We start from the raw sequence: 71,527 nt of genomic DNA on the forward strand, positions 1-71,527 counted from the left end.
AGTCACTTAACCCTTTAAAATATAAGTCTTTAAGTTGGAAAATAAAATGGCATCATTTTTTGCCAGTTGCTGCCCCTTTAAAAGATGTCAAGTAGACTGGACACACAAAGTCAACAGCACCTAAAGTGCCTGAAGCCGGCGGGAGAACATTGTACTGTGGGATGCCTGGAGGTCCAACCTTCCATATCCACATGTTCCAAATTGAGAGGGTACAAAATAGTACCCACTCCTTTCAGGAATATTTTGTCACACTTCAGAGCATTTTATTTCACACTTACATTTGTATGATAGCCTTCTGAAATATTTCAAAGTCCTTTGTAATGCTTCAACTGTTATTTCTATCCACAGCCTAAGTCTTGCACGTTTAAAAGTTGTTTGAGATGCAGTGTATTTAAAAAAAACAGAACCCAACAAAACAAAACAGATTCTTTTCACCCACACAAAAGTTTCTCCCCCCCCCCAATATCATCTGCCATCTTGATTTTATATCCATCAAACACTTTAAGAATGGGTTTATTGAATTTTAAATGAGTTTCCCACAATAAAATAGACAACTCCATTTTGAGTTAACTGTTCTAACCCAGGCAGTCCTAAGATCACTGGCAACCTAGGGCAGCTTGTCTGCTTACATTCTCTGTGCTGCTCAAAGGTAACCTTGATTTGATGTTACTCCTATTTAAATAATAGCACTCAGCAAGGTGAGCCCCAGTTTGTGGCAAGTTCACATGCATAAAGCCACAGCAGACTGCAGATTCTGCAGCAGTCTCCTATACAAGTAACTACATCCCATGGTCCCACACTGTGGTCATGGACTTCCTGGCTCTCTATGGAGAGAAGTATATCTGAGTCCATCTAAATAGCAAGTCACCAGAAAGCCCAGGCCTATAAATAGTTATTAGACCAAATTAAGGCAAGGAAGCCCTCCCTGTACCAAATCCATTGCTGTAATATTAAGAACAGGGTTCCACCAGGATTATAGAAACGAAAGGAAAAATTACAAGGTCTCTGGGACAACTTTTATGGACTGCACCCACTATGAGAAAATGGACTGTTTTTAAGCAATCATCAAATTATGGCAAGGAGTAGAAACCACAGGGGACACACCCATGGATACAACCAGGATGCTGAATAGGACATACAGATACATGACCAGGATTTCCTTGACCTGCTATATCCCAAGGCAGAGACAGTTTGAGACACCCAGGAGTCTGTTGAAACATGCGCAGAGAATGCACCTGTCCATGGTAAGGTGGGGACCTCCTCCAGCCAGTATTATGTGATACATTACAATAGAACCATGTAAGGGAACATCAAGTTTTGGGTGTAACTATGTATTGGTATGTTTGTCTACCATCTCTCATCCTCATCTTGCATGCCTACAGGGCATATTCAAAATGGTGGAGCACCAAAGAATTTAAGTTTCATACTGCTTGTTTCTCACAAATATTAAATCTTCATAACATACTACCCTTCTTCCATGCTGCTTATTGTTCTCTCTCCCACCTAGTTAACCATACCCTTCCCCCAGTGTACACAGTTAAAAAACCAAATGCATTGCATGGATGGCAGGCTTTTTATAGTTGAAGATACAGGAAAAAAGCAGTAGAAAAGTACTTGGGTTAACATTTCATTAATGCCTTCAGCTTTTAGCGAACTTGATTTTTTAAAGTAAATTAGAGATTTTAAAGGCATTCATGACTATCCCCCTTGGGTCCAGAGCAATTACTGTACAATTCCATTTATTTTGCAGCATACTTTATGGTGATCTGCAGGCATTGTGAAAAAGAGAACTTCAGGCAACTCTTTCAGCACACACATTGCCAGGCAATGAAACATCTGTGACTGCTCTTATAGCTTCCACTCCTGGACTGGCTCAGACAGGCAACATCTTTAAGCGCAGAGGGGCATATTTCCCTATTAGCTTATTACCTTTTTCAGAACTTCAAGGGGAAATGTTTCTAACATTGCAGCAAGCAGTACACATGCAATAATTAACACTCCCCTTGGATTTCCCTCCCATCCCCTCACAAAAATTCCCCTTACAACAGGCCTATATAGTGAAGAAAAAAAAGATAAAATGCCTCCTTTCTAAGCTCATCACAAACTGGGAAAAAGCCACAGGAATGGATTTCCAAATTTGAGGAAATCGTTTTGAAATTTGAGGGGGCATTTGAGGGGGCATTTAGTCATCGTTGACATGGAAAACAGAATTGAGACATTGACTCCCCATGCTTTTTCCCCTGCATCTCCCAGGATTTGACAGCTTGTAGCTTCCACAGACTATGGCAGCTATCAGCAAATTTAAGAGCAGTGGACCAAACTAACCTAGCTTTGTCCTGAGACAGACCATTTCTTTCAACCTAGCCACTGGTCCCATGTCTTCCCACTGTCTGACTGTGGCACAGGCAAAGCCCTAGCTGCCAGGATACCACAGAAGCCCCCTTGTTCTGTGGGTCAGATTCAGCCTGTGGACCACAGGTTGCCAACTCCTAGAGTGTTATCCTTTGGACAATGCCTGGCAAGTTCCTGAGGGAAGACAGAGGACAAGGACTGAGATGTCTGGGGGTCACACAGCTGCTTTCCCACAGAAGTAAGAGCTGGGAAGCACTCTGTATCTCATAACATCTAGCTGATCTAATTACATTGGTTAGTAACTGACTCGTAACAATTTACAGATAGAAAAGGCAGCACACATTTCCCTGGCCAGGGGAGTTTTCAGGTCAGCTGCAAAGACAGTCATAGAATCATAGAATATTAGGGTTAGAAAGGACCTCCAGAGGTCATCTAGTCCAGTGTTTCCCAACCTTTTCCAGCCTAAGGCACACTTACATTAATAAAAATTTTCCACGGTGCACCTGTTAAGGTATTCCTCATCCTCATACCTATTGTAGCTCATTGCCATGGCACACCTGTTCATTTCTGACGGCACTTTTGTGCTGTTGGCACACTAGTTGGGAAATACTGGTCTAGTCCAACCCCCTGCTCAAAGCAGAACCATCCACAGCTACAGCATTCTAGTGAGGGCTTTATCAAGCCATGCCTTAAAAACCCACAAGGATGGAGACCCCACCACCTCTTTCCTAATATCCAGCCTAAACTTTCCTTGATGGAACTTGAGACCATTGCTCCTTGCTCTGTCATCTGCCACCACTGAGAACAGTCCATCTCCATCCTCTTTGGAACCAGCCTTCAGGTAGTTAAAGACTGCTATCAATTACCCACTCAGTCATCTCTTCTGCAGACTAAATAAGCCTAGTTCCCTCAGCTGTTCCTTTTAAGTCATGTGCTCCAGTTCCCTTGTTTCACCCTACTGGACTCTCTCCAACTTGTCCACATCCTTTTTGTAGTGGGGACCCAAAACCAGTACTCCAGATGTGGCTTCACCAATGCAGAATAGAGGGGAATAATTACTTCCCACAATCTGTTCCTACTAATGCAGTCCAAAGCTTTGTCAGCGTTCCTGGCAACAAAGGCACACTGTTGACTCATATCCAGGTAATTGTCCACTATAACCCCCAGGTCCTTTTCTGTAGAGCTGCTGTTTATTTAAGAGCAGTGGGCCAAACTAATGCAGCTCTGGTCTGAGGTAGGCCATCTCTTCCAACCCAGCCACAGGTCCCATGTTTTCCCACTGTCTGGTCCCTGTAGCAATGCATGGGATTCTTCCATCCTAAGTGCAGGACTTTGCGCTTGTCCTTGTTTAAGCACATGAAATTTCTTCTGGGCCAATCCTCCAATTCATCGAGGTCTCTCTGAGTCCTAGCCCTACCCTCCAACATATTTACTACTCTCCCCAGTTTGGTGTCATCCACAAACTTGCTGAGGGCGCACTTCATGCCATCTTCCAAGTTGCTAATGAAGATATTGAACAAAACCAGCCCCAGGACTGACCCCTGGGACACTCCACTGGATACTGGCTGCCAGCTAGACATCAAGCCAGATCACTACCCATTGAACCCAGCAATCCAGCCAGCTTTCTATCCACCTTACAGTCTATTCATCCAACCCACACTTCCTTATCTCGTTTGCAAGGATGCCATGGGAGACTGCATCAAAAGCCTTGCTAAAGTCAAGGTATACCACATCCACTGCTTTGCCCACATCCACAGAGCTAGTCACCTCATCATAGAAGGCAATCAAGTTGGTCAGGCATGACTTGCCTTTGGTGAATCCCTGCTGACTGTTTGTGATCACCTTCTCCTCCAAGTGCTTAGAAGTGGATTCCTTAGGGACCTGCTCCATGATTTTTCTGGGGGCTGACTGGTCTGTAGTTCCCTTGATCCTCCTTTTCCCCTTTCTTAAATATGGGCACTATAGTTGCCCTTTTTGAATCATCTGGGACCTCCCCCAATCACCACAAGTTTTCAAAGATAATCGCCAGTGGCTCTGCAACCACATCAGCCAACTCCCTCAGCACCCTTAGATGCATTGCATCCAGCTTTATGGACTTTACATGTCCAGCTTTTTTAAATAATCCGTAACCTGTTTTTTCACCACTGAGGGCTGCCCATCTTCTTCCCCAAACTGTGCTGCCCAATGAATAGTCTGGGAGTCAGTGGCAATGCGTAGGGGGGGCACAGGGGTACATGTGCACCCCCTGAGAGCGCTGGTGCACCCCCTGATATGCCACACTTCCCACTTAGGTGATGGGTGGGGGGGACAGGCAGGAGCGTCAGTGTGGCCCCTGTGAGTGGGAGCGCCAGATGAAGTACTGTGGCCACTTCCAGGTGCACTGTAGCCACTTCCCAGTCAGCACAATCAGCCATGGGGGGGACCCCACCCATGTTCACTGGCTGGTTGCTGGGGGGCACATGCCCCCCCTAAGGTAGCACCAGTCACCCATGCTGGGAGCTGACCTTTCCTGTGAAGATCAAGGTAAAAAAAAGGCATTGAGTACTTCAGACTTTTTCTCATTTGTCACTAGGTTGACTCTCTAGTGACAACTTTCTCTGACCTTCCTTTTTTTGCTAACACACTTGCAGAAACCCTTCTTGTTACCCTGCATGCCCCTTGCTAGCTGCAGTGTCAATTGCACTTGGTCTTCCTGATTTCATCAGTGTGTGTGCCCAAGCAATATTCTTATACTCTTCCCTAGTCATCTGTCCAAGCTTCCAGCTCTTGTAAGCTGTCTTTCTGTGTTTAACCTCATCAAAGAGTCCTCTACTAAGCCAAGCTGGCTGCCTGCCATATTTGCTATTCTTTCTGCACATCAAGATGGTTCAATTCCTGAGCCTTCAGTAAGGTTTCTTTAAAAGACAACCAGCTCTCCTAGACTCCTTTTCCCCTCAGACAGGTCTCCCAGGAGATCCTGTCCATCAGTTCCCTGAATGAGTCAGTCTGCTTTTCTGAAGTGCAGCATCCTTACTCTGGTGCTCTTCTTTCTTCCTTTTGTCAGGATCCTGAACTCAATCATCTCATCTGGTTGCTGCTGCCCAGATTGCCATCCATTCTACATATCCCACCAATTCTTCCTTGTTTGAGCAGCAGGTCACACAGCTTCTAGTTGGTCTTGGCAACACTTGTACCAGGAAGTTGTCCCCAGTGCTCTCCAAAACTTTCTTGATTGCCTGTGCAGTGTTGTATTGCCCTCCCAGCATATGTCAGGGTGATTGAAGTCCCCCATGAGAACTAGAGCCTGTGATAGGGAAAAGTCCTCTAGTTATCTGAAGAAAACTTCATCCTCCTGGTCTGGTGGTCTATAGCAGACACCCACCATAACATCACCCTTGCTGCTCTCCCCTCTGACCTTAACCCAGAGACTTTCAATAGACCTATCTCCAGTTTCATACTGGAGCTCTGAGCAGTCAGAATCCCACACTGGTTACAAGCAAAGCATCCTTTAAAACAGGGATGGGCAATTATTTTGGCTGGAAGGCTGCTTAACAAGTTTTGGCAAGCTGTCGAGGGCTGCAAGGCTAGCTCTGCCCCTTGACAGGTACCTCACCCCCTGGTCACAATCTTGGGACCAGAAGCCCCACCCCCTAACCCCTGACCTTTGCCACCAGAAGTCCCTCCCCTCACCCCAAAAGTACTCCATTTGGGAAGGGAATTTGCCATCTGGGAGCTGGAAAAAAACCCAAAAAAATACTAAAAATCAAACATCAACAATAATTATTTTGTTTTTAAATTGTCCTGATTTGTGTTTGTGTTGTGTATATAGAGGTGATTGTGTAATAGCTCAAAATTAAGCCTTACTCTTGTATATTGTGGGGGGCTGAGGGAGGGTGTGGTTTTGTGGAGGATGTGTTTGTGTAGATGTGTGTATGGGTGGGCATGGGGTTTGTGGGGTGTGTGGAGGGTAAGGGTGGCTGGGGGTGTGTGGTGGGGTGTGTGCATGCAGCAGTGAGCAGGGCTCCCCCCCAGAGGCACACAAGGGGCAGAGCAGGAGGGATGTGGTGTTTGTGGGGTGTGTGATTGTGTATGTGTGTGTGTGGAGGGGGGTTGTGGGGACCCATGCCACAGCCCCAACCTGGTCCAGACTCACCTGCTTATGCTAAACAGTGGCAGCAGCAGTGCTGGTGGGGCAGAAACTGCTGCTCAGTGCAGGTGGAAAGTGGCTCCTCCCCCTTGCTGCTGCCCCACACTTTCTGCTACAGCCACCCAGAGCCCGTGCGGGGCTCCCTTGTAGCTCCTCTGCACTGCCACCACCGCCTCCTGCTTTGTGGGGCAGTGGTGACAGTGCAGAGGAGCTACTCTCAAAACTACAGCACTATCCTGCCCCACCAGTAAGGGCTAGCTCACCAAATCCAGACACTTCTGTTAAATGAACAAAGCCTTACCAAGAAAAGATTGGGCAGGACTGACTGCTTCATTTAATCCTCCCTTCATCCTCCTCCCCTGTAATTTCACAACAGCCAATGTATCTGCATCTGCCTGTAAAAGTTGTATTAATGACTGTCAGGATTATATCCCTCAGCAGTTTCCTCCATGCTGCCTGAGCAGTGGTTTTTACAAGCACTGAATGATGGGATGAAGAGAGAGAAATCACACAATGCTTTTCCTTTGACCTCAAGTTCCAGATTTCTATTGGCTTCAGTATATATCCCACAATATGCAACACAAAAAATTCCCAAAAGTATAAAAGCAGAATACTGCAGCATGGGACATTTGCCCAGAATTCTGTGCACTTTGTTATTGAAAGAATAATTCAAAAAGGAATTAGCTTAACTCAGGATAGCAATGTAGATGTTCTACTCTTCACAATTGTTTCAGATTATTTAAAATGTAAAAAATGCATTCCCCCCAAAACATTCAAGTATAGATAAGCACTAAGATTTTTCCTTGACTCTTGCTTGTATTCTCTCTCTGTTTTCCATATCTTTCCTGGGTACAAGTCTGAGGTGATTATGATATACAACTTCCTTCTTTGAAACTTCCAAAACTTTGACAGTGGAATTTTTGTAGATATCACATTTTTTTTAAATGTTGGGACCATGTCAGTTATATTTTCAAAAGGAGCATCAAAATTTGTGAGCCCCAACTCAGGGCAAAAAGAAAAAACTATTGGGCTCTGTATTTAAGATCCTACCTGCTGCCTTGTGTAATCCTGTCTAGATTATCTAGACTGCTTTACTCTTCCAAACCTAAAAGAAAAAGTGTATAATTCTTTGACTAGGACTACAGCCATATTGCATTTTGCCAGCAGTAAAGAACTTCTTAAAGTTGGTGTGACAGACTAGAAGATTACTTGGTCCTTTTGAGCATCTTGCAAAGCACAGTCAATATTTCTCAACCTGCCCAAGTAATTACAAATGACTTCAGAATCTTTATCTAGATCTTGGAAAAACTCCAGCTGTATGTCATCTGACCTCAAGAAGGTGTTAGAAGGGCTATATTTGCATATAATAAAAAAATCCTGTACAAAACATTTTGCCATGAAGTTTGGTCCCTGCCTCTATGAAAAAAAAAGTATAAAGTTTGGTTTTAGGCTTTTAAAAGTGATATTGAATGAAAACAAATCAGAGTGATGGGGTGTGCTCTATTTTCATAGTCTAAACCTACTGGGGTTAGTCCTGATGTTTTACATTTTAAACCCTTTAATCGCTTTATGACCATTTGGCTTTTACATGTACCCACATGTAAAAGTCTTTAATATATCATCATTTGCAAAGAACACTATACAGCAAAAACAAACTCAATTAATATTTTGCCTAGTATGGCTATATCTTTGATTTACCAAAATATTCCTAGTATTTCCCATTGGGGTTCTAAACTAAGGGATTATGGTATTGTGTCTACGCATTGTGAGAAAACAGTTATTAAAATGTGTGGTACATCAAAAGTTTGTTCCTCATTGCTTCTAGTAGCATCAGGTCCTAATACCAGACATCTCACCACAATTCACCTGTTAAAAACATGTTAAATCATTTTGTAAAACAGGTTTGACCAATCTGTAGCACATGTGCTATAAGAAGCACAGGAAGTCTCCGCATGCTACTCAGCAGGGACGAAGCAGGAAGACCAGCTACAGATAGGGCAGGGAGCATAAGGCAGAGCAACAGGTTAGGCAGGGAGCAGAAAGAAGAATGACACATCAGGCAGGGAGAAAGGAGATTGGAGTGCCAGTTGGGGAGGGTGCAGGACACCAAAAAGGTTGGCCCTCACTGCTGTAGAAGAATCCATGTTTTTTAATAACTCCCTTTTCCATTTAAACTTATTGGGATTTTACTGTTAGTCTCTGAAACTGGTGTGTGGCTCTAAGAAAAAAGAATGTGAAAAAATCACAAGTTCTTGTTCAATAGGTGGGCTTTCCCTGTATATTTTTAAAACATCTACAGGATTTAATTTAGTGCCAAAACTTATTTTTAACAACTATATTCTAATGCATTCACTGCAGAAATAATGCACATAAGAAAAGGAGCTAGATTACCATTTATTATTTGCTATTTTATGCATCATCAGTAGAACTGTTTACTTAATTCCAATCAATTATATTGGCAGACTTGCTGAAGGAAAAAAGGTTGCACAGATGCCACCAAGGACTTTGTCTAGTCTGCAGAATCCTTATTAACTGCTGATGATGTAAAGGATAAAAAGGTTTTTGGACCCAAAGATGAGCAGCAACAGCAGTTGCTAGCTGGGGGTGAGAGAAGAAGTGGGTAAGGGAGGGAGGGGAAACTACCTTTTTTATTGGTAAATGAAGATAATTTTATACAGAAATCATTAACATACACATGGAACCTCATACAGGCATATGGTATTCCCACCTATTACCTGAGCTACGGAACTATGGAAAGTAGGTTAATTGAAGGAATATAGATGCTAATATTCTTCCCCTCCTCAGGCTGACAGCCAGAAGGATGGGCATTAACCTCTCAGGCATGTTTTGGGTTTGTTCTTGTTGTTATTGTTATTATTTCAGATCCTTCCTCCACCAGCTTGATTCTTCCGACCTACAAGAATTCCATTATCCCTCAAAGGAGACAAGTCTCTGATGAAGCCTCATTTTGTTAAAACCTATAACATGGGACTACAAGCACAGAAAGCAAATCAAATGAAAATAATTTGACTTTCTGTAGCTTGATTTGCAGAAGGTGGGTTCTGTAAAGTTGTATCCAATGGGAAAAGTTCCTACAAAGAAAGGACAAGAGACTTGAGGTTCTAAGGACTGAATTTGGCAGTAGGGTGAAGGAAGAAAAAGAGGGTACAGGGAAGACACCTTAAGTCACTCATCCCATAGGAAGAGCTTCTCACTGAAACCCTTGTCTAATCCCTCTGTTGGGTTTGACTTTCACAGCCCCAAAGACTTCCTCAGCCAATATCCTCTGAAATTCTCTCTGCTACTGATACTGGGAGAACTACTACTGCCCCCTCAGGTCTCTTTCTCTTGTGTTTAATGAAGCGGACCCAAGTGGTTCTCTCTCACAATTGCACTGCTGAGGAAAAGTTACTTTCCTCAAAAGGTGCATTTCTCTGCCTTTAAGATAGGCTGCGAACAGAAGTCTTGATCCACAGAGACCGTTCGATGTTTCTCTCTGAGAAGGAAGTGCTTAATGGTCCCATAAGAGAGCAATACTTAAAAAAATATAATTAAGCCTTTTTTTCCTACTGCATTGATTATGCCAGTGAAAATAGTGCCTTAACTTTTCTTTTAAGTAATCTACTTCTTTCTTTCAAGTCCTTTAGTGACCTAATCTGCATGGTGCTGTTTCCATTCTTAGAAAAGAAGAGACTCCAGAAAAAAATCAATACTCCAATGCAGAAGAGGAAGAAACCAAGTTTTTATATCCTTCATGGGATCTAAGCATATCCTCTCAGCCACAATTCTTGCCACATGTAATTTGAAGCCCTCTTTTTAATAGGCTGGCAGCTCAGCCAATCAGTGACTCCCATTTTTCACCTCTACTCCAAAGTTCCAGTGACAGATCAGAGCTCTTCCTGCATACCAGTTAAGCAGTGATCTTGTTTCTGTAGATTCAAACAGAATCATAGACAATTAGGGTTGGGAGGTACCTCATTGCTTTTGAACTTGCGAGACTGTTAGATCATAAGATTCCAGAGAATAATGGGCCTTCATTTTTCAGTTCCTTTCACTGAAGTGCTACACCCCATGAGTTTGGGTCATATACACCAATTAGCTACTGTCTGATTAGAAATTATTAGGGTGCTTACTGTAGGATTAAAATATGTAGGACTGTTGGGAAACAAACAAAAAGGTGAAATAAGGTCTTTAAATAAGAAGTCCTCCCACAGCAAACACATAGGGGTTAATACAGGACAAGGAGAAGAGCCGTTTGCCCCAAGGAAACTGCTTAACATTAAAACTCAGAGAACAAAGAACCATGACTGGATACAGAGTGACTCTCCCAAAGGGACAGTAACAGATGGGAAACTATTCAAGGCAGGAACCACTGGAGCAACTAAGTCTGCACGAATCATTATCATAGGATGGTGGGACTTTGGGCAAGACAGACATGCATACAGACCATGTTAAAATATTTATTGAAAATGTTTTATTTCTGCTAAGATAAATGATATTTCAATTTAAGAAGGCTCTCTGATGATCACACTCATCACTGGTCACAAATTCTTGAGGGGGTGCACATAGGGAGCACAAAGAGTACAGAGATGAATGCAGTTAACTCTGCAACCTTGCCCCTATCTCCCACTTCAATCTTCTTCTGAAGCACTTTTTCTGTGGTGTGGTGTGGCATTTGGTTCTCTTGTAAATGGGTATAATCTAAATCCACATCATATACAGGAGCAATCTGCGCCATGCTACCAAACTACCTTTAATTTGAAATGGAATTTAGAGGTTAACTATATCCATCCACTGTTTCTAGTCTGTCCCTTAAGCTAGCAAGGTCAGGACTGCAAATTGTTGTTCAAATTTTACATCACATTTGGAGAGATGCAAATGTGGCAAAGAAAAAAAAATCATACCCACGCTTGTAAACTGAGTATATCTTATGTAGAAATTCTATAAAAAAACATCATTGGCCACAAACTTTTCAGGAGGACCAAGACAAAACAAAAACATACTAGACTGCAAGGAAATTGGCATTGTAAAATGGAGGTGGAATTGGGAAGTCTGTGATGGAGATGTAAATAGGGAACATAATGCCTTCTTTTAATTCAGGTTTTGCTTCCCCCCACCCCCACAATATGGACTAAGTTAATATTTTTAATATACCAAGTAATTTAATTCTATTGTCCCTTGTGAAAAGTGCACAATAATCCTGTATTTTGGTGTACGCTCTACATTTCCTATAGAGGTATTTTATCCTAATAAAACATTCCACATTCTTAAGAAGCATGTTACATATAGTGTTTCAAAAACTCTGTAAAGCAGGATAACTCACAATTGTTTTTTGCTTCCTTATGATCTCTGCCAGTATTTTCACTAGTGCTGGCTAATTTAAGGGAGTTTACACAGTAGGGGGGAAGTTACTTACCAGGAATAGTAACTCTGAGATGTGTTACCCCTGTGTATATTCCATCAGGATTACACAATACATGAGCTCTACATAACCAAGGGAAGAGATTTAGCTTGCTCTGCCAAGTCAGGACACATCCACCCTCACACATCATTCACTGTACCAAAGGTTTTGTCTGGTGCAGGACTAATCACCATTCCAGTAGTGTCTGAGAAGTGCAGTGTCCACAGCTAACTTAGCTTGCTTTCTCTTCATGTTCTGTAAATGACTAGTACTTTTATTCTTCAAAAACTTTCTATATAAGCTTATATAGCTTATAGCAGGCAGGAGGAGAAACAGGGATACCTTTTTCTTTTAGTCGATTCCTCCACAACCTCTCTCTATTGCCTAAAATGTGAGATTACTACACCTAAATGCCCAGAATTTTAAAAACTCTATGGTCTATCAGCATCCTTTTCCTTTAGACAAGACCACAATGTTTAGTCTTAAGTGTAATCAAACAACTTGGGTGTAGCATTTATAATTATTCCAGTTAAAGAAAAGAAAAGAATGAAATTTGGGGCAGGATGTTTTTAATGAATCAGTTGGAAGCCTTTGCTTGGATCCTGACTTCATCGGCCTCCTTGCAGCAGACTTGAGAACGAGGCTTCTCTTGACTTTCACTTGGTTCACAAGACCTTTACTCAAACAATCACCAAATAAATCTAATTCTCATAGTAAAATACTATATTTTCCTCACTTACAATCTGCAGCTTCTCCTCAAAAACCAACTAGGTAAAATTGGGGTGTGCATTATATATGTGAGGAAAAAGGATCTCCACAGGTCTGGATATTTGGCATGGAGGGGTAGCATTCCTAATTGTCTTGTGATCACAGCAGCTAAGAAAGGACTAGACAACAATAAAATCAACCTTATCTCACAAAAAGGAAAATAATTCAATGCCTTTAGAAGGATAAAATATTTTGGGTAGCTTGCAACTTCAAATGATTCTTTCCTTGTGAAATACCACGATTTACAAACAATGAATTGTAGAGATTCTACCAAAGAATTGTTTCAAGTGTGCAAGGAACAATTTCTGCCCACAGTAGACAAAGACAAGCTACTACTGAAAACCTTATAGAAGAATGTTTTGTCAGAAGCACTTATTTTCCCACTTACATATTCAAAACTATACAAAGATCTTTGCAACAAAAAACTTACCACTGTAATGTCACACAACAATAATATTTTAAATGTTCAAAAAAATAACTTACCAGTTAAGCTCTTGCTGTCCTTTAGATCAGTGGTACTCAATCTTTTTTGTATGGGAACCCATTTGCAAAAATTGATGGCTTGTTCCAACTCACAACCCCTGGCCCTGCTGGTACCTGACTTACAGTGCTCTGTCCTCCCTGCCCTGCCACAGCCTTGGCACCTGGCTACCTGGTCACCTTCCCCTAGTGCCGGCAGGCACCTGCCCCCCCCCAACACACACCCATCCCCTCCCCACACACACACGCACGCACTGCCCCCCGCCCCAAGCCTTGGCCCTCCAATCCCTGCTCCACTTACACTTACCTTTAACTGGCTGCTGGGGCTGCTCCCACAACCCTGCCTGGCTGTGTGCTGGCCATGCCCCAAGCAGCTCCTAGCAGGTTGGAACGCTGCAAGCCTGCAAAGGTAAACCTGTGCTTTTACAAATTTTTCTGGCATTTGCTCATGAAATATTCCTGTGACCCAATTTTGGGTCACGACCCATGGGTTGAGAAACACTACTTAGATTATATGACTTTAGATTGTGCATTAGGCAGGATTCTTAGTTCTCTCCAAACGTCTATCCCCTTTACCACCAGACCAGCATATAACCAGTTTCAGGCATAATAATCCCATTTCTGCAAAATGGAAGAAACCTATTCAAGCTGGAGAACATAAAAGAAATGTACTATTTTAATACACAGCAGAGAAAGTATAACAATGTTTTTTAAATGTATAATTGCTTAAAATAAATAGGGTTTGCTAACAGGTAAGAAACATTTCAAAAGAAGAAAAATTATCTTTAAAATCCCATTTCCCTAGTACTGGAGAAATCTGAGAGACAGTTTCTCATCTCTTCGCTGGACTGACCTTACAAGTTAACATAGCAAATAAAAACAAGGTTTGGAGGTTGAATATTTCTTTCAAAACTATGTTTATGTGATCTATGATGTCATTCCCTCTGACAAAAAAACCCAAGCAGCAGCAAAGATTGGGGAAAACTGTTGTGTCTTTAACAATGATTAGGTTTTTTTCCTCCTTAGAATCATAGAATCAAAGGATCGGAAAGGACCTGTATGATCATCGAGTCCAGTCCCTTCCCATGGGTAGGAAGTTATTAGCCTCACACAAGCTCAACAAGATGCTTGTCCAGCCTCATCTTGAACACCTCCAAGGATGGTGACTGCACCACATCTGCTGGGAGTGTTGACCTTTACAGAGAAAAAAGTTGTTTCTTATGTCCAGCCTGAATTTACTGCCTATCAGCTTATGCCCATTGGTCTTCATCCTCCCTTGAGGTGCCCTCCTGAAGAGTTGCTCCCCTAGGTCTTGATGGTCACCACTGATGTACTTGTAGGTGGCTATCAAGTCACCTCTCAGCCTTCTCTTACTCAGACTGAACAGACCCAGTTCTCAGAGTCTCTCCTCATAGGGCCTGTCCTCCATGTCCTTAATCAAATGGGTGGTCCTTCTTTGTACCCTCTCATAGTTTCATAGTTTCTAGGGTTGGAAGGGACCTGAGTAGATCATCTAGTCTGACCCCCTGCCATGGCAGGAAAGAGTACTGGGGTCAAACAACCCCAGCAAGGTGTACATCTAGCCCCCTCTTAAAGACCCCCAGGGTAGGAACAAGCACCACTTCTCTTGGAAGTTGGTTCCAGATCCTAGCCGCCCTGACCATGAAGTAGCACCTCCTGATAGCTAGCCTAAATCTAACCTCTGCCAACTTGTTATTCCTGGTCACTCCTAGTAGTGCTCAGGGAAACAGGGACTTCCCCAGTGCCTGCTAGTCCCCTCAGACTAGTTTGTAACAGGCCATTAGATCCCCCCTCAGCCTTCTCTTGTGGAAGCTGAACAGGTTCAGGTCCCGTAGCTTCTCCTTGTAGGGCCTGCCCTGCTGCTCCCTGATCATGCAAGTGGCCCTCCTCTGGACCCTCTCCATGTTGTCCACATCCCTCTTGAAGTGCGGCACCCAGAACTGGACGCAGTACTCCAGCTGCGGCCTGACCAATGCTGAAAAGAGGGGGAGGATTACCTCCTTGGACCTGCTTGAGATGCATCTGTGGATGCATGACAAGGTACAGTTGGCCTTCCTGACTGCATCCCCACACTGCTGGCCCATGTTCATCCTGGAGTCAATGATGACTCCAAGATCCTTTTCCACCTCTGTATTGACAAAAAGGGAGATCCCCAGCCTGTAGGTATGGTGCCGGTTGTTCCTCCCCAGGTGCATCACTTTGCACTTGTCGGTGTTGAATCCCATCCTATTCTCATCCGCCCGCCCCATAACCTGTCTAGGTCTGAGTGCAGCCTATTCCTCCCTTCTAGCGTGCCCACATCCCCCCACATCTTAGTGTCATCAGCAAATTTGAACAGGGTGCTTTTTACCCCCTCGTCCAAGTCACTGATGAAGATGTTGAACAGTGCGGGCCTGAGGACCGAGCCCTGTAGAACCCCACTGCCCACATCCCTCCAGGTCAAAAATGACCCATTCACCACCATTCTCTGGGTGCAGCCCTCAAGCCAGTTGGTGACCCAGTTGACTGTGTGGGTGGTGACACCACAGTCCCCCAGTTTCTTAATGAGAACAGGGTGAGAAACAGTGTCAAAGGCCTTCCGAAAGTCCAGAAAGACTATGTCCACCACTACCCCTGCATCTAAGGATTTGGTGACCTGGTCGTAGAAGGCCACCAGGTTGGTCTGACAGGACTTGCCACTAATGAACCCATGTTGGTTGCCCCTAAGCATGATCTCCCCTGCTGGCCCCTCGTGGATATGTGCCAGAATAATTTTCTCAAAAAACTTGCCCAGGATCGAGGTAAGACTAACTGGCCTGTAATTTCCCGGGTCCTCTTTTTTTCCCTTTTTGAAGATAGGGACCACATTGGCCCTCTTCCAGTCCTCCGGCACCTCACCAGAGCACCACGAGTGCTCATAGAGCCGCGCCAGGGGTCCCGCAATGACCTCGGCCAGTTCCTGTAGAACCCTAGGGTGAAGATCGTCCGGACCAGCGGACTTGAACACGTCCAGCCTCTCCAGAAGTACCCTAACTAACTCCTCGCTAACCCCTGGCCCAGGCGTGTCTCTCCCGGGGCCCGAGGGGGGCCCAGCAGGGAGGTGGCTGAACTGGTCCCTACTTAGGAAGACAAAGAAATCGTTAAATATGTTAGCTTTGTCATCTGGCATGACGACTAAGTTGCCCATCGTGTCCTGCAGGGGCCCCACATTACCCGGGACCCTCTTTTTACCCCCTATGTATTTGAAGAAGGACTTCTTATTGTCCTTAATCCGGGAAGCTAGTCCTATCTCCATCTCTGCCTTGGCCTTCCTGACTGCCCCCCTACATCCTCGGGCATAACATAGTCCTTCTTGGTGATGACCCCATCCCTCCATTGGGTGTATGCCTCCCTTTTAGCAAGGAGACATTCCCGGATGCTCCTAGTGAGCCATGGGGGTTTATGTGCCCTCCTGCTCCCTTTGACCCTTGTTGGGATTACCTCCCTTTGGGCATGGAGGATCGTCTCCTTAAGGAGCAACCACTCACCTTGGACATCTGGCTCCCTTCCCCTCTGGGTCCTCAGCGCTTCCCCAACAATCCTCCTTAGCTTGTTGAAGTCAGCCCTCCTAAAGTCTAGGGCTGTTGCCTTGCTGCAGCCCTTTGCCACCTTACGCTGGATGGTGAATTCCAGCAAGCGATGATCACTGTCTCCCAGGTGGCCCATCACCCGCAGCCCCCTCACCAGGTCATCACCCGTGGCCAGCACCAGGTCCAACAAGGCGTCTCCCCTGGTGGGGCTGTGCACCTCCTGGGTTAGATGGAGGTCCTGCACTCTGGCTAAGAACCGACGTGAGCGGTCAGACTTGGCTGACTGCTCTTCCCAGCAGATGTCTGGGAAGTTCAGGTCCCCCATGATGACCACATCCTTAGCCCTCACTGCCTCTGTGAGCTGACCTAAGAATTCCTGGTCGAGCTCTTCTCCCTGGTTGGGAGGTCTATAGTAGACTCCCACCGTTAAGTCTCTATCCCCTGGACTGCCTTTTACTCTAACCCAGAGCACCTCAGAGTGCCCCCCCTCTACCCCCTTGCTAATTGACGAGGAAGTATATTCCTCCTTGATGTAGAGTGCTACTCCTCCACCTTTCCTTCCTATCCTGTCCCTCCTGTATAGCCTATAGCCCTTGACACTCACCGCCCAGTCATGCGATGAGTCCCACCACGTTTCTGTGATCCCCACTATGTCAGGGCTGGTGACAGCTAGGAGGAGGGCGAGTTCCTCCTGCTTCTTCCCCATACTTCGAGCATTCGTGTAGAGGCATTTGAGGCCTCCAACGGTTGTGCCCACTGACCCCCTAGTCTCAGCAATGCCCCGTCCCCCATCACTTACCTGTTTCTCCCTTTTGACCATTGGTCTGGGCTCGCTGGCTGTTGCTGGGCCTGGTAGTTCATCGTCTCCTCCGCCCTCATCTTCCCCCTCCCCCGACGAGCCTAGTTTAAAGCCCGCCGAAGCAGGTTCACCAACCTGGAAGAGAACACACGCTTACTTTTAGGGGAAAGGTGGAGCCCATCCCATCCCAGCATGTCCCTCATCACGATGTGCCGGTCATGGCTGAGGAAGCCAAAGCCCGCCTCGAAGCACCATTCCTGTAGCCTCCAGTTGGTCTCCGCTATGCACATCTCGTGGCGTCTGCCTCGACCGCTCACTGGCAGGATGGAAGAGAAGACCGCCTGTGCGCCCATCTCCCTCAGCACGCCTCCCAGAGCATGGTAGTCCTCCATCAGGCGATCAGGGGCTCTCCTGGCCGCATCGTTAGTACCCACATGGACAAGGACCATGGGGTAATAATCGGTGGGCTGGATGATGGACTGGAGCATCCCCTTCACATCCTGAATCTTCGCTCCAGCTTACAATTACCAGCTTACCAGCTTACAATTAGTGGCCTCCTTAATTGCTCCTTAACAATTTCTAAATTTTTGTACCAAGGACTGAAGTTGGACTGAAGTCAGTCTGTAGTTTCCAGGGCCATCCATCTTCCCTTTCTTAAAGATGGGCACCAGGTTGGCTCTCTTCCAGTCATTCAACACTACTCCTGAGTTCCACGACTCTTCAAACAATTTTGCCAGTGGCACTGCTATAAGCACAGCCAGTTCTTTCAGGATGCAGGTCATCTGGCCCAGCAGACTTGAAAACATCCAAGTGTTGTAGGAGATCCCTCACCTGTTTGGGATTGATTTCATGTAGTCTGTTGTCTTCCTTGTTTTCTCTGGGCCTCTGGGTTAAGCAAACTGCCCTCATTTGATTTAAGGAATACCAACATGAAATATGTATTTAGGAGTTCTGACTTTTTGTGGGAATCAACTGTGGGCTGCCCCATAGTATTCAGTAGGGGTCCCACAGTGGATCCCAATTTTTTCTTGCTCCCTATGTATCTATAGCAGGACTTTTTGTGGTCCTGCATTCCAGTAGCCAGCTTGAACTCCATGCCTGCTTTAGCTTTCTGTGTCTTGTACCTGCAAGTTTAGGTATTTTGAAAGTTTGAAGGATTCAAATAAAACCTTAGAATTTCAGTTTCAATTCAAACAGTGAATTCTAAGAAGTATTATTTGCTAAAACACCTGAGTTGTTACTATATTTCAAACATTTAGCTGTGTTATGTTTCTGTTCACACAGAACCTCAGCTCTCCTTTAGTCAGGCATTAACCTATCTCCATCTACTGCAATTGCTTTGACTACAATTCCCCAAACTTAAGAGACTCAGATCACAGTAAGGAAGTGCACTATGGATGAGTGCTATATGGAAAATGGAATAGGCATGCACTGTTAGGTGAAAGGCAGGCTGTGAAAGTGCTGCAGAGGGTTACTGGAAATGGGGGGAAAAGGCAAAACTGTGCTGTAGTACCTTAGTATTCTCCAAATCCCACACAGTACTACTTACATAAATAAATTGTAAAGCTGGGTGAGTTCTACAGACAGAGAGGACCGTATGCTGTCTCCATTTGTATTTAATCAGTAGAAGAGAAAGAAGACATATCAGGGCTGGAAAAGCTCCATAGAAAAAGCTAAGGGAGAAACTTACCTTTCCCATAAGCCAGGACTGAGCTGCATTCAGCTTCTAGCCCCCTTGATGTTTGTAGTCTACAAAAAATATTTAAATTCTGAATTAACAAATGCAATTAAGTAAACCCATAGACTCTCATTCCTAGCTGAAAGGTTGTCTTTGCATAGGATAGTCATGTCTTCCAGAGTCTCCTGGCAGCCTAAAACAATGTCTGAGAGGTATGAACTTCACACCCTCCATTATTCTAAGTGATACTGTTTTAATGCAAATATTCAATTGACTAATTTCAGAGGTATAGGAACTGGAGGGGTTGGGGTGGAACCAAGAGAGGAAGGTGCAGAAAAATGCTTAAAATAGTAATTCTAAGCATTTTTTTTCTGTGCAATTTTGGACATAGAATAGCAGGCAAGAAAAAAACAACTTACAAATTAAGGTCTTTTCTATGCTTTATCTTTGTACATATTTTCCATTAACATCAGTGGAGACTGTGTGGTCGATAATGGAAGTATGCAGTGTGTTTAGTTTAGATCATAGTCCATAACTGAAAATTAAATTCAGTCCTACCATACCACGTGAATGGATTCTTCTATGGTGGTCCTGCAGAGAAAGAGGGAAGACAGGATTTGGGCCATTATTCTAAAGCTCATTAATTTTGCAATAGAAAATCTTTTGCTCAGTCAACCCTGTCTCAATAATGGCAGAAATGACAAAACAGTATTTGATGCAACTGCCTTACCCCCTCAAGACACTGCATCAGTGTTTTCTTCATACTCTTAAAATCCATTTTTAGTTATATACCTTTACCCTTGGAGACTGTTACTTCACTAGTCTAAAGCAGGGGCTGGCAACCCACGGCCTATAGAGCCACTGGTCCAGTCTGTGGACATGGGACCTGGGTGGCATTTGGATATGGGAACTCTCTCTATGCTGTTGCAGGTAGAAGCACCAGCTGCAGTTTGGTCCTAGCACCCCCACCCCTGACCTGAGGTAGGTCATTCCAGACCTGTCTAACAGGCACAAAGCTCAACTAATTAAAGTTATACTAGGAGTTAAGTATATATCTACCCAGGAACTGAAGGGGTGATTGCAGTAGGGGAAGGAATGCTAGCTCTAGCTTAATCTAACTAGTATGAGAAAGGAATACAATGGAAACAGACTTCAAATCAGATTAGTAATCCAAGCAACCAAAGCCTATGCTGAAGTCCTTGCTTCCACACAGCACTTTCACTGCTATTGTTCCTTGTGTTAGCTAGCTTAGACCTACAGCAATTACAGCCATATGCCCTGCTATGCTATCACATTCAATTACAGCGTAGATAAAGCCTAAAAGTCGCAATAGCAGGCTATGGCAAAACATCTGCTGCCTTATCAATTTCAAGGCAGACTGTGCCATGGGGTCTACATAAGTACACATCTATTATTTTCTGTAGATAAGACCAGAGGTCTGTTTTAGAGGTTTATTTCCACCCCTTCTTTGAAAAGCATCACACAGAATTTAAGAGACAACAACAATATTGTGCAGACACACTCCTACAGCTTTCCTCTGGGTATAAAGCATATGCTTCCCACTATCACTACTTAATACCATTTAAATATGAAGGTACTGTGCAACTATAATCCTACTTTCATTAACGGGAAAGCTTTTGAATAACAGTGTAGTTTTAGCTTCTAACTTCCATAGTCCAACTTCAACAAGTTGTCTAAAATCAAATCTAGTATCAGTACCAGTTCTTAGCAAAAAATTCTGCTAGTGCAGACTCTTTAAAGTTCTTAGAGCTTCATTATTAACAAATATGACATAACTGGAAAGGAAAAGGTCAGGCATCTTGTTAAATAGCAAATATATAAAAAACAACTTTAACTGATTCGGTGTACACAAGATTCAAATTTCTGCCATGTAGATATTCCCAGTTTTAGCACACAAACATCTCTTATTTACTTGACAGATTGCCTTATTAAAGGGTCACAGAAAACACTGAAGCAACATCCCACCTCCAAGTTAAAAAAGAAAGCTTAGAAAAAAAGCTTAAAAAACACTAACACTGTTCAGAGCAAGTAATTTCCCTCCAAAACCTGAAAACACTATATACTTTCTCCCAGTTTTTGAATTAATGACAAACATATCCTTATTATGACAAACGTATTCATAGAATCATAGAAAATTAGAATTGAAAGGGACCTCAGGAGGTCATCTAGTCCAACCCCCTGCTTAAAGCAGGATCATCCCCAACTAGATCATCCCAACCAAGGCTTTATCCACCTGGGTCTTAAAAACCTCCAAGGATAGAAAGTCCACAACCTCTCTGGGTAACCTGCTCCACTGCTTTGCTACCATCCTCATGATAATGTTTTTCCTAATACCTAACTTAAACTTCCCTGGCTGCAATTTGAGACCATTTCTCCTTATTCTGTCATCTGCTACCACTGAGAACAGTAACTCCATCCTCTTTTGAACCACCCTTCAGATAGTAGAAAGCTGCTGTTAAATTCCCCACCTCAGCCTTCTCCTCTCCAGACTAAGTAAGCCTTGTTCCCTCAGCCTCTCTTCATAAGTCATGTGCCTCAGCTGCCTAGCCATTTGTGTTGCTCTCCACTGGACTCTTTCCAATTTGCCCACATCCTTTTTGTATTGGGGGGCCCAAAACTGGACAAAATACTCCAGATGTGGCCTGACCAGTGCCAAATAGAAGGGAATAATCACTTTCCTCAATCTGCTGACAATGCTTCTACTAATAGATAGCCATACCATTAGACTTCTTTTCAACAAGGGCACACTGTTGGCTCATATTCAGCTTGCTGTCCAATGTAACACCCCCTTCCCCACCCCCCAAGTCCTTTTCTGCAGAGCTGCTGCTTGGCCAATCAGTCCCCAGCCTGTACCAGTGCATGGGCTTGCTCCATCCTATATGCAGGACTTCGCACTTCTTATTGAACCACATGAGATTTATTTTGGTCCAATCCTCTAATTTTTCGTCTCTGTGAATCCTAGACCCATATCCTCTAGTGTATCTACTGCATGTATTTCTCCCCAGCTTGTTGTCATCCATATAATTTCTGAAGGTGCACTCTATCCCATCTTCTAGGTCACTGAACAAAGCCTTGAACAAAAATATTGAAAACCAGACCCAGGACCAACCCCTGGGGCACTTCACTTGACACTGGCTGCCAACTAGACACTGGGCCATTGACTAATACCGTCTGAGCCTGATGATGCAGTCAGTTTTATATGCACTTGACAGTCCATTCATCCAACCCATACTTCCTTAGCTTGCTTGCAAGAATTTTGCAGGAGACCATATCAAAAGCCTTGCTAAAGTCAAGGTATATCACATCCACTGGTATCCCCACATCTACAGTCAGCCATCTCATAGAAGGCAATCAGGTTGGTCAGGCATGACTTGCCCTTGGTGAAACCATGCTGACTGCTCCCAATAATCTTCTTTTCCAAGTGCTTGGAGGGCAAGAGAGCCCTTATGAAGAGAGGCTGTGAGCCATGGGACTCTTCAGCCTGGAAAAGCACAGGCTCAGGGGGGATCCTGGTGGCTGCTTATAAGTATATAAGGGGTATACATCAGGATCTGGGAGAAGGTCTGTTCACCAGAGTGCCCCAAGGAAAAACAAGGACCAATGGTCATAAACTCCTCCAAGACCATTTTAGGCTCAACATAAGGAAAAATCTCTTTACTATCTGAGCCCCCAAGGCCTGGAATAGACTCCCTCCAGATGTGGTGCAGGCACCTACTCTGGACTTATTCAGGAAGTGTTCGGATGCTTATCTTGCTGGGATCCTTTGACCCCAGCTGACTTCCTGCCCATGGGGCAGGGGGCTGGACTTGATGATCTTCGAGGTCCCTTCCAGCCCTAACGTCTATGAAATCTTTGAGATGGATTCCTTGAGGACCTCTTCCATGATTTTTCTAGGAACTGAGGTGAGGCTGGCCAGTCTGAAGTTCCTTGGATCGATCCTCCTTCCCTTTCTTCAAGTTGGCACTATATTTGCTCTTTTCCAATCATCCAGGAGCTTCCCCAATCACCAAGGGTTTTCAAAGATGATGGCCAGTGGCTCCGCAATCACATTGGCCAACTCCCTCAGCACACTCAGGTGCTTCCCATCCGGCCTCATGGACTTTTACACATCCAGGTTTTCTAAATAGCTCCTAACCTATTCTTTTGCCAGTTGGCTGCTCACCTCCTCCCCAAACTAGCCTGCTAGGTACAGTAGTCTGGGAGCTGACCTTGCCTGTGTAGACTGAGGTGAAAAAGGCATTGAGTACTCCAGCCTTTTCTGCATCCTCTGTTACGAGGTTGCCTTCCCTATTTAGTAAAGGACCCACTTTCCCTGATCCTCCTTTTGTTGCTGACAGACTTGTAGAAGCCCTTTTTGTTACCCTTCCTAGCTGCAACTCCAGTTGTGCTTTGGCCTTCCCGGTGTCATCCCTGCAAACCCGAGCAATACTGCTCCCTAGTTATTTGTCGAGGTTCCACTTATAAGCTTCCTTTTTGTGTTTTAGCTTACTGAAGAGCTCCCTGCTAAGCCAAGCTGGTCTTGTCATACTTGCTATTCTTCCAGCATATGCAAATGGTTTGTTCCTGCACCCTGTATTGCTCTTCCAGATGTCAGGGTGATTGAAGTCCCCCATGAGAACCATGGCCTATGATCGTGATACTTCCACAGTTCCTTGAAGAAAGCCTCATCTACCACAACATCACCCATGTTGCTTTTCCCACTGACCCTAACCCAGAGACTTTCAGCAAGGCTGCCTCCAGTTTCATATTGGAGCTCTGAGCAATCAAACAGCTCTTTTGTGTAAAGTGCAACTCCTCTTCTTCTCCCTTGCCTTCAGACTCCTTCTGCAGGGTAGCCTGGGGGCAAGTACTTGCTCATTTTTGACTAGATAAGCAAGTTTTTCTGTCATCAATAGTAGCCTCTGCAGCATTAAATGCTCACTGAGAATTGACTAAGTTTGCAACTAGGATGCTCCATGGCTACTATGCTGAGTCCTAGCTCTATTCTCTGCTTTCTAAACCAGTAGAAGAGGCTCATCTTTTTGTACAATATATCACTCCTCTTGGAAATATGCCTCCATCACCACTGCACTCTATTCTGGTACTTTCCTGCATAGATCAGGAAGCAAATTCCAGAGGACTGTTTTGGAACACGGGGTGCATGATGCATGTGAAGTATAAAGGAGATCCAATATTCAGCAAATGAGATCTTGGAATCTTTTGGCCAGCTCAGCTCCCTTTGGTTTGATCCCCGATGCCAGCAAAGGACCAACTTATTGCACAGATGCTACTGGACATAGGTTTAGACACCTTTTCTAAGATCTCTCTAATATACCATATTAGCTTCAGTTGAAAAAAGAAAAACTTAGCGTAGTTTTGAAATGTAAATCTAATGCTGCTGGTTGGGGCCAGATGAGAAGAGGAGAGGGAGAACTAGGCACACATGCGCCTCTACACACGTGTGCCCCCTAAACTTACCAGCACCAGCAGTGGCGGCAGCAGAGGCAGTGGAGGGGGCAGCAGCAGCTGATCCTCCAAAGGTAAGTGGGGTGTAGGAGCAAGCACAGCTGAGGTGGATCTGGAGGGGAAGTCCCCAAATCCCTTTTGACTGAGCCGCCAGGGAGCTGCGCTCCCAAGCCGCGCGCAGACGCACTCTGTGAGGGTGTGCCAGCATTCGCGCAGGCAGGGAAGCAGAAGGGGCCAGGAGGAAGACTTCAGTAAGGGTAAGGCAAAGGCATCACACCAAAAAAAAAGGTGTGGACGTGGAGTGCTGCTAGGGCCCTTGCCTGAGGGCCATCAACTATCCAGGGCTTCTCTGAGGCCTCCACCCAGACAGAGCCCACAGAGGAGTTGGCATCACCCTGCTCCCTGGCTTGCAGAGGATGCCCGGGGTGGGGGCAGGGAATGGGGGTCCCCACACCTGTCCCACAGGTGCCCGTCTTAGGACCTTAGAGGGGCAGGTGAGGGAGCTCAGGAGGAGGTTAGCAGGCTGAGGGGGATCAAGGAAGCAGAGGATGAAATTGAAGGGTATTTCCTTTCCCTGCAGAGCCAAGCACCAAAGGAAGAACCCCAGGAGGTGCCCTCCACAGTGGAATGGCAGAAGATCCCCTCCAGAGCCAGGGCTGTTCGCGGTGGCGCAGTACCAGCTTCCCCAGTCCAGCTGGGGAACAGGTATGAGGCCCTGGCGACATTGGAGGAAGAGGAAAGTGAGGAGAAAACCTCTTGGGAAGAGGTCACTCCATGCACAGAATGGGCTGATGGAGGCAAGTTGAGGTGACTCCATCCTGAGAGGAATAGAGGGTCTCATCTGTCGCCAGGATCCCATGACACGCGAAGTCTACTGTCTGCCCAGAGCGTGGATTCAGAACGTGACGGAGATGATCCCAGCCCTCATCCAGCCCACTGATTACTACCCCATGATCCTAATCCATGTGGGCACTAATGATGCAGCCAGGAGCAGTCCAGATCTCCTGATGAAGGACTATCAAGCTCTGGGGGGCAAGCTAAAGGAGACAGGGGTACAAGTTGTCTTCTCATCAATCCTTCCAGTGAGTGGATGTGGAAAACACCGTGAGACCTGCATCTGGGACGTCAACTTGCAGCTTCGGGAATGGTGTCTCACAGCAGGCTTCAGCTTTCTGGACCTTGACCCACACTTCAGAACAAGAGACATGCTCGGGTGGGATGGGCTTCACCTCTCCCCCAAAGGTAAGCATGTGTTCTCTTTCAGGTTGGCTGATCTCTTCCGGCGGGCTTTAAATGAGGCTCATCAGGGGAGGGGGAAGAAGAAGACCAAGAGAGTCACGGAACACCAAACCAGGAGACACCCTCAAGAACAGCCCAGCCAAGACAGGCGACGACCACAAGAAATACTCAGGTAAGGGACAGGGGCCTGGACAGTCCTGGGATTGTGGGGGAGGTGCATACACCCTCAGGAGGCCTTAAATGCCTCTACACTAATGCTTATAGTATGGGGAACAAGCAGGAGGAACTTGCCCTCCTGCTAGCTAACACAAACCCAGACATAGTGGGGCTCACTGAAACTTGGTGGGATCCAACGCACGGCTGGGTGGTAAACATCAAGGGCTATAGGCTGTATAGGCAGGATAGAATGGGGAGGAAAGGTGGGGATGTGGCACTCTATGTCAAAGAGCAATACACATCCTAAGCAAACAGCACTGGGTCTGAGACATAGCAGACTGAGGTGCTCTGGGTCAGAATACAAGGGGGTCAGGGGGAAAGGGACCTAACAGTGGGGGTCTACTACAGGCCACCTAACCAGGGGGAAGAGCTTGACCAGGAATTCTCTGGTCAGCTCATGGAGGCAGTCAAGAGACGTGGGCATCATGAGTGACCTAAACGATCTGGACATCAGCTGGGAAGAGCAGTCAGCCAGGTAGGTTCCTAGCCGAGTTATAGGACCTCCATCTAACTCAGGAGGTGCACAGTCCCACCAGGGGAAATGCTTTGTTGGACCTGGTCCTGGCCATGGGAGATGACCTGGTGAGGGGGCTGTGTGTGCTCGACCACCTGGGCAATAGTGATCATCGCCTGCTGGAATTCACCATCCAGTGCAGGGTGTCAAGGCAGCAGCCCTGGATTCAGGAGGGCGGATTTCAATGAGATAAGGAGACTAGTCAGGGAGGCACTGAGTTCCCCGAGGGGAGGTAAGTTGGGAGTCCAAGAGGCATGGTCGTTCCTTAAGGAGACAATCCCCACACGGATCAAAGGGGGCAAGAGCACTCAAAAGCCCCCATGGCTCACCAAAAGCATCCAGGAACATCTCAAAGCCAAAAAGGAGGCGTACACCCAATGGAAGGGAGGGGCCATCACCAAGGAGGATTATGTTTCCTTGCTTGAGATTGTAGGGGGGCTGTTAGGAAGGCTAAGGCAGAGGTGGAACTGGGATTAGCAACCCGGATCAAGGATAACAAGTCCTTTTTTAAATACATAGAGGGTAAAAAAGAAGGTACCAAGTAACATGGGGCCTCTGCAGGACATGCTTGGCAATCTGATGGTAGCACCAGGTAACAAAGCTAATCTCTTCACAGTTTCTTTGCTTCCATTTTTCTGAGTAGGGACAGGGACATCGCCCCCACTGGGAACCCAGACGGATCCAGGGGAGGCGCAGCCAGGGTCAGCGAGGACCTAGTCAGGGAACTTCTGGAGGGACTAGACATGTTCAAATCAGCAGGTCCTGATGATCTCTACCCCAGAGTGCTGAGGGAATTGGCAGAGGTCATTGTGGGACCCTGGCGCAGCTTTATGAGTGCTCATGGTGCTCTGGCGAGGTGCCAGAGGACTGGAAAAGGGCCAATGTGGTCCCCATTTTCAAAAAAGGGAGGAAAGAGGACCCAGGAAACTATAGGCCCATTAGTCTTACCTTGGTCCTGGGGAAGCTCTTTGAGAAAATTATCCAGGAGCATATCTGCAAGGGAGATTATGTTTAGAGGCAATCAACATGGGTTCATCAGAGGCAGGTCCTGTCCGACCAACCTGGTTGCCTTCTACGACCAGGTCACAAAAGCCTTGGACGCAGATGTCACGGTGGACGTAGTCTTTCTGGACTTTAGGAAGGCCTTCAACACTGTCTCTCACCCCATCCTCATTAAAAAATTACACAACTGTGGTGTCAATGCCTACACAGTCACAGTCAGATAGGTCGCAAATTGGCTGGAGGGCCGCACCCAGAGAGTGGTGGTGGATGGGTCACTTTTGAGCTGGAGGGACGTGAGCAGTGGGGTTCCCCAGGGCTCGGTCCTCAGGCCCCCACTGTTCAATATCTTCATCGGTGACTTGGACGAGGGGACGAAAAGCACCTTGTTCAAGTTCGCAGATGACACTAAGATGTGGGGAGAAGTGAACATGCTAAAAGAGAGAGACAGGCTACAACTAGACCAGGACAGGTTACAGAGGTAGGCAGATGAGAATAGGATGGGTTTCAATATGGACAAGTGCAAGAACCAGCACCATAACTACAGGCTTGGGAACTCCTTTCTTGTCAGCATAGAGGCAGAAAAGGATCTTGGAGTCGCTATTGATTCCAAAATGAACATGGGCTGGCAGTGTGGGAATGCAGTCAGGAAGGCTAACCACACCTTGTCATGCATCCATAGATGCATCTCAAGCAGGGACAAGGAGGTGATCCTCCCCATCTATGCGACATTGGTTAGGCTGCAGTTGTTGGAGTACTGCGTCCAGTTCTGGGTGCTGCACTTCAGGAGGGCTGTGGACAGCATCAAGAGGGTCTAGAGGAGGGCCACTTGCATGATCAGGGGGCAGCAGGGTAAGCCCTATGAGGAGAGACTATGGGACCTGAACCTGTTCAGCCTACACAAAAGAAGGCTGAGGGGGGATCTAATGGCCTGTTACAAACTAGTCTGAGGGGACCAGCAGGCAATTGGAGAATCCCTGTTCCCCCCAGCACTACCGGAAGTTACAAGGAATAGTGGCCATAAGCTGACAGAGTAGATTCAGGCTAGACATCAGGAGGCACTACTTCACAGTCAGGGCGGCTAGGAGCTGGAATCAACTTCCGAGGGAAGTGGTGTTTGCCCCTACCCTGGGGGTCTTCAAAAGGTTAGACAGACACCTTGCCGGGATCATCCGACCCCAGCATTCTTTCCTGCCCCTGACAGGGGTCAAACTTGATGATGTGCTTAGGTCCCTTCTGACCCTACCAACTATGAAACTATAAAAATGCTGCAAGAACCTACTCCTCAGACTGCAGGATATAAATTATACACAGATCTTCTTCCCAAACATCTAACCCTTCTCTAAATACTGCATCATCCACCTCTAAAGTGGACTTGCATGGGATACATTTGTTTCTTTTAGTAAGCAAATGTGTGGAACAACCTGGCTAAGATAAGGCATCTTTGACTCCGGTTTTGAGAAGCCTCATGAAAACATCTCAGAATAGTAGACTTCATAAAACTTTGTTGTGCAGGTTAGATACAGATTGTCACTTTCTTAAACACTGCATAATCAGTAATAGGCTTGCATTGCTTAAGCAGAATGTGGCATTCCAGTTATCTGGTATATCTTGTGCATTGGAAGGCCATGTTGCTTTTACAGCTCTTGCAAAGTACAAGCTGCAAAAGACCTGCGGACTTGACAGGCAAAGGCCAGTTTTCTTTCATACTCGCTTGTATTCAGGAAGAGTATTATATTAATAGGTATAAAATGAGGCACATATAAATAACCTTTTTTTCCTGCACACGCAATTACAGTACAGTTGAACTTAGGCATATTTAACTTATGTGAATTCAGCTATACGCGCTCAGCTGGCTACCGGGTGCCAGCCAGGTCACAGCACATAGCGCCAGCATGGCTGGGAGGCTCACGCTGAGCTGGCTGCCCTGGCAGGATGAGGCAGCAGAGGACAAGAGGAGCAAGAAGTACATGCTGTTATGCAGCTGTTGCACTGCATTCATGGGCTGTGCGACACCGCACATGCCTTGTCCAGGTCTGGTGGCGGCAGCAGCTGCTTGGTGCCGAAGCCTGGCAATTTCAACTATACGTGCTGACTTCGGAACGTAACCTCCGCGTAAGTTGCAACTGTACTGTATCCCATTATCAGAGGTATCAAATCCCACTGAAAGTGAGCAAGGGGAGTGTTCTACAACATTTTGCAACTTCCGCAGTATATTTGAGGGATTACAGGACTTTTTAAAACTGCATGCTTTAAAACTGCTTACAGGCAGTTGTCTGTGGCCAAAGTGCTGGGGTACCCTGTATCAAAGGTAACTGACGAGGAGATACCAGTGTTGATATACACATGTGGTCCATAGTCTGATTACTCATCCACATTTTGGTTATCAGATGCTTCTTCTTCACCTGCTATTCTCAATGCCTTGAACACAGCTTCATGCAGTTTTATACAACCACAGAGCATTGCTTTGAGATTTTTTGGGTCATTACTGATGGCCAATTAACAACCCATATCCAATCTGATTGCTGATATACGGCCCAGTAGCTTGGAGAGGAGCGTCTGGCTGGTAAGTCTGGTGGGGGAGGTCAGGGGGTAGTAAATCAAGGCCACCATGGTGAGGGTGGGAATGGAGATGGGGCAGGGACTGTACCAGAGGGGCAGGGCATGGGATGGAGCCATGAGTGACTCTTTCAGCAAGTGCGTGGGGGGACTGGCTCCCATCGCTGCCAAGTGCAGCCCCAACCCAACACCCACGCCAGGAAGAGCCTGGCACCCCCAGGCCCAGTGGCAGCCTGCCCCTGCCCTATGATCTGGGAGGTATATGCCCCCCATTTCTCCCAGGCATATGCACAGGGTAGGAGCTGCTCCCTATCCCAAGCCACTCAACTGTTCCATGCCTTGCCCCTCCTGTGCAGCACCTGCACCTGCCCCAGCCCCACTCTCTCCTTTACCACAGAGGCCTTGATCTACTTCCCCCACCCAACTGACTTACCAACCAGATGTTGCTCTCCACGCCGCCGGGCAGCTGTGCACATGCATGCATTCATTGGTGACATTATCAGCCAAAAGAGAAAAAAGCTAATGTCAATTTTCCTTTCAATCTAGGCCAATATAATATGGTACGTTTTGCTAGGTATTCACTATTTGGTAGCAGCATATTCTGCAAGATTCTGAAAGTCCTCCACCTCTACAAGTGAAGAGGGCTCCAAATTCACTGCTAGCATTTTTGCCAGTTTTACATTAAGCAGAATATGGGATGTTTTTTCCTATATTCTGACTTTTTTCTGTCATTTGAGTCTGTAATGTTCTTTCAATGCAGCTTTCCTGTCTGCGGTGTGAGGGATATAGCACAGGGCAGACTACATTATGCTATTCAGTAGAGTGTATGAAAAGTCTAGCATATCAGATGATTGATCTCTATCCTCCATTCCTTTCCTTACTGAATTAGTCAGCTTGCTGAATGAAGCATATGTTGCTCCCATGTTATGGCATGGTTATTTTACAAGTGGCTTTAAAGCAGAAGCTCCCATGTGCGTACGGCTTTTCCCTCTACTGACCACTTTTCCACACAAAGAGCAAACAGCATCACTAGGAGTCTTTCTGATCAAGGGCAGAGGTTGTACAATAGGGTAGAAGGACCAAGCTATATTGGTCTTTTCATTCTATTTAGACAGTGGTGCACAAAACGCTACTTCTTCTTTCCCCATTACTGTGTACAGAAGTCACACCCATACTCTGGTCTCAATTGTTTAACCCCAACTCCTCCCACGAGTCTCAAATTTTGCTTTGTTATAAACATTCAATATTTTTTTCTTTCACTGATTTGAGACCAGCACCTCATCTACTTCCTCTTTCACCTCACAGGAAAAGCTATACTCAAAAAGGGGGAAGCTTCATTTTGAAGACCTTTATTAATTTGTACACTTAATTTCTGCATGAAGTGATCATGATTTCCATTATTGATCATTAATAATCAAAACTTTTTCAGTATCAGCAAGTGTGTGTACCCACCTCAAGATGTAGCCTACATGCTAGGAAGCATCTTGCGATAGAGAAGAATTGCTTATTGTCCTTAATATACTCTTTATCATGAGAGCAAACTTCCCTAGTCAGAAAGCTCCATTTCAGTTATTTTGAAGTACTTTTTAAAATTTTCCTGTAAATCACACTAATCTCCTGAATGAACATCTGAAAACAGGAGTGATTTGAAGCCTGACTGATATAGAAAAACAGATTTTATTTTTTTGATTTCACATGTAGTTTATAGGACAAATTTTCATTAGAAGTTAGCTTTCCACAAGACTGTTCATTTTGAAGCGACAGAGAATGACAGGTTCCAATGCACAGGATGCTTTCAAAAAAAAAAAAGTTAAACATTTCCAATAGCTATTTTGGAAGCAGAAACTTAGTTATGGGCTTTTTGTTCGTTTGCTTTTTTAAACCTTGATCTCCATGTTCAAATAACAGAAAGATTTTTCTTCAGGTGTTACATTTCTTTCCAGTCACATCATCCACATTTGTCAGGTGATGTTGATACAAATGTTCCAAATCATCACTGGAAAAAGGAAAGAAAGATCTAAAGGAGGGCTCACTTGAGATGAGAAACTAAATACATAAAGAAAACAAAAAACCCCCCAACTACTACAGAACATTTTACATTGTGTCTAAAAACAATCAAGGTACACCATTAGAAAACATTTTTATACTCAAACAGCTGATGGACTAACTTAGCCAATACTTTCTCCCCCTCTCTCATCTCAGAAGCCAGATCCGTATGGAGTTTTTTCAACAATAAATTCAGGTTCGGGATAGCATCATCACAGATGAGACCGAGTGAGAACAATGTAAACTGAATCACACATGGTATTGTGTATAGGTTCACCAATTTTAAAACTTAAGTTTAAATAAATTATACCATGAACAATATGTCATAGGATAGAGCATATAGGATGTAGTGAGGCACAGAGCCATTCTTAAGAGGCTCCTGTAGATTAGAAAGGAACACTTGATTAATTCCAAGGCTAAGTATGGTTAGTGACATGCATTGCCTTGGAAAGAAAGGAATGTCCTTAATTCAGGACAAAACAGAATAGTTATCCTACCAAGTTAAAGCTGCACTAAAAGTAGATAACTTGTTAGCAAATGCTAGAAATCCAAAACTGTAAACAGAACCATACTATTTTTCAGTAACAGGTGATGCATTTTTTTTTTAAATTACGTACCTGAATAAAAGCTTCTTCCCTCCTACTTTTTTGGCCATTTCCCTGTTAATGAAAATAGCATTAATGAACAAACAAGAATTTAAAAAAAAAAATCTTCTTAAATACACAAGTGTTTTAACACTTATTCAGTTCTAATTAAGAATAATGTTTCATAGTTAGATTAAAACAGATTCAGTATTCCGAAAATCTAAAGAGTTGAAAATTTAACTGTTACAGAAGTTTGTCTTAATATCCTGAACTACCACTTCCTTCCCTTACTTACAAACTTTATTTGGGTTTTTTTTGTATACTGTAGTTGGGTAATTAGGCATTTAACAGGCCACATGAATGAAGCACACAAGATGAAGATTCCTGCTTCCTATCCTTCTGAATTCAGATGCTACCCAAAAGAAAAATGAATCTTACTTATATTAAAAAAACCCAACGTGAGTAGGTCAAATTAGCAGGTATTACTAAATTAGAAACCTGCATCCAGGCTGCTTTTAATATGTTATACAGGTCCCTGGAACCTTTATTACTGCAATAAAAAGGGAAAATAGGACCAAAGATTTCAGACAGAGTATCAATTTAGCTAGGAAGAGTCACACATGACTGATGAAACACTATATTCTATTAAAAGCAAAGGAAAAATGGACAATATAGACACGAGTACCATTTAGTACAAATAAGCCAGGCAACATTCCATGTGTCACCTGCATAAAAATTGGCATAAGCTGTTAAGTGTAGTAAATTGGCAAAAGTAAACTGGTTACAATTTTCACAGTAAAGACATCTGACTACTACCAAGCACTCGCCCTTTAAATGTAAAATGCATTCAGTCACCTTAGCATTTGTAAGACATGAATTCTGAATGTCTAATCTCAGAAGCCAGATCCGTATAAGATTTTTCATCAAGAAATCAGGTTCGGGATAGTTTCATCACAGATCAGACATATTGCTCCCCTACAAACCTTCATAATTATTGAGACTTAATACAATACATACCTTCAATACAATGAGCCACTGAACATTTCTATAAGAGAAGTTGCACACAATTTCAGTAAAAATGGCAGTACCAAAGCCTAGCATATTCATTTACATTTCTAAAACTTTGTTCAGAAGCATCTTATTTCCACTACAATTATGATCAAATACAAAAGGTAGAATTTTGCCTGAGCAGTGAAGTAAAGGTTTCTTACTCCCTTCCCCATCAAGAATGAAAAGGGGGAGGGAATGCATCTAGTAGTGCACACAGGAAGACAGCATGCTGAATGGGGTACGATGTGTTAGATTTCAGAATCTATTACCAATAGGTTTGTCTACACATCAACACTCAACATCATTAATCCTAATTAACCAAATACACATGTTAAAAGTCACATTAAGACCCAGTGTAGTAATGAATCTTATTTCAGTCTCTCAACTCCCCACCCCGCCTTCAGTTAAGTACAGTTTACTGTCCTGAGTTCTCTCATATTAGGAAAACATACTGCTGTGCTCCTGGAAGCGAATCAAAATATGAATGCCAACAAACCGTTCTGGGACATATTACAAAACATATTATGGGACTCTCAAAGCTGTTGTCTCTCAGAGCGAGAGAGAGAGAGAATGTTTACAGTCTATATTAATATAGTCTTGTTCTTACACTGGACAGAACAATGGTGTCACCAGGTTAACCCTTAAGCCATAAGGCTACTTTTAAAAGAAATGTAGAGGTAGTCTGATCTCAGAAGCCAGATCCGTAATAAGTTTTTCATCAACAAATCAGGTTTGGGATAGTTTCGTCACTGACAGACCACTTCAAAACAATTTCTACAATTATACCTCAAAGAGAAATACAAAGAAATAAGTCCAATTCAATACAGTTTCTATAATGGTCGAGATTGCTACTCAACATAGCTATATTATGTGCTTTCTTGTTTTTAGTACCTTGGGAGTACTTATTTGAATAAACTAAGTCAGCACCATGACCATAAATCACATATACTTTTATAAAGGTAAGAAAGGATCGGGGAGGGGAAAAAAAAAAAAAGATATTTTGTATTAGATGAAAAAGTTCAGCTTTTATACATGCACTGTCTACTCCACAACTTATGCCCTACATTTTACATTACCTGAACAGCGCCATTTGTTCTTTGGAGATTAATGTACCGTAACTGTCAAATTATCCATCATTTTAAAGTTAAGTTGTACTGGAGTGGCTGGTATTTCTCCCAGTGTTGTTGGTGTTCACTCTCATTATATGCTGGATGCTCCTAAGTCACACTAGAAATAAGGCGACCACTTAAAATCTGCTACCAATATTGCATATTCTTAATTTTAGAAGTGATCTAATTTCATTTATCTAGGCTATTACTTTTATAGAAGTTTTGTATAAGTGTGTAAGTTAACACTGTTGATACACGACCATTACTTACAGTCCACCCCGATGTTTTCTGGAAGGGGTGGGGGAGGGGTGAAATAGCTTACACACTTATTAAAAGTCAGAGAAACCCAAGTTGGTCCCAATTTTTCACTCTTAGGGTCATTCATATAGGTAACATGTCAGGGGCCTGAGGAACATGATTAGCAAATACATTTTAATAATACATATGACCAACTGTCTGCCTATTCTCCTCTTTGTTTAAAATCCCCAAAAGTTTTTCGCTGCATGAAGACTGATCTCATCCTTTAGGCCTTATATTAAGTTGGTCTATCTTGCTAAATGAGACACCAGATTACAAAATAGTACAAGCTACGAATATTCCAAACATTTTGTTACCACCTCCCAAAGCGCTGGCCTTAAACCATACAACACACCTCTCCCCCAAGTCCTCCAAACTCTTGAGCATTTTAGATTTACAGTAGAGGCATAACTGGCCAGAGACTCTGGCCCTGGAGGCTCTAGCAGTGGGAACATACAAGTGTAACAGCTAAAGCTTGCTGCTACTGAGGAGAAATATCACCTTTTTTGCTGCAGATGCCCATGTTGAGCCGGCAAAAACACTTCTGGTTTCAGTGGCAGAAAACTGCAAACTGCAAACAGAACAGTCCAGCTGCTGCTGGACAAAACTACATTCCTCACAAGATCCTTCACTTAACTGACAGGCTCCTGCATTACAAGTGCTTCATGCAGAGGAAACAGGGGATGGGAGGATAAGGGCCCCTCCAACTACACTGCAATGCCCCCCTCTGGCATTCACAGCTCAGCTACCCATCCTTGATCTACTGGATTTACAATACAGAAAAGTGTAACAGGGCTGAAAGCAAAATAGAATACTACCCATTTAAATGGATACACATCAGTAACAGATCAATCAATACCTAAATCTGACAAACCATGTATTCTATTTTTATCTATCTACATTTCAGTGAATCACTCATAACATACTTTTCATTTTTTTGTATTTAGAACCACCCACAATAATGCAAATATTCTTCTAGATTTGTTGATGTTCTCATGAAGGTCTGGACCTAAAATTGAGAGGGGAAGAAAAAAATTGAGAGGGGAAAAAAAGTGATGCAGTACACCAAACAGCAATACTTCATTCATATATTGCAAAACAACTCAAACTTTAAATTTATACAGTTTGAGAACACTTTATACTGTCCCAGCTGTGGTTTAACAATCATGTACCACCATAATCGTTTTCTAGTTTAAGACATGTGTCTTGCCCCTGGGAATTTAAAGTACAAGTCATGACAAAGCTTCAGCTGATGCATCAGAGAAAAACAACAACAAAAACACCTGCTAAAGTTTTTTTTGTTCTCATTAATTATGAGCTGTAAATTGCCCAACAGATTTCCTTTTCTCACACTGAATGAAGAGTAGATTACTTTAAGAGAAGATTCAAACAATTCTCAGAGTGAAACTATATAAAACACACCAATTTCAAAGGCCACTTTACTATTGCAGATTAGCCCCATACCCTCTGAGTGCCACTCTTGGCACTTCCCTTTTCCCAATCTCCTGCTTATCTTTCTGTACCCTGCACCAAAATCCTTCTGTCTTCTGCATCCAGGTCCTTGCCCCATCCGCCACTGTTGCCTGTTCCCTTCCCAATTGGCAGTGCTGCAACGGAGGATGCCCATGCCACGTGGCACCCATGTTACTGACCACTCACCCCTATATGACTGGGGACTTTTTTTGTGTGTGTGTGGGGGGGGAAAAAATCAGACTCATGCCTCAAGTCTACAAACATGCACATCTATGGGTGACTCACCACAACCAGCCACAAACTTATGCCTGGGATTCCTTTATGACTACTCATAGGTGGTCAGCTGTGTTTGAAGCCAAAGCTGCCAAACCACTAGCCCCATATACTAAGGTTAAAACCATCCAAGCAGGATTCTCAGTAAAGTTATGTAGTTGATCAAAACAGTAACAGCAAATGACTGTAAGCAACATATATTTGCTTGTCTGCAGTAGATGTTAAACAATTCCCTGCCTTTGCTGTTTCTATTTGACAACCGGAAAATGACCACGTGGTACAAATCCATTAAATGCAGTTTACTGTTTTTGTCTTTCCTTTCAGACCCGAGCCAATTCTCCCTCTAGCACCTACCCTGAGAGGATAATTTCAACTAGATTATCTGAAGACTGCCCTACACAAAGCATTCAAAGAAACTAGATAACTTTGGGGAATTCAAACAACACCAAAAATGCACAGCCCCCCAGGCTAAACCGACTAAAAACTTTAGAGCCATACCTGAGCATTTCTGCGCAGTAGCCAGCAGATCACTGTAAGCTTTCTCTCCATAGTTTCTAGAGTAATTTTTTCTTTATTCCTAGTATAAAGAAAATAAGCAGCAAGTCCTTGAGATAAGGAACAAGAGTCATTGAGAAGTTGCACACACTTCAGACCCTTCCAGGAAGGTGGAGATGTAACACTGACTCCCGCCGGGGCGCCCACTCGGACGTCCCTGGTAATGCAACCGCCAGGGCTGACAGGGGCAGGCAGCAATCCCCATATTAAATATCCTGGTTGGGAGCCAGGGCGCCAGCCCCGGAATGTCCCGAGATGATCGCAAACAGCGACGCCAGCACGGTGACGATCTGCTCGGGGCCCGCAGCCACCAGCAGCAGCCGAGACACGCGCGAGAGCGACGAGCCGAGCAGCAGCGGCCCGAGTCCGCCGAGGCCCGGAGCCAGGAGAAGGCGGCCGCCCACCGCGCCGCTGCACCCGGCCGGAGTCTGATCACCGCAGAGGCCAGCGAAGGCGAACACGATCACTTCCGCAACCCCAGCATACACCGCGCGTCCCGGCCACCACTCCCAGCATGCGCTGCGCGCCTCGCGAGGCACACCGGGAGCTGTACTCCGCACTGTCTTTACGCCCGAGGCCGCTGAGGCGAAGCGCGGGCCCACCGCCCGCCCCACGGAGGGGGGTTGGAGGGGTAAGACGGCCTCTCAGGGGCTGCCCTGGGGGCGGGGAGGGCGCGGTGTGGCGCTGCGCGAACCCACCGTTCTCTCGGCTCCGCAAGGAAGAAAAGGGCGCGCGTTTCTGCTCGGGGAATTTATATAGAAGCGACGGGACCAGCTCGAGGCTGGCCTCGCCCCCCCCGCCCCTCAGCTGCACCGCTCATTGGCCAGAGCACGTAGGGGCGGGGTTCTTGCGGGGGGCGGGGCGGAGCTCTCCCCCACCCCTGAGGAAACGTGGCGGGACTGGGATAGCGCGACACGAGCGCCCCCAGGCAAAGTCGCCCCTTTTGCCTTTGAACGCTTGTGTGACTTGGCCTCGGCGCCGCGGTTGGGGCAGCAAAAGATGGCGTAGTCCTTGCCTCTCGTGGAGCAGGACCCGATGCCCAGCTTCTCTTCCCTGCTGCCTCTCGCTCCCAGCGAACTGCCCGCTCACTGCTCTCCCTCCTGTGGCCTTGGGAGGAGGCTGCTCAGTAACTTGAGGCATTTCCGTTGTCGGAACTTTTTCTCTATCACTACTCTTTAACAGTCCTGACATTATTTAAATGTTAGCTGGTGTAAGCTGTAGGTGGATAAGCATTTAGCCACGAAAAGTAATCCCCTGGATGCAGGGGCAACTGGTGCCTCCTGAATCAGGGGTGCCATTTGGGGGTGAGCCAAAAGCCCCATATCCACTCCTATACTTTTGTGCCATGGTTAGCGCTCTCCGGCAACATGCCCCCGGCCCCCACTGCAGAAGAACGGTCCCGTTCTGAGCGGTGCTGAGTCGGGCCAATCTAAGGGGGGGACATGTGGCCCCCTGTGCCCCCCCCACCAGTTGCCTGTGCCTGGATGCCAGCAAAGCCTGTTGTTCAAGTGTTCAGTCACTGTAACAGCTTCACAGCTCCTTTCAAAGCACTGTTCCTGATATCCCAAATTCCTTCTCAATTTGAATCCATTCATCTTGCGATACCTCCATTTTCCATCCTAAATTATCGCTCTCTGCTTGGTGTTTACTCTTTGCATAATGTACATGATTAATACAAGACTCATTTAATCATCAGTTGACCAAGGTGTTGTTCATATAGATCTTTTCTTCTTTCCTTACAAATGATTCCTTTCCTGCTCTGATATTTGGATATTTTTCTCACTATGCCATACAATATCATTTCCTGGTACCAAGGCTATTGTTGCGTGGCACAGAAGCTACTGAGGCATGGTGGGTGCACAACAGAGAAGGCCAATGCATGAGAAGCAACCTCTTCAACAAATCTTACGTTTCCCTGTCCCTGTAAAACAGCTTGCTGCTGCTGCTGTCAATTCTTTTGTCTTATGCTTGTCTAGCTCAGTGGGACACAGTTGCTGTTTGAAATGCACCATGTCTGGCTTCAACCTTGTTTCACCACTGGTGCCTGTTAGCAGCTGTCGAAGATTCCCATTGGTCAGCATGTTGTTTTGCTCCAGATATCACCTAAGAGGATCTTAAAACTGAATATAATACTTCAGGCCATGTCCAAGTGAATCCTCTATGGAGATATTACAAGCGTGACAACACAACAGCTCTTATGCAACATAAAATTATATCGACCCCTTTGGCTGACTACAAATTCAAGTCTACATTTCTTTCTGCTACTCACCCTTAGAAAGCTGCTTGTATATTTTGAGGCTTCTATGAAATACAGTTTTCAGATTATTAGTTGCCAGAAGTTAATTTACATTTTCCTGAGGTGAATGTAATTTTCTTTTTTAACTATTTCTAACCTTTCTAGATCTTTTTATTAGTTTTCCATCTACGCTGTTCTTCCTAATGGTTCCTAGTTATAGATCATTGAAGAATTTTGGTAGCTGTCAATAAACATGTCTTTGCTGTTTAAACAATCACAAACTTCTTGAGGCCAATAGGCTTGCTAGCTGGATTTTATTCTAGCTAAAAACATATAAACTCCTTTATAGAGTAAGACAGTTGAAACAATAGCAGCCATTGACCAAAGAACTAAAGGAGCACTTTACTGGTCTAGGAATAGTACTAGTTTAGCATGCTGCAGAGGTTTGTGTCTCCCAGTGAAATCAACAGAGTAGCCATCTTTATTGTGCAGACAAAAAGGCCTAACTTAAGGGGTGCCAAACTCATGCTGTCCCATGGGCCGGATGAGGGTCACTGAGGCACTCTGCAGCTTGGATTGGGACCAAACACGAGCCAATGTGCAGGGCCAATCTAGCAGGGTACTGCGTGCAGTGCGCATCCCATGGTGGCCCCGTGTTGTGTTGAAACATGTACAGTCAGTTCAGCCCTGTATGCCACCTACAGTATGCACTGCATCGGCCCTGTTCTGGCTAACCAGTGCTCAAGGTTGGTCCAGAATGAGTGTTGCATGCAGCACGTGCCCTGGCCCAATCCCTTGTGCTTCATGTAATACCCACAGCGCTGAGTCCAGCCCGCACACTCCATGCACTGCACAGGGTCAGTCCAAGGCCCACAGGCCAGATCATAAGGCTCCATGAGCCAGATCACAGGGCTCCACACACTGGATCTGGCTTGTGGGCCATATATTGACACCCCTAGGTTAACTGAATACTCTTCAAGCATAAAAAACAGACAGCAACAGGAAACAAACACAACACAAAATAGCCCCACATACTGACAAGAGTGCATATATGTACACATACACTGTGCATTCATGGGTACACACACATCACATAACGTCTAGCAAAGCACTTCTAGAATAGACTCAGTTATGCCACAAAGCTTTGCTTTTGACCACTACAGTACATTCTTAATATCTCAACCCTCCAAGCAAAATAAGCTATACCTATGAAAGTACAGTGTTGCTGGTAGAACCACACCCACATCAGAGCCTTCCACTGGCACAGTCGGGGCCACAATTTTTGGGCTCCCCCTTTAAAATATAGTTTCATGCCAGGACGTGAAAAAGTTAATGGTGGGGGGATGGCAAGTGGCCGAAGAAGCCAGCAGCAGCAGCAAGCAGCTGGATGTGAAGGTCCTTGGCTGCAGGGCCCCCTGCGGCTATAGGTTTCGCAGGATAGGCTGGGCTGACCCTGGGCACACCTCTTCACGCTCCATCTGAAATTAATTAATTTCAGAGGGAATAAGAAGGGCTTTTCTGGGAAGTGACTGTAAGTGCAGGGATTGTAGCACTCAATGGACTGCATTGGTGTGTGCCTATGGAGATGACAAGCAAAAAACCAAGATAAAGCAAAAAAGAAATCCCAGAAGAAAGCTACAGAAGGGCTGGTATCCTGGTGCTAAGTGGAAACAGTGAGATAGCAGGTCTTCTTTTGAACAGTATACTGACTGGAAGTGCCCACTTGGAAATCAGGAGTGAGGAAATTGTCTTCCATTGTTTGTTCCTACTGCATTTAGGGAAACAGGACTCCATGTACATCCCTTGTGAAAAAACAGGACTGCAAAGAAATACCTGAATTGTATTATCAAACATTCCTCCTAATGGAAACAACTCAGCAAAGCTTTGAATATTAGTTAACTACTCAGGGCAAAAAAAGGACAATAGTATCATTTCAACTCTGCCTAATGTAGTAATAAATTAAAAGGCCCAAGGACTGGAGAGTTCCTTCACACAGCCTTTGTGCAATCTGTCTGTAATATAGCTATTACTCCAGTTTTGAGCTGTGATAGGACTTCAGCCTCACACAACAAAAGGATTATCAGAAAAGAAACCAATGAGTGCTAGGACCTAGCAACAAGCCAGGCAGCTAAAACAGCCATTTGGGGGCCAAACCCAGATTAAGGCAAAGAATAAAGGGAAGAGCCTGGGTACTTGAAGAGGAGTCTTTGAGTAGGAAGAAGAGGTCTTGGTTAATGTCTCTAAATTGGAGGAAAGCTTGGTATCTTTCTCTTCCACTTGAGCCTTCAAAGTTTATTTTCATCCTGTGATTTTGACAGTGAAGTTGGAAGAAGTCATCTAGGTCTTAAACAGCCCTTCCAAAGAAAAGTGTTTCTGTTGTACCTATTCACTCATCTTCTCTCTGTCTGATGTATTTAAAATTTGTAGGATTGATAGGCTGGCTTCATGCTTCCTCGTATGGCTTTTTGAGAGGATTTACATTTTCAGAAGTCCTATGATCAGAAGCCTTTGAGAATAAAGAGTTTGCTGATGATATCTTTTCATTAAACAGGACTAAGGGTAATCTAAATGTGTCTGAGAGTATTTAATAGACAGAGGATGCATAGGACAGGGAGCTCTCAGTCTCTGCTGGTGACCAAGGGAAAACAAATGAGGGCAATACTCATTTTCATTTCTGTTTTGGCTAAAATACAGTTATTTTCTTGAATACATGAGTCATATTATCCATCTTAAGTGCTATAATAGAAGAATTATGTAGAATGATCCTACAGCGACAAACTGCCCACACTCTAGCTGTAGTCTGATACTGCTCGTGTCTAAAAAAAAATCTAAAGGGGAAAAAAGTGAGGGAATACCTCTCGGTAGTAAGGGATCTGTTAAGATCATGATGTGCCACTTAAAAAACTGTTTAAAAAAACAAAAACCAAGAAACCAGCCCAGAAATTATGGACTGATATGAGCTTATGTGGGCTGAAGCCATAGAGGGCTGCTGATGGTTGAACTTGGATGGTGACCACCTTACCCAGCACCAAAGCTGAAATGACTTAATCTGAAAGAGGTGATATAGGCCTGCAGCAGCTAACCCAGCATTACCCTGAGAGACTGGAGATAGAACTGCCTACATTGTGAACTATGCCAACCCTGGGCAGCAAACTGTGGCCAAGTGCAGACAGACAAAAAGCCCAAGGCTGAATTGATTCAGTATTTCCAGATCAGTGTAAACTGCACGGATTAAACTAAAACAGAAAATACACAGACATTTACCTTTGATTCAGGAAATGCAGCCACATGCCTGTAGCACCTCAGACCAGGAGCACTAGAGTACAGCCCTCTGGCACATAGCCAGCTGTACTATATGTTTGCTTCCTCTACCTGTTGCCCCTGAGGTCTCTGGGATTTGTAGTCCAAAAATCTCAGCAGCAGGACTCTGCAAGTTTGCTCATCACTTCCTTTTCCTGCTTCTAGGTGCCTCTGGATTTTGTAGTCTACAGTTATAGCCAGCAGTAAGTCTGAGTGGGAGAAGGGGTTTTTAAACTCCTACACTGGACTCAGCCCCCAGACAGTGTTTACTTGGGGATGGAGGCAGTCCCTCTCCTGCAGACTGGGCTGCATCCCTAGCTGGGCCTACTTCCCTGCCATTGTCAGCCATCCCTCACTGCTCCAGCTAGGAAGCAGAGGGCCAGGGCCAGCCCTGCTCTCTGGAGAAGACAGCCCAGCCCAGGGCTACAAAGCATTCCAGGATGCTGGGGCACTCTGGTTTAACTTGAACCAGGAAGGGCTCTGGGACAGAAGTTTCATAAACTGGTTTGACCTCAATCAGTTAAGTCTGATACTACATTTAGCCAGGTTTATCTTAAACCAGTTTTGGCCATTTTGATACTGGCTTATATGCACTGAGCTTCTGTTCTGTTACAGGTTTAAACCAGTTTCTGATCACTTAAGCCAGTTTACGTGTAACTTCTGTCCCTAGCCTGTGAGTTCAGTGCTGGGAGGAAAGTAGTAGCTAGTACTAAAAGGCATTGCATTATTACCCATTCACAATCCAAAGAAGAGGATGGAGGTTGACATTCTTGCCAAAACATCTCGTGATGTAGGAGTTTTACCTTACAATTTTGTTTTATGAACTGCTGTATTGCTGAGTTTATTTTGTGTCCTTCTCTATCTCCCACTCTTTCCTTAACTTTCCCTTTGTTTTTAAACCCTTGCATTTGGTACTTGTGACTGGGATTGGTGGGGAGCATGATCAGGGGAAGTAATAATTGCTTTTCAGTTTTCTTCATGGGGCTCAACCCAGAGTTTACATTTTTAAAGGTGTTCATGTCCCTTTTCATTGCACTCAAATCTGGCAGGAAGGTTACATCCCAGATTCCCAGACTACATCCTTTAGGAATAAGAGAAACTGAAAGGAAGTATAACATTAAAAATGCTGACAAACTGGAAAAGCAAAAGGACACAGTAGTCAAAAGCATAATTACCGTCTTAGAAAAGTAGCTGCTTGTTTTTCAGCTACTAGAAAACTAGGGAAAGCCTTTATGAAAGGATGAACCCAAATTAATAAACTCAGTGGTGATAAGAACATTTAGAAAAAGTAGTTCTTAGGTAAGGAGGTGAGTTCCCATATTCCTGAGAATCAGAGAGTTATGGGAGGAAGATATTCTGAAGTTTTAAGAGTTAGAGTCTAATGATTTTTTTAAAGTCCTTATGCTTCTGTAATAAAAACCAAAAAGGGTTTTTTGGCATTATTTGCTTAGCATAATGGTTCTCAGCCTTTATAGAATCAAGATCTTAGTTTTTACTTGTATTTTAACTATGGGAAAATAACAGCAATTTCTCTGTTACAAAACTCAGAAAGACCAGAACAGGTCAGATTGTTTTTAACACTGTGGACTCCCATTTGTGAATCATGTTTTAACTTATGAATCATGTTTGTATATCTAACAGAGCTAATATCACGTGGCACCCTTGGAAGGATCTCAAAGGACCCCAGGATGCCAACAGCACCCTAGTTAAGAATTGCTGGTTTAACATCATCTGCAATCCACATCATCCAATCTAAAGAATACAGCGTCTCCAAATTGGAGCTGCAGTCAAACTGCACCTGTTATGTATGACTTCTGTTTCTTAATTGCATCACTTGAGTGACAGGCTGAGCTTTCCTACACATTGCTCTTGCTGGAACCCTGTGGTCCACTCACTCATAGACTGGCTCTCTGCACCACACACCCTGGCTTTCCAACTGTATACTATCAAAAGTCTTAACATGATTATGGTAGTCATAAGAGCTACCCTTTCAGAGCCTGACAACATAAGTTTGCAATGACTCAGAAACAGCAACTTCCAAATAAAGCACTCTATGTATTCCTCCATGTACAAAACACTCCTTAATCCTCTTCTTCTGGGAAGAGTAATCAATTGTAGACTAGAAAGAGAGAGATTTGCAGTATTGCACAACAATCACTTTTCCTTGTTTCTTCCAGAAGTCTTATTTGTGTTATTGTTTTGCTTTGTTCCTTTCCAAAAATCTTTTGATCTAACTTATTGACAATTAGGCAGGTAAAAAACATGAAGCATATGGTATTTATAAAAATATCTGCAACTCATTCTTCATGCCTCATGTCAAGAATCTGATTTCTGAATTATTTTTGTTATACCATCAAACCATTCCTGCTTCCCTTGGGAAAAACAAGAGAAATTCATCCAGTGTTGTCAGTTTTATGAGGCTGTGTCTCACTGCATGGTTAACTCACACAATGTTGAACATGATTTGCCTTAGTATAATCTGAAATAGCCACTAAGGTTCATTCTCCACCAGCCAAAACAGATATTATCTCCTGTATTTAGGCAATAACATTTTTGTAACGTAGCTTTTATCCCCTCCCCACAGTGTTTTATCCACAAGATAAAAATAGCCATTTAGCAATAATGCAAGTGACTGTAGTAATAACATTGCACTGGCACTCTGAAAGAGCTCACCTACTGATTTACTATTTCAAAGTAGCTGCAGAAGCCAGGATTGCTTGGAGAATGTCTATACTCAAGAAAACTCCTGAGCACTCACTCCAGTTAAAGTGAATTCTGATGAACAGTGCACCTCTACCTCTACTAATATGGCTCTGGATCTTTAAATTACTGCCATATTCTAATATTATATAGAATATATGTTCTAATATTATATCACTGTAGAGGGAGCCTGGAAAAGTATTATATAATGCATCTCAGTGCCCGTTTTGTATCATTCCAGTAAATCTGTCTACCATGCTTGGAGGTGGCTGTAGATGGGCACTCTCTGAGTGCCCTCATCTAGTACATTTCTGGGTTTATCACATGCAAGCAGGCAGGTGTGGGCTGTGCTTGCTTAGGAGTGTCCTTTGCATGGTCTAGACCAGTAGTGCTCAAGCTGTTTGGCCCCATAGCCCAGATGAGTGGCAAGAGGCCAGTCCATGGGGTGGATTGGGCCTTGTGGGCCTGAATAGAGCTGTGCTAGAATCAGGTCCTGGGGCCTGGTGCCACCCTGGCCTGGTCCTGCATGCCAGAATTGGGCCTGGAACCCAGCACTGCCCCCTCCTGGCCCCACAAACCAGAATTGGGCCCTGGAGTCCAGTGCCACACACAGGCACTGGGATCAGGTGCCTGATCTAGCATGTAGGGCCCAGGGCTTCCCAGGAGTCTAGAAATCTGGCATCAGGGGAGTGGTGTTCTTGTCTACTCTTCTAAAATTTAGTGAGGATGAATTATTTATTTGCAACAACTTGAGGTAAAAAAACTCTCTCTCGGTTCGTTTCTTTGGAGGCTCAATGAATATTAATGATCCTTCAGGCACACATTGTTGGTGATACAAAAGGGTATATATTTGCAAATAGGGTCAGAGAGAGAAGACAAAAGATCAAAACCCTCTGCCCCCCGGGAGCAATCATTAGCAGGCTTTTATCCCCTCTCTTCTGGCACGTGTACAGAAACAGGAACTCTTACAACTCATTTCCGGTTCATACAAACATATATGTAAACATGTCGCTTCATACGTCCCATGTGCATTATAATTAACTACTTAAGTATGCGGGGCGGATAGGCTTAATATGTATTAGGTTATTGCGCGTGCTTAGAAGGGACCCAAGGTTACTCAAGGTTCAACCTGAAGGCTAAAATGGCAATTACTCTTATCTTAGCCTAAGAAATGTGGGAGCCATGAAAGAAAGTGTGATTTAGTGTAACAAAGAGATAGTAAATTTGCAGAACAAAGAGAGAGTGATACCTTAGTACAAAGAGCCTTTGGTAGTTTTCCCTTCAATTTCCAACCCCACCTTCCCTCTCCCATTAAGGAGACAAGGAGGGCTAGCAGCTGTGTTTTTTCTAAATCTGCTATTGATAATGCATTTTTAATAATATTTCTAACAAACTGATTCCCTAATTCCTTCAATTTGGATTCATAACGTTCACTTTTTTTAGCTGAGTTTTTAGCTTTACACTGATGAGCTTTTATCTCTTCCTCAAAGTGTTTCTGTCAGGCTATTATTTGTCTTGTTTCAGTTTTCTATTAAATATAAAATCACAAAATATTTGCATATTAAACAAAAGCCACACCAGACTAATATTTTGTATGAAGTACTCTAGATGTCAAAAGCGGAATTTTTCAAACTCACTAATATCTTCTTATGAACATACACTCTTATAGTACAATATTTAGAGATTTCTGTATGATGCACTGGCAGAAGGGAATTGACTGTGAAATCAAGAAACTGTCAGAGTTCACTACTTTTGCCTTCCAGATAAACTGGTTACGTACTAACTTCCTCTTACATTCCCTCTGGTATTTGGGAGAAGTGATATTACCACAAATCACTTTCCATTTTATGAGACAATCAGCTGGATTCTAAGGACAATTGATATAAAAAACTCTAAAGGCTCAATGTACAGAAAACCACTTCCTGCTCTGAGTTGTGTTTCACATCATCAGCATCCCATGATCTCCCTCCCAAGGGGCAGGTGGGGGAAATGGCTCCAAAACAGCCCCATAAGATACATGGATGATTGCTTGCCAGTACTTCCTCTTGTGCAGGAATTTTGCTTCAGTGAGAAGAAGGCTGTGACCACTCCACAATCCCAGGATAGAAAATGAAGTATGATGTCCCTCTGGCACAGACTTCTTGATTCATTTCAGAGCCAGAGCAAAATCTGCCTGGCACTAAGATTCTTTACATGATTACTAGAACAACCTGCCCACTTCTGCATACCGGCTGTCTGTGTTTCTGGAAACACATACCACCTCCTGTTCCCTATCAGAGAGCATTTTCTAATGGAAGCATTCCTTGTAATGCACACATACTACTAACATGCACAGTGCTCCCTTGCACAAAGGCTCCATACATTCCTTTTCTGTCTTCTTGTCCATAGTATACTACAACCCAAGTTTCCTTCCCAGAGAACTGCCCTCATCACTAGGCTATAAAGTCAGGCTCCCCCTTGCATACTCTCCTTCTGTTTCCATGTCTTTTGTGTTCTTGACTGTCTAATGGTTCAGCTTCAGTTTCTTTTCAGAGCGTTCTATAGCTTGGTGGTTAGGGCCCTCTTCTGGGGTCTCAGATTATTCTAGTTATGAGAAGGAAGGAATTAGCAATGGAATCAGCTTGCTTTGAGCTTGTCTACATGGGAAATTTAGGGCTTGGACATGCAAGCAGTTTACGTAGATGTGGGAGTGGGATGGGAAATAGGGGAGGATAGGCTTTCCTGTGTGTCCATTGCTGTGAGGCAACTCTCCTTGTGCATGCTGTTATACTGTAACGTGATCTAAACAAAGTAACACACCTCCTTTTATTGAGAGCTAAATTACCATGGTTTAGTGTCCACTTACCATGGAGCAAGTGTGTGCACATTGGCAGTTATCTGTAGAGCAGCTGAGGTGCTGTAAAGACCCAACTTCTTTTACCCTTTGGTAAATTGTTAGTGCAGACCGAGTTAGAGGGTGAATTTACAGAATATTCATCACTCTGCCTAAGGGCACTCTATTCATACAGACTAAACATTACCCACAATGGGAATTAATATAAATTTACACCGTAGCATAATCCACCTTAATCCTGACACGTAATTTCTGCAGTCTGTTTCTTCACATAAATGTAGAAAGCCCTGCTTGCTTGAACGTGGGAGGAATCAAGCAACCAGAAAATTTCTTAGTTCAGAGCTCTAAACCTCTGTTAATTCATACTCTGACCCAAAATCTTACCCTCTAGGTTTCTTCCAGGACCCACATATCAGTGCTGTGTGAGTCAGGCTTTTGTAGTTTGTTTCTGAGCTCTGTGCCACTGTTTCTCTTGTTCTCACACAAACATAATGCTCAGCATTGCCCCTCCATTTCTATTTTGGGATAGAGGCATGATTTTCTTTTGCTGTATATTCCAGCTGCCTGCTTCCATAAAAGAATTTAATGATCTCTCACAACTATCCTGCATAAAGGGTGTTTTCTAAATCCACCAGTCTCAGTGAGATTGAGACCAGATCTACAACAGGCTATATATAGTTTAATGCAATAATTTCAATTTTTTATGTATATTCTGCCTAAAAGTTAAAAGCATAGAAAATTAGGTTGGAAGGGACCCTAGAAGGTCATCTAGTCCAACCCCCTGCTTCAAGCAGGACCATCCCCAACTAGATCATCCCAGCCAAAGCTTTGTCTACCGGGTCTTAAAAACCCAAGGATGGAGAGTCCATAATCTCTCTGGGTAACCTGTTCCACTTTTACTACCCTCCATGTAAGATATTTCTTCCTAGTATCTAACTTAAACTTCCCTTGCTGCAGCTTAAGATCATTGCTCCTTGTTCTGTCATCTGCCACCACCGAGAACAGTTTAACTCCATCCTCTTTCAAACTACCCTTCAGATGGTTGAAGGCTGCTATCAAATCCCCTCTCAGTCACCTCTTCTGTAGACTAAATAAGCCCAGTTCCCTCAGCCTGACCTCATAAGTCATGTGTCCCAGCCCCCGCACCATTTTTGTTGCCCTCCACTGGACTCTTTCCAATTTGGCCACATTCTTTCTGTAGTGGGGGCCCAAAGCTGAACACAGTACTCCACATGTGGCCTCCTCAGTGCTGAATAGAGGGGAATAATCACTTCCCTTTGCCCTGCTAGCAACAGTCCTACTAATGCAGCCCAGTATGCCATTAATCTATTGGCAACAAGGGCACACCATTATTTCATATTCAGCGTATCGTCCACTGTAACCCCTGGGTCCTTTTCTGTAGAGCTGGTGCCCAGCCAGTCAGCTCCCAGCCTGTACTGGTGCATGGGATCGTTCTGTCCTAAATACAGGACTTTGCACTCACCCTTGTTGGGGTCATCACTGACCATAAGATAAACATGAGCCTGCAGTGCGATGCTGCGGCTAGTAAAGCAACCAAAACGCTGGCTTGCATCCATAGATGCTTCTCAAGCAAATCCCGGGACGTCATTCTCCCCTTGTACTCGGCCTTGGTGAGGCCGCAGCTGGAGTACTGCATCCAATTTTGAGCTCCACAATTCAAAAAGGATGTGGAGAAGCTTGAGAGAGTCCAGAGAAGAGCCACGCGCATGATCAGAGGTCAGGAAAACAGACCTTACGATGACAGGCTGAGAGCCATGGGACTCTTTAGCCTGGAAAAGCGCAGGCTCTGATGGCCACCTATAAGTTTATCAGGGGTGACCACCAGGATCTGGGGGAACGTTTGTTCACCAGAGCGCCCCAAGGGATGACGAGGTCGAACGGTCATAAATTACTGCAAGACCATTTCAGGCTGGACATAAGGAAGAATTTCTTTACTGTCTGAGCCCCCCAAGGTCTGGAACAGCCTGCCATTGGAGGTGGTTCAAGCACCTACATTGAACACCTTCAGGAATAAATTGGATGCTTATCTTGCTGGGATCCTATGACCCCAGCTGACTTCCTGCCCTTTGGGCGGGGGACTGGACTCAATGATCTTCTGAGGTCCCTTCCAGCCCTAATGTTTATGAAATCTATGAAGTCTATGAAATCGTGCTGAACCTCATAAGATTCCTTCTGGCCCAATCCTCCAATTTGTCTAGGTCACTGAATCCTATCCCTACCCTCCAGCATATTTACTACTCCCCACTGCTTGGTTCCATCTGCAGACTTGTTGAGGGTGTACTCTATGCCATCTTCCAGGTCACTGGTAAAGATGCCCACTTTCTCATAAAGAAGGTAATATATTGAGAGATGACCTGTAATAGCAAATGAGGCAGGAGTCTTCTCTGTGTAGGCCTGAAGACCTGATAGTGAGAGCTTATTAGAGTGAGAATTTAGTTAGTAGTTTTTGTGCTGTGGGACTTGCCATAAACTAGTTTGTCAGCATATTGCTTTTGAATGTGCACGTAGCTCTATCAAGAGAAGAATGTGGTTATGTCACTAAGGATATGGCATACTGTATGAATTTTCAGTCATTATATTTTTCCAAAACTCTGCAAACTTGAAAAACATATTCCTTAACAAACACTCAACTCTTATGCCTCTTCTTTTGTTCTTTGCTCTTCATGTCTCCTGACTGACCCTTTGTCCCACATCTCTGCCTGAGTATCTCATTACTCTGTATCTACTTAGACTTCTCTGAAGCTTGGTTTTTTTTAATGTTTCCTTTTTGTGGGAACAGTATGGAACACTCCTCCCCAAAATACAGGAATCCTAATTATCAAGTTTTAAAAACTCCACTCACCTACAGTAGGTGGGACGTTTGCCTGGATGAATGCCATCAACTTCTGGAGTTTTCATTAAAAGAAGAAATCTCCTGTGGCTTATTTGGAGCTGTTCTGCAATAGCTTATGCATACTGTATTTTGACCTGGTTACCAGGGTGTTTACTGAATGAATATGCTATTTTAATTTAATGGGGGACTGTCAGGAAAAAAAATAAGCAGGAAGGGAGTGAATAGGTCAAGATAAGCTGTTTCTCAGAAGTGTGTTAGGGACAATACCAGAATATGAAACTTTCATGATCCACACACACACAGATGTTCAAAAGAATTATAGCAAGGATTTAAAAAATATCTTTCTCTCTCTGTTTCCCAGGGTGGAGGTGTTTGGGGTACCCTAGTGCAGGTGCTTGAAGAATTTTGGCCAACCTAGTTTACAATCATAGAGTGATATAAATGAAGAAATTGGTGTTTTAGGGCATCTATACACATGACAAACCTCTGTTCTGATGCATGCTAATTAGCATACTTTGGAGCAGACTCTGTTAATCGAGTCCACTGTGAGTCTGCACATTAGCGTGCTCCAGCAGCGTCTGCCTCACATGCATTCAGCATCCCCATCTTTCAAAATGGCAGTGGGGGTACTTTAACTAAGGTTTGTCAAACTAAAGTTCATTAAAGCACCCTGCCACCATTTTGAAGCGTGGGATGCTAAATACACTTGACACTGCGGGTGCTTTAATTAAAGCGACTTCTCAGAGCTGCTCTAATTAAAGCACACTCCGCCTCAACCTTGGAGTATGTGTATAGATGCCCTTAAATTCCAAAAATTACTGTAATGTATAGTCTACAGAAACAAGATGTGGTAGGCAAAATGGTTTTTTTCCCTTAATGTTCATTCTGGATGTCACTCCCTCACTGTTTTTATTGTATGAGGTTCTGGACCGCTTCTTACAGATACAACCATTACAGAACAGCAAAATAATAATTTAAAAACAGTATTGTTCACTTTTTTATTAAAGGAAAATATAAATAAAACAAAATAAATACTGAACAGTTAATTCACTTAATCCCTCTTATATGCCTTTCTGTAGAGAGCTAGTACTTAGGTTAGACCAGGGGTGGACAAAATACAGTGATGGGTGGGTGGGAGTGAAGCAGCAGCTGGACAGGAGTGGAGGGCCCATGCCAGTGCCACTGGGCTAGAGCTTTAGGGGGCCTGGGCAGGGTGGCAAGAGCATGGAGCCTGGGCCAGCGGCGATTCAGGGTCTGCCTGGCTCTACCATGCAGGGCTCTCAAGGACTCACATGAAGTTCCTAGGTTTTCCACCCAAGCCACATGCCTCCAGAGGAGCCCCGTGTGATGGTGCTGGTGGCCTGGGCTTGCTCACTACCACGCACAGGTCATGGGAAATGATAGGGTGCTTCACATTGTGGAGCTGAGCCAGCTCTGCCCCTCTCCCTGCCTCCCTGGCTGAGCCCCATGATTTGCACTGCCATCTTTATTACCCGGGGCTCCCCCTGCAAGTGTGAGGCTCAGGTATGTGAGACCCACACAGTGGAGCCAGTGGCCTGGCCACATACAGTCCAGGGGCTTGCCAGGCAGCTCCTCCTGCCACAGGCCATGAGTGCCTGGCAGCAGGGACTGTGTGCAGTGGGGACCATGTTTGTAGGGGGAGCCCCACATGCACATCACACCATACACATGCACCCACACCCCCCCACGCACACCCCATAGCCACACCCCAAAGCCACCCTCCCCCTCCACACACACATAGCCCCCCACAGACCCCATCACCACATCCCTTTGCACTCCATGCTTCCACACACACATCCACACCCTTCCCCACATCCCTCATACGCATACACCCAAAGCCCCCCAACCCCATTCCCACCTACCCACAACCTCCACACACACCCATACCTACCCTGCACCCCCATAAACTCCACACATTCCCCACACCTTCCCCCACATCCACATACACACACACACCCACAAACATACACCCACAACCACCCACAAACCCTATACCCACCCATCCATAACCTCCCCACATCGTCCCCATAATATATAAGAGTAAGACTTCATTTTGGGCTATTATGCAATTGCCTCTACATACGCTACACAAATACATACAAATAAGGATAAAAAATATTTTTTGAAATAAAATTAAAATACATAATAATAGATGTTTGATTTTTAGTGTATAACTTGGGTTTTTTTCAGTTCCAAGATGGCAATCCCCCTTCCCAAAAGGAGAACTTCTGGGGGCAAGGGGAGGGACTTCCAGTAGCGAAATTCAGCTGTTAGGGGTGGCACTTGTGGTCCCAAGATGGTGACCAGGGGGCAGGGCACCTGTCAATGGGGGGGGCAGGGAGAGGGGTACCCTTGTGGCCCTCGACAGCTCACTAAAACTCATTAAGCAGCCCTCTAGCCAAAATAATTGCCCACCACTGTGTTAGACTTTTGGCAAAAGCCTGCTTTTGGCAGGGATGGTCTTTTGTAGAAAAGTGAAGACTAAGGCGTATTGTTTTCAAAATTAGCTTATTTTTTCATAGATTTCATAGACATTTGGGCTGAAGGGATCCCGGAGGATCATCGAGTCCAGCCCCCTGCTTCAGGGGAGGAAGTCAGCAAGGATCATAGGATCCCAGCAAGATAAGCATCCAATTTAAGTCACTTGTTCATAAAAGGAAATGAGATTGGTCAAGCAAGACCTACCCGCAACAAACCCATGCTGGGTATCCCTCAGGATATTGCCTTCAGCTAGTCTGTTAAGGATGGCCTCCTTAATAACCTTTACCAAGACTTTGCCCGGGATAGAGGTCAAGCTGATGGGCCCGTAGTTTGCCGGATCTACTTTTCTCCCTTTCTTGAAGATAGGCACGACATTGGCCTTCTTCCAATCATTGGGCACTTCACCAGAGCGCCAAGAACTCTCAAAGATCCATGCCAGGGGCTGAGCTATGATGCTCGCCAGCTCCCTGAGTACCCTTGGATGTCACCCATCAGGGCCAGCTGACTTGAATGTATCCAGCCTATCAAGGTGTTCCTTTGTGAGGTCAGCTTCTATGGAGGGCAAGAACCCATAGTGGTCCCATGGAACTGGTGAAAAACTGATGCAAAGTACCCATTTAGCAAGTTTGCTTTTTCCTAGGCATGAGTTGTCAGTTGCCCCATCTGGTTTAGCAGGGGTCCAATGTTGCCCTTGCTTTTCTTCCAGCTCCCCACATATCTAAAAAAGAACTTTTTATTTTCCTTGATATTTGTAACTAGCTTGGCTTTCCTGATTTGCTCTCTGCAAGTCTGGACTAAAGCAAAGTATTCCTCCTTGGTGGTGGTTCCAGTCCTCCATCCTTTGTAGATCTTCCTTTTTAGACGCAGGAGGTCCGCCAGTTCCCTGGAGAGCGAAGGGGGCTGCTGTGCCCCTTTGCTGCCTTTCCTCCGAGACAGGATTGACTTTGCTTGCGCATCCAGGATTGCTCCCTTGAGGAGCAACCACTCATCCTGAACTCCCCTCTTCATTGGGTTGTGGCTTTTTAGGGCCTCTCTGACAAGCCTCCTTAGCTTGTCAAAGTCAGCTTTGCTGAAGTCGAGGACTTCTGTATTACTGACTGACTTGCCAGCTTTTCGGCAGATGGTGAAGGTGATCAGTTCCTGATCACTGTCACCCAGCTTCCCTTCGATTGTTAGGTTGCTAATTAGGTCATCCCTGGTTGCCAGTATGAGGTCCAGCAGCACTTTACCTCTTGTCGGCCCGTAGACTTCCTGCATCAGATAGGGGTCGTCCACACATGAGAGAGAGAGCTTTGGGACCGCTCAGATTTGGCCTCCCATGAGATGTCTGGGTAGTTAAAGTCTCCCATGAAAACCATACACCAGGATTGTGTGGCCTCAGCCAATTCCCTGGCGAAATCCTGGTCTTGACTCTGGGTAGGGGGTCTGTAGTAGACCCCCACCATAGTATCCCCTGCGCCGTGTTCCCCACGGATTTTAACCCAGAGGGTCTCAAGTCCACTGTGGGTGCCAATGTCATGTCTTACTGCATTGTACATAACCACAGCAGTTTATAGGAGGGCAAAATACATTTATTTTAGGTAGGTGAATCCTGTTTGGTTTACTATGAATAGCCCAAACAGTTTAAAAATGGGCAAATCATTAATAAAGCTTATCTAAGTGTATGTCTTTACTGCTACTTAGGTTTGACTTGGAGATTGTCCTAACCAAACCTGAATCATGCAAGCTACTCTTCCACTATCTCTATCTCATTGTAGGCCACATCAAAGCCATCTACACTATGCTGCTTATTTTTCAAGCAGGTCACTTGAGATCCCAGTTATCTCAGATTCATTTGTATTATGCAAAATAAGGTCCTTTTAGGAATCAGTTGGTGGATTACTTATCTTTCCTGTGCTTGTATTTACTTATGGACAGCAGAGAAAGGAAGTACAATGTATTATGCTAAAGAGCTAGGCAGACAGAAACAGGGTTTTATGGGATTTCTAAGGAGACTTCCTGTGCTTGAACCCTGAAGCACACAAATCAATGTCAAATATATTATAGAATCATAGAGTCATAGAAAATTAGGGTTGGAAGGGACCTCAGAAGGTCATCTAGTCCAATCCCCTGCTCAAAACAGGACCATCCTCAGCTATGTCATCCCAGCCAAGGCTTTGTTTACCTGAATCTTAAAAACCTCCAAGGATGGAGATTCCACAATCTCCTTGGGTAATCTGCTTTATTGTAGTGAGAGAGTTTTTCCTAATATCTAACCTAAACTTCCCTTGATCTACCTTGAGACTATTGCTCCTTGTTCTGTCATCTACCACCACTGAGAACAGTCTAGGTGAGGGCTGTCCAACCATTTTGAATGTGGAGCCAGATCATGAACTTTTTATCACCTAGTGGGCTGGTGAGCCATATTCAAACACCTCACAGGAAGTGGTATCACATCAGGAAGTGATGTCACCTGACCTTTGACACCAATGAAGTTGCAGGAAGTGAAAATGAAATGTGGTTTAAAATCCAAAATAAAAACAATATAAAAGCAACAAAGAAATAGTACCAAACACTTGACTAAAATAAACACTGTTGCTTCTACTCACTTCTCAACGAATGAAAGAAGCATAATGCAAGTTGACATATCAAATGTGGAAAAGATATCACCCAGAGTGGAAACTAATCAAAGCAACAAAATATGGGCATTTTTGAAAATAATCTTCAAGCAGATTTACTTTTATTGAACTAATAACTTGTTAGTAACACATCTTTAACAAGTAGTAACAAGTTGAACCCCCAATCCCGCACAAAGAGAAACAGAATCATGCATGCATAGGGGCAACCAATCACTGGCAGGTCCTGTCAGACCAACCTGGTGGCCTTTTACGATCAGATCACCAGATCGTTAGACGCAGGGGTAGCAGTGGACATAGTCTTCCTGGACTTCCGGAAGGCTTTCGACACTGTCTCTCACCCCGTTCTCATTAAGAAACTGGGGGGCTGTGGTGTAGACACCCACACAGTCAAATAGGTCACCAACTGGCTGGAGAGTCGCACCCAGAGGGTGGTAGTGGATGGGTCCTTCTCAACCTGGAGGGATGTGGGCAGTGGAGTTCCGCAGGGCTCGGTCCTCGGGCCCGCACTGTTCAACACCTTCATCAGGGACTTGGACGTGGGGGTAAAAAGCACCCTGTTCAAATTTGCTGATGACACTATGATGTGGGGGGATGTGGGCACACTGGAAGGATGCAACAGGCTACAATCAGACCTAGACAGGTTACAAGGGTGGGCGGACGAGAATAGGATGGGTTTCAACACAGACAAGTGCAAGGTGCTGCACCTGGGGAGGAACAACCAGCACCATATCTACAGGTTGGGGAACTCCCCTCTTGTCAGCACGGAGGCGGAAAAGGATCTGGGGGTCATCATTGACTCCAAGATGAACATGGGCTGGCAGTGTGGAGAGGCAGTTAGGAAGGCCAACCGCACCTTGTCATGCATCCACAGATGCATCTTGAGCAGGTCCAAAGAGGTGATCCTCCCCCTCCGTGCGGCACTGGTCAGGCTGCAGTTGGAGTGCTGCGTCCAGTTCTGGACGCCACAATTCAAGAGAGATGTCGACAGCATGGAGAGGGTCCAGAGGAGGGCCACTCATATGATCGGGGACAACAGGGCAGGCCCTATGAGGAGAGACTACGGGACCTGAACCTGTCCAGCCTCCAAAAGAGAAGGCTGAGGGGGGATCTTGTGGCCTGTTATAAACTAGTCTGGGGGGATCAGCAGGCATTGAGGGAGTCACTGTTTCCCCGAGCACTGCCAGGAGTGACCAGGAATAACGGTCACAAGCTGGCAGAGGGTAGATTTAGGCTAGATGTCAGGAGGTGTTACTTCACAGTCAGGGCGGCTAGGATCTGGAACCAACTTCCAAGAGAAGTGGTGCAGGCTTCTACCCTGGGGGTGTTTAAGAGGAGGTTAGATGAACATCTTGCTGGGGTCATTTGACCCCAGTACTCTTTCCTGCCATGGCAGGGGGTCGGACTAGATGATCTGCTCAGGTCTCTTCCGACCCTAGAAACTATGAAACTGTAAGAAGCAAACATAATCCAAACACTGGACAGTATTTTTACAAAGATTTTTACCTGCTCCAAATTTATGTTTGAGCCCAGATTCATGCTCTGTTCTTGAGCATATTGTTCAGTCTTAAACAAGCATACAGCACAGCTGCAGGGGGCTCAGCCACAGCTTTTCTCCCCGGTGAGGCCCAGCCAGCCCATCCCATCCCCAGTCAAGTGGTGGCTTCTCCACATGCTGCTGCACTTTCCCCCTACCTGTGCCAGCTGGTCCCAAAAGGCAGGAGGCTCCGCTGCCGCTTCTGCTGGCCAATGCCCACCCAGCCCAGTGTCCCCAGCAGCATGTGAGAAGCCAGCTTCAGCCACATGCTGCCCCGGATGGGATGGCCCCAACCCAGTTAGCACCGGCCAGGAAAAGCAGCAGGCAGCTGAAGCTGGCTTCCCATGTGCTGCTGGGGATGGGAGGAGGCCTGCCAGGTGGGCACTGGCCAGCAGAAGCCGCGGTGGGGCCATGTGCTGCTCGGGACTGACTGGTGCAGGCAGGGGGAAAATGCAGCTGAGCCCCTGCCATTCAGGCCGGGCTTGTCCCGTCCTGTCCCGAGCAGCACATGGCTCCACCGCCACTTCTGCTGGCCAGTGCAGACCTGGCAGGGCTCCTCCCATCCACAGCAGCATGTAGGAAGCCAGCTTCAGCTGCATGCTGCTTTTCCTGGCTAGCGCTGGCCCAGGCGGGTCTGTCCCATCCAGAGCAGCATGTGGCTGAAGCTGGCTTCCCATGTGCTGCTGGGGATGGGAGAAGCCCTGCCAGGTCTGCACCAGCAGAAGCGGCATCAGAGCCATGTGCCACTCAAGGCGGGATAAGCCCAGCTGGAGCGGCAGGGGCTCAGCTGCATTTTCCCCCTGCCTGCACTGGTCAGTCCCGAGTGGCACATGGCTCCACTGCCACTTCTGCTGGCCAGTGCCGACCTGGCCAGGCTCCTCCCATCCCCAGCAGCACATGGGAAGCCAGCTTCAGCTGCGTGCTGCTCTGGATGGGACAAATCCGCCCAGGTCAGCACCAACAAGCAGAGTCGGCGGCAGAGCCGTGTGCTGCTTGGGACTGACCAGCGCAGGTAGGGGGAAAGTGCAGCTGAGCCCCTGCTGATCCGGCTGGGCTCATCCTGTCCTGAATGGCACATGGCTACTCCTCTTCCCACACGCACCGTGTCGGCAATGTCAAGATGACGAGTGGGAACCTTGTCCCTTCCCCAGCCCTTCAGCACCCATTAGGAAGCTGCTGAGGGGCTGGGGGAGAGACAAGGGGTGGAAACGAAAGTAAACAGTGTTTACTTTCATTTCCTGTCGCAGCACTGCGGGCCACAGAAAACGGCTTGGTGGGCCGCATGTTGGACAAGCCTAGTCTAGGTCCATTCTCTTTGGAACCACCCTTCAGGTAGTTGAAGGCTGCTATCAAATTGCAACTCAGTCTTCTTTTCTTCAGACTAAATAAGCCCAGTTCCCTCAGCCTCTCTTCGTAAGTCGTGTGTCCCACTCCTGTAGTCATTTTTGTTGCCTTCCACTGGACTCCTTCCAATTTGTCCACATCCCTTCTATGGGCGGGGCCCAAAACTGGACACAATACTCCAGATGTGACCACCCAAGTGCCAAATAGAGGGAAATAATCATGTATCTTGATCTGCAGGTACCACTTCTACTAATATCCTGTATCCCATTAGATTTTTGGGGGCAATAAGTGCACATTGTTGGCTTATTCAGCTTTTTGTCCACTATAAACCCTAGGTCTTTTTCTACAGAGCTGCTGCTTTGCCAGTGAGTCCCCAACCTATACCTATGCATGGGGTTGTTCCATCCTAAGTGCAGGACTTGGCACTTCTCCTTATTGAACTTCAAGAGATTTCTTTTAGTCCAATCCTTCAATTTGTCTAGGTCACTCTGAATGTCAGCCCTACCCTCCAGCATATTTACTATTCCCCCGCCTCTGCTAGTTTGGTGTCATCTGCAAACTTGCTGAGGGTGCACTCCATCTCATCTTCCAGATCACTGATGAAGATTTTGAACAAAACTGGCCCCAGGACCAGCCCCTCTGGCACTCCATTTGATACCAGCTGCCAACTAGACAGCAAGCCATTCATTATTACCTGAGCCTGACAATTGAGCCAGTTTTCTATTGACCTTACAGTCCATTTGTCCAACCTGTACTAACTTGCTTACAAGCATGCTGTGGGGAAACCATATCAAAAGCATTGCTAAAGTCAAGGTATATCACATCTACTACTCTTCCCACATCCACAGTGCAGTCATTTTGTCATAGAAGGCAATCTGGTTGGTCAGGCATGACTTGCTCTTGGTGAATTCATGCTGACTGTTCCTAATCAACCTCTTCTCCTCCGAGTGCTTAAAAATGGATTCCTTGAGGACCTGTTCCATGATTTTTCCAGGGACTGAGATGAGACTGACCAGTCTGTAATTCCTTGGATGTTCCTTCCCTTTCTTCAGGATGGATACTATATTTGTCCTTTTCCAATCATCTGGGACCTTTCCTGATCTCCATGAAGTTTTAAAGATAATGGCAAGTGGCTCTGCAATCACATCAGCTCCCTTGAGTGCATTTTATCTAGACCCATGGGCTTGTACATGTTCAACTTTTCTAAATAGTCCCTAACCGGGTACTTTGCCACTGTTGGCTGCACACTTTCTCCCCAAACTGTGCTGGTGGGTGAAGTAGTCTGGGAGCAGCTGCCCTTGCCTGTGAAGACTGAGGTAAAAGTTACTGAGTACTTCAGCTTTTTCCACATCATTTGTCACTAGGATGCCTCCCCCATTCAGTAAGGGACCCACACGTTCCCTGATCTTCCTCTTGTTGCTGACATACTTATAGAAACCCTTCTTGTTACCTTGCATGTCCCTTGCTAGCTGCAACTCCAAATGCACTTTCGCCTTCCTGATTTATCCCTGCCTGAGCAATATTCTTATACTCTTCCCTAGTCTTTTGTCCAAGTTACCATTTCTTGTTAATTTTTTTTTTCTGTTTATGTTCATTGAAGAGTTCCGTGATAAGTCAAGCTGATCTGCTGCCATACTTGCTAGTCTTCCTACTATTCATGATGGTTCCTTCCTGCACCCTTAGTTAGGTTTCTTTAAAATACAACCAGCTGTCCTGGATTCCTTTCCCTCCTCAGACTGGCCTCCCAAGGGATCCTGCCCATCAGTTCCTTAAGTGAGTCAAAGTCTGCTTTTCTGAAGTGCAGCATCCTTACTCTGCTGCTCTCCTTTCTTCCTTTTGTCAGGATCCTGAACTCAATCATCTCATGGTCACTTCTGCCCAAATTGCCAGCAAGTTGCATATCTCTCACCAATTCTTCTCTGTGTGAGAGGAGCAGGTCAAGAAGAACATGGCTTCCTACCTGACCTCGTCAACACTTGCACAAAGGAGTTGTCTCCAACACTCTCCAAAATGTTCTGGATTGCCTGTGCACTGCTGTATTGCCCTCCCAGCAGATGTCAGGGTGATTGAAGTCCCCATAGAGAACTTGGACCTATGATATGGAAACTTCTGCTAACTGTCTGAAGAACCTGTGTGGGTTTTAGTAAGGTTGATGGGGTCAACCTTATATTAAGATTAGCAGAGTTTCCATGGGTAGAGTAGACTGCCACAGTCAGGATTTCAAACTTATGGGTTTGCAGTGTAAACGGTTGGTGGATGTAGCTGATTCTCCTAAAACCAAAGTTATGTAAAAGAAGCCATCCAAGGAATGGTCTTGATAAAGGCAAATTAGTGAATATTTAAAAGATTTTTTCAAAATCATTATTTGCCTCTTGTGAAGTGAGCTTCTCTAAGCATGACTAGTCTTAACCATTTGTGCATGACAGTTTTTTCTGATACTATTTTAAATTGTAATAGCATTTCACTATCCCAGTAAAATATTTACAAATAAATGCAATTCCTTGGCAGACATTTAGCACCTTCCTTTCACTGTTGATGTTGACATCTTGGTGAAGTCATTACTTTGCACAAATGGTGCTGTACTGGAAGGCTTTTGGATGCTGTATGATGCTTCTTCGTTGTTTGTCATCTTCTTACCTTACTTGCAAGAGGTGAGTTGAACAGGTTGAAACCAGATAAGAGCTTTGAAGGGGTGCCGCTGAAGCTGAGGGATGGGAACCATGTGAGCATGCTTCCCTAATTCAGAAATCTGTATAATCGTCCCCTTTCATAATTTTACTTCAAGTTAAATGTATACTTGAAATGGATACTTGTGGGTATATATAGCCCACACCCAGCGCCAGGACAATTGGTGCTGCTGCTGGCACCAGTCGGCAGCAGCAGCCTCCTGTCATCTGGCAGGCAGATCGGGGCCTGTCCGCACCCCTAGGAGGGCTGCGGGGGCTATGCCGAACTCCTCCCAGGGGTGTGGGCCGCTGATCTGCCTGCTGGATCACAGGAGGCTGGTTCTGCTGCCTGGGGCCAGTGGTAGCACCAATCTTCCCAGCGCTGGGTGTGGGCTTTGCCCAGTGCTGGTCCCAGACACCAGCTGCAGCCTCCTGTCATCCACCAGGCAGATCAGGGGCCCGCACCCCTGGGAGGAGTCTGGGACAGCCCCGCAGCCCTCCTGGGGGTGCAGGCGGGCCCCCGATCTGCCTGCTGGATGACAGGAGGCTGTTGGCTGGGACCAGCGCTGGGTGCAGCCAAACACCATGAAGATTGGTGCTGCCGCTGGCTACAGCTGGCAGCAATAGCATACTGTCATCCAGCGCACAGATCCTGGGGGCTGAATCAGAATCCTCCCAGGGGGCACGGCCCCATGATCTGCACCGGATGACAGGAGGCTGCTGCTGCTGGCTGGGACCAGTGCTGAAGCTAAGTAAGTCCGGTTTCAAAACTCGAAATGTTTCGAGTGCCCTTGTTTCGTTTTGAAGCTGCTTCGAAGGCTTTTCTTTCGTTTCAGTTTCACTGTTTCAGGCTCAAAATGCATTGAAACAGCTTCAAAATGAAACACCTGGTGAAATTTTGCACAGCCCAACATAGAACTACATAAAACTAATAGAATAAGACATAGGGGTGATGCAGCAGATTATAAATCTGAGACTTTTGTGCAGGACTTTTGTGCACAGACAGATCAGCTGTGCAATGGAGGTGGGGCAGACGTGCACATTTCTACTGGGAGCTTTTAGAGGATTTTTAATGCATCCTGCAGCAATGGCAGCACCTGCATTACAGAGGCTGGAGTGTGCACTCTCAGAAGTCAGCCAGCTCTGGTGGAGGGAGCATGAGAGCTGTTCCAAGCATACCTTTCCCCTCCCCAGCTTGTTTGGGTAGCTTAGTCAACAACTGGCCTTTGTACTAAAGAAATTCTGAAGTCTGTGGTTGTTCTACACAGCCCAATGGGATTAGAGGCTTCCTGTGTCCGTTTTTCTTGTCCTTCTATACATAACTTTCATATCGAGTATAAGATTCAGTCCAACAGATGTTGAATACCATCACACCAGGTTATGGATGGCCAGGTCTGGGGTGCTGAATGAATTTGGAAAGTCCTTCTGTTATGATACTGCATTTGTAAGGTTAGCAAGAGGTTTATGAGGGTTATTGGAGTGGGAAGCACATGCTGTAATGGCTGGGCTGCTTTCTATTATCTCATGAATTAAATAATCTACTTGAAATATTCCATGATGCTAGCTCATTGTGCTAATGGTGCATTTGTAACTACTGTTTTGTCACCTTTCCTTGCTTTTTGCAAGGAATACAAGATGTATGTGGGCTCTTCAGGCTCATATTTTGCATAAGTAAATGTGAAAGAGGATTGTATCTCAGATACAAGAAATGTTAATTGATTTGTATAAATTCTCTCAAAGATCCTGCAGTTCATTAGCATAAACTGTTGCCACCAACTTTGGTAGGTGTTTTTTATAGACTGTGGAATCAGAAACTTACAGGGAAGTGACAGACTGAAACGATTTATTGTAATAAATGCACAATTTGTGAACTGGTGAATTTTCCCTGCTTTGTAATCTTGAGCTGCATTCAGATGTTTTGTTTCAAACAGAAGAGGGCACTCACACCTCACTCTTACAGTCAATATCAAATCTGAAAAATGAAACACACTTACAATAGCAGCTACTCCTTTGTACATAGTACTGACATAGTTAGCCATGCACTTATAGGCTGCCTAGGGATTTTGTTTTAGGAATGGCTTCAAATATTGGGAAATAGGTATAAAGACTGAAAAAGTTGTACTGGCTACTTAACTTCCTGTTTTATACTTAAGGATAGATCTCTTCATCAACTGAACTGTCAAATAATTATTCTTGTTCTTGAAATTTAATTTTGGTTTGATCTACACAAAATAATGTGTGAGAAAGAAATAGGAATTATTTTGTTAGTGTAACCACAGTTCTGCATGTTGTTTGCTGACCTGCTGACTCTTGTTTAAAGGCAAATTAAACAGTCTCCAAGTTGACTGATACTTCTCTGAGCCAGTGGAGAGGTGTTTGGCAATGTCTACGGTCATTTTATTGTCCTTTTAAGCATGTGGTGATGTGTGTGCCATGTCTCTCCATTTGTGTAGCTGCCTGTGATATATTTTCTTTAAGCAGTTCCATTGTGGCTAAGAAACTTTCCCACAATTTCAGGTGGCTGTATAGCAAATGTCTGGTGTCTTCAACCTGCGATCATTCTGTTCCGAACGCGATTGCTTTCTTAATGTCCTGTGGAATGATTTCGACAAGTACATCCATGCTGTTCTTATTTGTTGGCTTGAGACATCCTGCAATGCAATGCAAGCTGTCATTCAGTGTAGGATGCAGCTTCTTTGCATGAACTGATCTTCGCCACACTGGAGATACAAGTTCTTCTGCTAGGTAGGCCCAGGAAGGTCCTACAAATGCAATGAATCTTAGTGTTGCTAGATTGTCTCCCTGCTTGGAGTTTGCAAGCTTCCTAAGTATGTGGTGCTGAGCTTTTTGCTATTTTCCTTCTCCCTACCATGCCTTGGTTATGTCATAAAATGTTGGGATGATTATTTATCCTAATTAAAACGAAAATACCGGTACATTTTTAGTCAGGGTGAAATATATTGCCTTTCCCCTCTGAGAGACAGTTATCAGGCTTTATTTCAAGATTTCCATGGAAATAATCAAGAGGGCAAATTTCAACCTTGCTTGTTGACTGGCACAGTGGTTTAAGACTCTCCATGCTCTCTTTATTCTTCTACCACTGGACCTGTATAAGTAGGATATGCATTCTTGCTTCCTTCAACAACTCCTTCAATGTTAATCTATCTGTGGCTTTATCAAGGGCCCTTTGTGGAGTGTAGCTGCTAAACAGCCAATGCTGTAGCAAGGGGGTAAGGAGAGAGGAGTGACCGCCCCAGGTGCTGAAGCGAAGGGGCGCCAACAGGATCTGCCTGTCCTAGGGTGGGGCACAGGACAGAGCTGTGAGTGGCTTGTTTGGGGGGGGGCGGTGCTGGGATGGAGGACCCACTGTGTGCAATCCTAGGCAAGCAAGGTGGGGTGGCTTTGTGTTCCCCGGATCTGTGTGTGGGGCGAGGTTGAGCTGCCGATGTGGCCTTTGCCCCGGGTGCCAAACTTCCTTGCCACGGCACTGTAAACAGCTCTACCCAAGTGGCACTCCTTTCTCATGTGGAGCAGCATAAGGCTGAAAGTGGTGCATAAGGCTGCAGTGTGGCTAGTATGGCCGTTAGCAATCAGAGAAATGGGCAGACTGAATTGGACCTCTGCTGGCCCTAGTTCACTGTGGGGGTCTGACTTCAGGTTGCCTAACTGACTTCACGTTACTGCCAGCTTGTCCCAATGACCAGCATGGCTGCAAGCAGCCTGGATATAAGCCGCCACCCTTCCAGCATTTCTTGCCTACTCAAACAATCTACAGATGCCTCACTGTGCAGCTCCTAGCTTGAACCTTTGCCTAATTCCTGCCTTGGAGCCTTAGCTAGCTCCTGCCTGCACCATTACCTAGTCTGAATCTTGCCTAGCCCCTAGGCTAGAGACAGACATTCAAAAAGCCTGAGCCTGGATTATTCAGTCTTTGCAGGTTAGTCTAACCTGCAGAGAGTGAACCGGTTTGCAAGTGGATAAACATTTGGCACATGCCTGCAGTGGCTTAAGCCAGAAGCCCAGGGGCACTAGAGAAGCCCTCTCTTCCACAGGAAAGCTGAGCTGAGGAGGGGGTTTGTGGCCAGGCCATGGCATACCTGCCCCTGCAGGTCCCTAACAGCCGGGAGCAATCTGGGTACACAGGGCTGCCCGGGCCTAGAGGGGAACTCTTCCCCCTCCTCCCTCTTCCTCACCACTGTGGAGCTGGAAGGGGGTCCGTGTTTGGTGCTGGGGGGGGGGCGGTTCTCCCTGTGGTGGGATGGGGAGTGGGGCTCTTTGAGGTTGCCTGGCCCCAGAGGAGGACTCTTCCCTCTGCTTCTCCCCCATTGCTTCGGGGTGGGAGGGGGAACTCTATGGGATGCTGCCCAGAAGGGGGCTCTTCCCCCACTCCTGCCTCCCAGGGCAGGGGGAGGCTCTGTTCCATGCTGGGGGGAACTCTTCCCCTTCCTCCTGCTTCCTCCAGAGGTGCAGTGGGAGTGCAGAGCTCAGCTGGGCAGGGTGTGGGTGTGTGGGGTTTGAGGGAGAGGGTATAGGGATCCCCACATCCTCCCCCCCGTGGTGTGCAGCCCCCACTGCCTGGCAGGAGCAGCAGGTGGAGAAGTCGGGGTGCTCATGCCCGGTGCAGGCACAGCTCCGGCCAGCACTGCGCAGGGGGAGGGAGTGGAGCCTGACCTATCCCCACAGCTCTGCTTCCTGAGCCTGAGCCTGCAGTGGGTGAAGCCCTGCACTGGAGTCAGCTGCTTCTCCCTCTCCCTGCTGTGCAGGTCCTACACTCTGCCAGGAGTGGAGAGAACCCCACCCCCTGCTTCCCTGCAGAGTCCAGTGCGGGGCTTCCCCTCTGAGTGTGGAGCTGTAGTCCTGGCGTGGAGCCCTGGGGATAAAAGCAGCCAGCCAGGCTGTGTAAAAGAATCCCAGTCCAGTCTCCTCCCTCTCTTTGGGGGTAGTCTGTTTCCCCTCTATCTCTCTCATGTGTCTATCAACTTCGTTGCTAGGCAATCACCTGGTTGCCTAGGAAATCCCCATGGGAGGGGGAATCTCCCTCTTTCTGTGGCCAGGTCTATTGTTAAATTTCCTGTCCTTAGCCTGGGAGGGCAGTCCTAAGGCGGTGGCCCCTTCTTAAGGTGAGAGACAACATTTTTAAAATTGATTGGCCAGCATCAAATAACACCTGTCCCTGACTGGGTACAGGGGGTGAGGTCAGAGGGGATATTTAAGAGAGTCTCTCCAGGAAGAGACAGGCAGACACATTGGGACGTTTTGTTACCAGATTTGCCCGCTACTTTGGGGTGTGCTCATTTATTAGGGCTAGGGTCTTTGTAATTCTACCAAAGTGCTGCTTGTGTTACTTGTGTTTCTATACAGAGCTGTATCTCTCCCTTCTGCAAGCCCTCACCCCCAATGGAGCTATCTTGCAGGACTCAGTTCAGTGGGGCTGGGTTCCTCCAGTCCCCAAATCAGTCATACACGCAAACACACACAGATTAACGTGACACGCCTGACCTGGCCAGGTTGATCAGCATGGACAGGCTGACACCTTCATATGCCAAGAATCAGTTCATCAGAGCAACAATAAACTGCAGTCAAACACAAGCACACAGTTAAACAGAATACCTCTGAATCTGGCTGGGTGTCCAGATGACACCCTCATGGGCCAGCATTCAGTTCATTAGGGCACGTCTGAGCCAAACTGGGTCAATCAGCCTGTACAAGCTGATCCCCTTATGCGTTTCAAACTCCGCACGTCACAATCTTTTAGGTTTTTTTTGATGAGCAGACCCCACAGTATTTCTGGGCTTCACAGGGATCTTTAGCTTAGGTAAGAGGGGTGTTGCTACAGAGCAAGTGGGGAAAGAGAAGTAAAGAAGGTGAAATATACCCAGTTACCACCAGTTTGACTATAAAAGTTATTTATTGCTAAGTAGATGAAATATATATATTGACACTAGTAGTGATATACATGCAAAGGAAAAACAAACACAAACAGTCACAGTATACCCTGGTTTCACTAAGTATTCGGGGAAACTTAGCTCAAGCTTAACTAATACAGTTCAGGTTCAGAAATCTATGCTTAGAGGGAGAGAAGAGAAAAGAGAGAGAGAGCTGGGATCTCACCAGTCCAAGGCACTCAGGTTGCAAAGCTGACAGGTTAAAGTTTTTAGCACGATCCTTGAAGGGAGATGATGTTCCTCCTGCAGCCTTTCCAGAAGAAAGTGAGTGGTGTCAGCACCCCCACTGCTGCTTCTTTTTACAGATTTTATACCCTCAGTTTAGTTTCTTTCAAGCATTGTCAATATTGTAAATCAAATTGTTTTGACATTTTTATGGATAGCAGATATCTTTCTTGGTGTTTTCAGAAACAACCTCTCCATTGACAAGGGGTTATCTGAGTGGAACATCCCAGGAACTTGATTGATACTCAGTAAAACACCTACTTGGAGCCAGCTTGACATTTTTATGGATAGCAGATATCTCTCTTGGCGTTTTTAGAAACACCCTTTTAATTGACAAGGGGTTTTTCTATTCTTGCTTGCTGTGAACAAGCCTCAGCTTAGCATGACTTTTTAGATCTTATTATAGTCTTTTAACAGACTTAAGGCACTTATTGGAGTGTTCCTAACCTGTTGTGGAGAGGACTTCCACCAGTCGTCTCGGGAAAAGTATGACAACACTTGTGGTCAGGGCTCCAACGGGCTGGACGTTGTGATGAACCCTGTGCCATTGTTCAAATGTTGCCCATACCCCCTCTGACTCGGTCTATTGCCTCAGCATTCCCTAACCCGGCAACCGAGTTTTAGCCAATTAAGTTTACATAGGCCTCCCATAGTGGGACCGGGGAATGTATGGCCCGAGATGCCTGTTAAACTTACTTTTGCTTAGAGTTGTGTGTGTGTGTGTTGTGGGGGGGGGAAGTCCTTTGTAAATCCAGATTAGAACTGGTCTGATAAATGCTGAGCTGGGTGTAAGGGTCGATTAGCATTTGGAACATAGCTTCCTTATCATGCAGTACTCCCCTGCTTCGTTGATCCCAGAATTTACTGCAGTCTCTGCTTCAGGTTTTCTGTTTAGGTTGTGGGGGGGTGAGTCTTTGTGAGTCAGACAGTCTGTGTCCTGTATCAGGGCTCCCCCAAGAACATGGAGCTGACAGGTAACAATTTAAACAGAAACTTGAACCTGTGTAGCTCTTTCTCTCTCAGGATGTGGAAGTGAATAAATTACTAGAAACTTAAACTAGAAATGTAGTTTACAGTAATCTAGAAGCATAACAAATGGCTATCAGGCCAGTTCTGTTTGCTCAGGGTTATTCTGTTGATACTTCTCTGACTTCTACCCCTCCCCAAGCCTGCCCTCTCTACCCAATAAAGATGTCCATTAGAAAGCCCTGTGGTACATGCTTGAGAGTGTTTGGGCACACCTTTTTGCTTCCTTTGCATGGCTGAGTAAGGGAGGCTACTTTCCGTGCTTCAGGCTAATAAGAAGTACTCCAAAATCCCAAGGTCTACAGGACCTGTGTATCCTAGGTGGCACATGGCCCAGACAGAGACCTGAGTCTGGGTGGTGGCGGTGGTTACCCCAGGCTTGCAGGTGTGCTCCAGGAAGCAGGGTGGCCAGTCATAGGCACCCCAAGGGAGACACTCGGGTTTTGGTTTTTGGCCGAGCGCAGTGAGGTGGGTGACTCAGTGCTGGAGCACACCCCACTAGCCCACCAGAGGTTGTGCAGGGCTTCACTTCTCACCCCTAGTGCAGCGCTGGCTGCCTCTCTCCCCACAGCTCTTCACCGCACCTGCAGCTCCACACCCACAAAGGGGAAGCCTTGCACTGGACTCCATGAGGAAGCAGGGATGGGCTCCCTCCACTTCTGGCAGACTGCAGGACCGTCACAGTGGGGAGGGGGAGGAAGCAGGAGGGAAGAATTAACCCCCTTCCTGCCCACTTTGCCTTAACAGGGTCATGCCAGCTGGTGTCTCTGCTAGGGCCAGTCCCTGCTCCGGCTACAGAGCAGAGAGGCAGGGGCAGCCCTGCAACTGGAGCAGAGAGGCCTGCCCAGCCCAGAGAGCATGCCAGGATGCTGGGGGTGTCTACTTTATCTTAAACCAGCAAGGGGTCTGGGACAGACATTGCATAAACCAGTTTGACCCAAATCAGTTAAGTCTGATACTACATTCAACCACATTTATTTTAAATTGGTTTTAGCCATTTTGAAACTGGTTTATGTACATGGAATGTCTGTTCTGTTACTGGTTTAAACCAGTTTCTGATCACTTAAACTGGTTTATGTGTAATGTCTGTCCCTAGCCCTAGTGTCTGGACTCCTGGTTTGTGACCCTTGGTTTCTGAACTTTTAGACTTGGCGTCTTCATATCAGAGAGCCACCAACCCTCCACATCCAGCCTGTGCCTGCTAGAAGTCCCTATATGCATGATGAAGTTCACTCTGAGTATAAGTAACAAATATAGTATAGGCTGAAGTAGTTACTTTATGGTGGATCACGGTTCCCCCTGAACATTATGAATCCTACTGGCTATTTAGTCAAAATTTCCATTGACCAATAGCTGCCATCTCTCCCACTTGTTTGTTACCATTTTGGAGAAGGAAAAGAATAAAAAATGATTTAGTCTAGCAAGGTATTCATTAGTCCTTTTTAGAGTGTATTTGTAAAGATTTAAAATATTCAAATATGAAATATTGTGGATTCTTGTGGGTTGTTCCTTGAGGCATATGAGTTCATATTATAAGTTCTTAAGCTATATTTTATTTTAATAACAATGTTTTATTTCATGGCCCAAGAGCTATTCAGGAGGTTTCAGCAAGCACTCAGAAACATGACTTAATATTTTAAAATATTAAAAGCAGATAGAATATTTATACTATATCTGCTAACAAGAATTTAACATTTTTAAATTCTATTTGGCTAATCACCATCCATCAGAAATTATTTTAAAAACTCCAATTTTTCCCAAAGCAGATTGCAATAGTGATAACTTTTCAGTCCCAATGGTCTCTTGAAACAAGAAGTATTTCATTTCCAGGTGTGACCTTCCCTCCAACTATGTTAAGTGATTCATAAGCATGAAAATACTTTGAAATGATCATTGCTAGTAATGATTCCCTTAACAGAACAGGTAGGCTGCACTATAGCAGACTGCCTCCACTTTCAGTTGGAAACTATTCTTTTCCAAAGAAAGGGTTTATAATGATTATTAAACAAAGGAAATCACTCTAAAATTATTTTCAGCATCTCCAAGTCCTTTTCTGGAAATGTACCTTGTTACATCCAGCAAAATTTCTACCCTATGGGCTAATTCATTGCAGGTGATAGCAGATATGGTATTGTTGGCTTAAAAGCGTTCTGTATGCCAGACATGAATTTGGCTTTGTAAGAGAAATTGC

The 71,527-nt window shown here is 45.3% G+C and overlaps 1 protein-coding gene, 1 long non-coding RNA gene and 3 other non-coding genes across 14 annotated transcripts; 1 reads left to right on the plus strand and 4 right to left on the minus strand.

The window, feature by feature from the left end:
- Positions 1–13,412: 13,412 nt before the first annotated feature.
- On the minus strand, positions 13,413–38,547 carry LOC149872888 (uncharacterized). Of its 10 annotated transcripts, XM_090036107.1 has the most exons (11): positions 38,252–38,370; positions 37,497–37,575; positions 36,179–36,261; positions 34,923–35,073; positions 33,814–33,841; positions 32,830–32,871; positions 31,619–32,162; positions 19,186–19,764; positions 18,089–18,326; positions 17,496–17,630; positions 13,413–14,321 (listed from the first exon to the last, which is right to left on the minus strand). In XM_090036107.1, exons 9-11 carry the CDS (start codon positions 18,299–18,301, stop codon positions 14,244–14,246), a joined length of 426 nt encoding a protein of 141 aa, XP_089892233.1. In that variant the 5' UTR covers positions 18,302–18,326; positions 19,186–19,764; positions 31,619–32,162; positions 32,830–32,871; positions 33,814–33,841; positions 34,923–35,073; positions 36,179–36,261; positions 37,497–37,575; positions 38,252–38,370; the 3' UTR covers positions 13,413–14,243. The 10 variants fall into 10 exon arrangements, 4 of the variants coding, with proteins under 4 accessions (XP_089892233.1, XP_089892223.1, XP_089892241.1 ...); XM_090036097.1 differs by having other exon boundaries at positions 18,089–19,764; positions 38,252–38,543; XR_016440727.1 differs by having other exon boundaries at positions 13,440–14,321; positions 17,496–19,244; positions 19,593–19,764; positions 38,252–38,488.
- LOC149872889 (small nucleolar RNA SNORD50) lies at positions 32,362–32,433 on the minus strand. Its single transcript, XR_016440105.1, has one exon. It is a non-coding gene; the product is annotated as a small nucleolar RNA SNORD50 (small nucleolar RNA).
- LOC149872890 (small nucleolar RNA SNORD50) lies at positions 33,687–33,756 on the minus strand. Its single transcript, XR_016440103.1, has one exon. It is a non-coding gene; the product is annotated as a small nucleolar RNA SNORD50 (small nucleolar RNA).
- On the minus strand, positions 34,532–34,601 carry LOC149872891 (small nucleolar RNA SNORD50). The gene has a single exon (XR_016440106.1). It is a non-coding gene; the product is annotated as a small nucleolar RNA SNORD50 (small nucleolar RNA).
- LOC149872892 (uncharacterized) lies at positions 37,582–45,147 on the plus strand. The gene is made up of 2 exons (XR_016440734.1): positions 37,582–38,184; positions 44,731–45,147. It is a non-coding gene; the product is annotated as an uncharacterized LOC149872892 (long non-coding RNA).
- Positions 45,148–71,527: the final 26,380 nt, after the last annotated feature.

Source organism: Crocodylus siamensis, chromosome 1, assembly GCF_052110815.1.
Source record: "Crocodylus siamensis isolate JL-2025a chromosome 1, ASM5211081v1, whole genome shotgun sequence".
Taxonomy (NCBI): Eukaryota; Metazoa; Chordata; order Crocodylia; family Crocodylidae; genus Crocodylus; species Crocodylus siamensis.

Coding starts and splice junctions, on each gene's coding strand:
- LOC149872888 (XM_090036097.1), bottom strand. CDS start 18,301: ATGTTTTCAAGTCTGCTGGGCCAGATGACCTGCATCCTGAAAGAACTG. Junction 17,631..18,088: donor CAGTCCAACTTCAGTCCTTG/GTACAAAAATTT, acceptor GTTCTCTTCCAG/GTTGGTGAACCTGCTTCGGC. Junction 14,322..17,495: donor TGGTCAAAAGGGAGAAACAG/GTAAGTGATGGG, acceptor TTCTCTGTAAAG/GTCAACACTCCCAGCAGATG.